The sequence below is a fragment of the Siphateles boraxobius genome, unplaced genomic scaffold (assembly GCF_051911475.1).
Source record: "Siphateles boraxobius isolate OS27281-9 unplaced genomic scaffold, OSU_SipBor_1 68, whole genome shotgun sequence".
NCBI classification, from domain to species: Eukaryota; Metazoa; Chordata; class Actinopteri; order Cypriniformes; family Leuciscidae; genus Siphateles; species Siphateles boraxobius.
The window spans coordinates 4,845,031-4,917,119 of record NW_027509195.1 but is presented as its reverse complement, the minus strand read 5'-3'; the positions used below and the strand labels follow the sequence as shown (position 1 = coordinate 4,917,119).

At 38.7% G+C, this 72,089-nt stretch overlaps 1 protein-coding gene across 1 annotated transcript; it reads right to left on the bottom strand.

Moving 5' to 3' along the window:
• Positions 1-17,267: 17,267 nt before the first annotated feature.
• oprl1 (opiate receptor-like 1) lies at positions 17,268-67,259 on the bottom strand. Its single transcript, XM_077214289.1, has 4 exons — positions 66,990-67,259; positions 65,626-65,842; positions 25,217-25,569; positions 17,268-19,354 (listed from the first exon to the last, which is right to left on the bottom strand). The coding sequence occupies exons 2-4, from the start codon at positions 65,832-65,834 to the stop codon at positions 18,831-18,833; spliced, it is 1,086 nt and encodes a 361-aa protein (XP_077070404.1). The 5' UTR covers positions 65,835-65,842; positions 66,990-67,259; the 3' UTR covers positions 17,268-18,830.
• Positions 67,260-72,089: the final 4,830 nt, after the last annotated feature.

The window sequence follows — 72,089 nt, the reverse complement described above, 5'->3', positions numbered from 1 at the left end:
TAATTAATTTCTTTGGAAATCAATAATTCAGTTTGACTGGACGTACAGCTTTTAATTTCAACTACCAAATATATTGGATGACCCTATCAGAACAGACCTCGGACCTATTTTTGTGGTCATGACACACCAGTTGAGAATCATTGCCATATACTGATAGTCAGGATTGTGAGAGGTGAGAGAAAGTTGAGAGACATGCAATGTCCACAGTTCATCTTTACCTCTGGAGGAAGAGAGATATCGTGAAAGGCAGGAGAGCGATTCTGAACATCTCTAGGGGCCTAATGACTGATTAAAGCTAAAATGCCACTCAGAAAAACAAGCTCCTGCCTCACATGACCCTAATACACCACTGTTAGTCAACAAACTGCTTGTTTTATTTACAACTTCTGCAAATTATTCACGTATCTCTTTAATGTGTTTCAAATTTGTTTAATTTATCATTTATGTAGATATCCGTTGCATTAAAAGTAAATTAATTTATTTTCTTATAAGTTTTGTCCCTAAACAAATTCATATTTTTTCTGAAGAAAAAAAAAACAGGTTTAATTAAATTAAATTAAATTAAATTACATACTGCACAGTTATACATGTAAAATAGCATTGGTATCTAAAAACTAATTCTATCAGAATCAGTTTTATAGCCAATAACAACCTGGACATAATCCCCTCTTTTGTATAGCATGTAAAAAAAGTTGAACAGTCACGACTACCTGAATTACACTGTGGCATTAAAGCAAATGTAATTAAACAAAATTAAGGCGTTAAGGCAGATCATGCAGGTATTTGAACTTCATTCATCATAATAACAGGTACTATGAGGGCAAATGTCCAACCAGAGACACTAATTCAGAGTTCCTGCAAGGAGCAAAAATACATTAATAGAACATATGCCTACTTAGCCTTCATTACATATATAGTACACACACATAACAGGAATCCACAAACATTAGACTTGTAATATATGGTGAAGTCATTAAATCATGTTCAGTTTTAGCCATAAATGCAATATTATATGAGAAAAAAAGAAAATAAAGCTTTCTGTTAAGGATCATTAAGCACATGCAGTATGTGTTGCCTTGGTGCAGTGATACTGTAACGGAAGCTCTTACACTAACTGATGTGTGACTGATATATCTGCAAATAAACATGATGCAGACCATGGGGAACACTAAGCTGCTTTAGAGAGGAGATAAAAGGCATAGGCCTATAGAATAAAGGTCTGGCTTGCTTGGCATATTTGATTGCATTTTAATGGCCTCATTATGGATTGATCTTTATTCAAACTATATTTGAATTAAGATTTGAGATCAAAGATTTTAAAAAAGATTACACTCTGTGCTCTGCGCATACACAAGGAGTTAAAATGCCCTGCTGTTTTATTAACTGTTATTTATGGAATATTAAACTGACAGTAGAACTAGAAAAAGTGGAGACCCAAGTCAAACAACCCTGCAGCAATGCATACAGGACTTACATCATAATTTTCAATCAATCCTAAATTCACACCACACCGACAGATGGCAACAGACAGTGTGTTACCTCTCTCATTGTCTTGGCGTCTTTCAGAACTTGTTTTCACAGATTGAACATGCTGAATTGTCAGGCCGACGTACCTGCGACGAAGTGACGTACTGTAATCTGGTAATTGTCTTCGTGTTGGCTTCTGCCAGTGTGGTGTGAATTGGCCTTAAAGAATCAAATCAGAAACTTCTAAGAATCAAGAGAAAAATGTCACTTCCAGGAAAAAATGGCGCAACATGGAAATGGTTCAGTAAAATAATGGCAGGCAATCATTTAGCTGGCTTTGGCATTTCTTCTCTGACTGAATTATTGAGCTATACATGTATGGTTTGAATGAAGAAAAAAAAAATAACATATGACTAAGATCTACATTTTTATCTTTTTTTGTGGATTGTGCATGCTGGAATCCTATAAAAAAATCTCTATTAGGATTGTTTCAAAATTATGATAAACATTTCGACAGGGATCCATTAGGATTTTTGGGCTTTAGGAGAAAGTTCCTTCACACTCAAAAGTGTATTTCACATATTGAAAAGTTCTGAATGCCATGTCAATGCATAGAAGAGGAAATTCAGACGTGAGCTAGAGAACTCTGAAACGACGGGAAGTTCAACTCAAAACCACATCTGTGACCAAAGGCATTAGCCTTTAGAGTCCCATCACTTACATTTTACCACAAGCCATCCCTGTTATTCCTCTCTCCCAGAGGTCGTTAAAGCTTGTCATAATTCAAGAAGAAAGGCTCTGTGACCTTCTGCTTTGACATTTCTGTCACTTGGCAAATGTATAGCAAGAACACCTGTGGAGGGGGTTTCTTGAGAAGAACTCGAAAAACAGATCGTTCCAGCACAGCCTTGATTGCAGGAGGAAGTGATGTTTTTATGTCTCTACGTGATTAGCTTCCCAAGTGGTCACTTAAAGGTCTGAGTTAAATGCATCAGATATTTATCCTGGCAAACTAGAAGAAGAATCTGGTCAAGTTTGGAAAACTCGTTTAGATCTCAGGGAGAGGAATATAAAATATTCATCAATTAATGTGTTAGTTCAATGTTCCTATCAGCATGTTTCTTAAAAGCTCTTCCTGGCTTTCCACATGATAATAAGTATATAACATGGTGAAGCATTTGAGTGCTTTTGCAATCACAAGTGGTTGGTCAATCATTGGTCACACTTTATATTAGTTGTCTTTAAATACAGTAGTGGCCAAAAGTAATGTCTGGAGGGGATATTTGTTTTTCAAAATATGAAGAAAATCTTTATATATATATATATATATATATATATATATATATATATATAAACAACCAACCAAACAAACCAAAACACTAAACTTGGTTAAGGTATAATCTGACAAAATTACAGCTAGCTACAGATTTTATTTTGCCTTGCAAAAAATTGCATACAAAAACAACCCGACTGAACATGTTAAATCAGCGTTTGATGGTGTCCGTTGGGGCAGTGTTATTTTTCATAAAATTATAAATCCAAAGGCCAACTTGTCTGTTGGTGTTTGTTGGTATTTGTCTGTGTGGTGTAAATTTGCTTATAGATGTATATTTACAGAGATTACTGTGGGGTCAGGACCCATCTGAGCGTTGCCAAACCCAACCCCCCCCCCCCCCTCCTTCACAGTACTTTAGTCCACTGCCTGCTCCAAGTCGGCGGTCAAGGCTATCTTCTTCACTTTAATCATCGGATGACGCGATTATTTTCTCTTTAATACAGATGATGCCGTGTCATTAATAAATTAAGTCATCCATGACAATGAAAAAACATGTATTTACACAACCAGTACATCATATCAAATCATTAGTCTATATATTGCAAGTGTGAATTACCTGATGTTTTGACTGAACTTAACTTCAGCCAGTCAGATTCCCTGCAAAAAGTACTAACACTTGTTAATGAAAAAATTATGAAAACGCTGACAGGCACATTGTGCGATTTAACTGAACATATTGGACATGAATGTATAACAATACCATCCATTGAAGAGCCTTTGGATGAATCTCCCTATAGGCATTTCCTTTTAAAGGAAGTTTGAAAGAGAAAATTTTGGAATTTTGGAACCTGTATGACCTTCTTTTATGGACTACCAATGGAGATATTATTTCCCATGTAATGACAGTGTATGGTCACCATGGCTCTGAAGATAGATTTTTAAAGCAAGATTGTAAGTGAATAAAACCTTAACTTTAGAGGGATAGTTCTATGCTGACTTGATGGGTTTTTAATAAAACTTGTCTGTCAATGAAGTAGAAAGACAAATTTTGCTTTAAGTTGCAGAAGTACGATCTTTAGTTTTCACAAAAGCCCTGGGGCTGTCAAGATTTCCATTACACGAGAATAGATGTTAAAACTTCATGCTGATTTGTACTCGACTTTCACCAAGATAAGCACCAACTAAGACGTAGCTTTACAGTAACCTATGCTTCTCCATCCATTTACGCCTCTTTCCATCTGGTGATGTGAATCTCCTTCTCTCTGAGGATTCTCAGTCCATACATACCTTTTTAAATACCATGATGTTTCATAGAATTCCAAAACGCTGACCTGATGAATCAATGGCTACTTGCTCTGGATATCGATCCAAACACACCTAAAGAGATCATCAAGGACCATCATATTTGGTCGTCCTTGATGATCTTAACCACTGCCGTCGTCAAAGCAGGTCAGTGGCAACGGTTCCGTATGGCATACTACCGCAAAACACAATATCTGTCCAAACACCAATCCTCATTCACGCAAAATACACAGGACGTAATAACTGTAACTACTATGCAAACTTTACAACTAAACCAACAGACTCTTTGAGTTTTTCAAGAATTCTTAGCGTTGTCCTTCTCTCTGGAGTTAAAGGAACACGCCGACTTTTTTGGACTTTAGCTTATGTTGGTCTTATGTTGGACTTTAGCTTATTCAACAAATGTATGTTGAATAAGCTAAAGTCCAAAAAAGTCGGCGTGTTCCTTTAATGGCTACAGTGTATTTGGCGCGTCAGCACACACAACGGCTGCAACCACAGTGCGGTCTCCCCAGTGGATCAGCATGACAACCGTCTGGATTGAGCAGAGTATGGGACATCTCTAGGGTCTTCAATTGGGCACCTTCCGTCCTCAGTGTTTGGTCGACTACCCACGACACCTCAAGAGGGCTCGACAGTGACTCTGCCGTCCAAGAGTCACCCCCCTCCGTCCCCCACTCAACTCAGCCCAGTTTACTGACCTTTACATCCCTCCTGCTGCTGAGGTTGCTCCTTCCTCGTAGTTCACATGTGACCTACCCACAATCTCTCACAATCTCTCCGTAACCCGACCATACGCGCCAACCCGTTTGACTAAGGCTGTCGAGCCCCACTGCCGTCGTTAAAGCAGGTCAGTGGCAACGGTTCCGTATGGCATACTACCACAAAACACAATATCTGTCCAAACACCAATCCTCATTCACGCAAATTACACAGGACCAAATAACTGTAACTACTATGCAAACTTTACAACTAAACCAACAGACTCTTTGAGTTTTTCAAGAATTCTTCGAAACCGTAGCGTTGCGGCCTGTATACTGCCAGCCAGAATCTTTCCGTCAAAACCACAGCCAGTTGCTGCTCCTCTCTGCTGCTTCAGCTGTGCGACGCAACTCTTGGCCACTGAATCCGACGTCTCAAAGGAACCGGGTTGTAGAGTGTGCCACAAATCCTCAACAACCCACTTCCACTGGATAAACCCGGACTCTCCATCCTCGCTGTTCTGCTTCAGTGGCCAGCTGAGCATATAGCAGCTTCTTCCGATCATTTGCCTCATCTACAGCATCCTCCCATGGCACTGATAACTCTATCAGTTGAACAATGCGTGCTGATCCAGACCACAAAACAATATCTAGTCGGAAGTTAGTGGTGGCAATCTCAGGTGGAAAAATAAGCCGCTGATCAAGATCAGCCAGCATTTTCCAGTCCCTAGCAGCTTCCAGTTGTCCTGGGCCTTTAATGCCTTTTCTTGGTGGTTGCTCGCCTGGGCGGAGGAATATTGTCTTCTGTGTGTAATGTTTTGCTAGAAAAGGTGGCAGCTTATAGGTCATGTTACGCTTGTCTTCCAATGTTAAAGCCAAACATCGCAGTACTTGGTCATGGCGCCAAGTAAACCGACCTTGGCTAAGAGCCACCTTACATCCTGTCAAAATGTGCCTTAATGTGGCAGGTGATCAACACCAAGGACAAAAGGGATCCTCTCCTACCCAGAGGTTTAGGTTCTGTGGTGATGGGAGAACATCATATGTTGACCTGATAAGGAAACTGATCCTACTCTCTTCCATTGACCAAAGGTCTTGCCAGCGCATCTTGCGTTGTTCCACACTCTCCCATCTCATCCACTCTCCCTGCTTGGCTTGGGAAATGGCCTTTATACACCTCATCCTCTCCTCCTGCTTTCGCACCTCGTTGACTACCAGCTTCCTCCTTTGAGCTGGGGCTGTCTTGTGCCATTTAGGAGGAGCTAAACTGAGCCCAAAACCCCATCTTCCATGCTGTACCTGTTTCACGATTTCATCAATTTGAAGGGCAGCCTTTGCCTCTTCCAAAGATTTCTTTGCAGACCACTTTCTACCAGTTTTAACACAGGTACTGCCTCCCTTACACATTTGTCGCGTGACTCTACTAAGGTCATTTCCAGTCTGACCTTGGCGCACTTAAACTCCTCGGTTAAAGCAGAGACTGGCAGCTGCAATAATCCTTTACTGTAAAGTCCCATTCTGCTGAAGCAGCGTGGAACTCCCAACCATTTCCTGATGTATGCACTTATTAACGCTTCCAGCTTATCCACTGTTGTCAAAGAAACCTCGTACACAGTCAGTGGCCACAACACCCTCGGCAGTAGAGCAAACTGAAAGCACCAGAGTTTTAGTTTGCCTGGTAGAGCGCAGCTGTTTAGGCTCTTCAACCCTTCCACTTCTTGTCGTCTAACTTCTCCAACTCGAACTGTGTCCTTTAGATCCCCATCGTACCATCTCCCAAGACTCTTCACTGGCTTCTCAGAAACTGTTGGTATTACCTCACCATAGTAGTGTAGTAGTATGTAGTAATGTAGTAGTAAAACATATCACCTGGTGGATTTCGCTGATAATAAATAAATGGGGATATCTCGGTGCAGGTAACATGAAGAACATGATTGTGAGTGAATTGTATTAGAATGTTAATTTTTTGGTGAAATATCTCTGTAACTTTATAGTTGAACATAATCTACTGGTAATGTTGGCAAGAGAGACTGATAGATGGCTGCATGCAGCACATTGCACATGATATTACTGGGTAATGAGCAACAGGGGAAATACGACTTCAGACATGACATTTTGTGTTTGTGTGTGTGGCATGCATATTTAATATTATAATCTAAAGGACTCCTCATTAGGACTCTATATTCAGACAAAACAGGTAAAGAAAAGACCAAAACAAGGAAATTGTGTGGAGTCAGTGCATGGAAATATCTCTCATTGCTCACTAACACACTGCAGCCTGAGGTGAAAGTGGACATGTCATATCTAATAGCATAGCCCAACAAGATATGCAAGGAAGTGTATTATCATCCTCTAATTCATATAGCATGTATTTGTGTGTGCAAATGTCACATGTGCATAAAACTGTGCACTGCGGCAAGGGTTTGATGTCTGTGTGGGCGTTAGAAATGTAACCCTAGGGGAACTATCTACACATGATAAAAAAGGCTACATCAGAGAGATAAAGTGATAGCAGGAGATAGTGTATAATAATAGCCGTGAATAGATTTTAAGAGCCTTACATAAAATAAAATGTGTTCTAACCTAACCATCTATACACACAAACACACATTCGAACGAACTTGATGTAATTACTCACTAAATTGAGGCAGGTGGCCAGATCCAAGCTCCTAATTGGAGCATTAGTGAAGGTTGCTTGTTACCGGCATAATGATTCTGTGAGATCAAGAGTGCGTGAACAGGTCATAAAAAGGGTTTATAAATAAACTTGTCAGTAATTGAGTCCCACAGACCACGTTTGAAAGCTAATGATTTCCATCCATCCATTCATCCATCTGATGGTGGTTGGTCACATGACATTGGCTGCATCTAAAAGCTTATAGGCAGCTGCCCTATCAGGCTCAATCAATCAATCTATCTATCTATCTATCTATCTATCTATCTATCTATCTATCTATCTATCTATCTATCTATCTATCTATCTATCTATCTATCTATCTATCTATCTATCTAGCTATCTATCTATCTATCTATCTGATGCTGGTAGGTCACATGACATTGGCTGCATCTAAAAGCTTATAGGCAGCTGCCCAGGCGTTAGGTGCGTTTGACTTCACGCAGCACTGTGCAGACAGATTGGCGTCTGACTCGAAGCAGTGCATGCCGGTTATAAACTTTGGTCAATGCTACGGCACTGTGAAATATTGCATCAAATTACCGCAAGAGCAATTTGAGAGCAGTCGACTGATAGTTAATATTCTAGCTGCAGAATTTTGGACATACTGTAACTTATTCAAAGTATCCTTAGAAACCCCAATAAGAAGTGAATTGCAATAATCGATACGAGAGAAAACTAATATGGTAATTAACTTTTCTGCAGCTAAAAAGGATAGCATGGGGCACAGTTTTTTGGAACCTCCGTCTTATCGCCGTTTAAACACAGAAAATTATTAGCCATCCATGATTTTATCTAATTAAGTGAGCAATGAGACAGCCTCACTCTGACCATGCTCACAGTGAATATAAATTTGTTTGTCATCGGCATAACAGTGATACCCGATACCTACAATTTGTAAGAGTTGACCAAGCGGGAATAAATAAAGACTAAAAAGTAAGGGTCCAAAAACTGAGTCCTGAGGGATGCCAGTAGAGACTCCCCTAAAGCAACAATTTGTCTGTATCTGGTCAAATAGGATCTAAACAAGTTTAAGACGGTGCCGGAAATACCAAAAGGCGATTCATTAAAAGAGTATGATCTACGGAGTTGAAAGCGGCACTAATGTCTAAGAGAATAAGAATAGTGGGAGATCCAGCATCAGAGGCCAAAATTAAGTCTTTAGTCACTTTAACGAGGGCCGTTTCAGTGCTATGAAATTTTCGAAAACCAGATTGAAGTTGCTCAAACAGTTTGCAAACAAACTTTTGTTGACAGATGAAGCAGTCAGCTTTATTGGATCTGACAGCATCTATATCACAGACTGTGAAAAAGATTTCATAATGCTTTGTCTGTAAATTATAGTTTCATATGGATAATGTTTTCAAAACACTTACTCATGTCCATTAGTGGATGGGGGTTGATAATGTTTCCTATCCAATGATGTAAGTTGACATGATATATACGTATAATGAAAAAAAAAAACTTTATATATAGTGAAAAAAACTTAAGTAACATTATAATGAACTTCAAGGAACAAAGGAACATTTAAAAATAATATTAAAAAATAAATCCATGTCATGACTCCTTTGAGACATTTTAGGCTCAAAACAAGAAAAATCCAATATTTCAGTAGAATTGTGTTTTGCATTTGACATAAGTAGATTGAAAAAGTGGCCATGAATGAGGATATACCAATTAGCTACCAATTCAACAAAATGTAAAAATAGTTACGAACTGTCAAGAGATTGTGTTGCCCTGACCCCATCGCTAGGGTGACCAGATTTCTCGGAGTGGAATACGGGACAGATACAGAACGCATGCGTATAGAGGGAATGCACGTGACGTCACCGTTGGCCGGAGTGACTGCAGTTACGCCCACAAGTGGCAAAAAGACTGAGCGGCAGCATTGGTTTTCAGTGTGAATGCTGCGGAAAAACACACAAAACGCGTCTAAAACGGGAAAGAGCTTTGAGACTGACTGTACAACTAGATTTGACAAGAAATATGAGGAATATTTTTACAGACTACCTAAAGCTACAGAACAGAGAAGCAAATAGATCGCTACAATTCATAGAAACAACTGGACTCCAGGCAGCGAAAGGTGGATTTGCAGTTATCCTTTTTGTGTCAATATGCTGAATTTAGTGGTAAAATCATTCTCTATATATTGTATTGTTATATATTGCAGTGACAACTCATCAATCAAATATTTACCACTGTATATTCTGTATAATTTGACATTTTTAAATAAACACTGACAAAAAACTATACAAGTTTTAAGTCTCTAGACGATATGATGATATATATAACATTGATAAGTGATCACCTGGATTTAGACCTGCCTATTTTGTATTTATATAAAGCATTCACAGGCAAATTTGCTGTATGTATTTCCCTGGTGTCGAAATCAGGCACATATAAATGTCAGGAAACACGATTCCTGGCTGCATGTTAATATCCATGGATCACTGGATCTTTAGTAAGTTGTAAGGAACACTATATTGAGTCCAATCTTTAGTTTAAACTGATAATCGTTTGTTTTACTTGCGTTTTCGCAGTTTCCCCTATTAAATCCAGTCACGCAGCTGCTCTTCTGCCACTCAGTCCGGCTGAGGGGGCGTGTTCCGGCGGGAAAGTGACGTTAATGCATTCCCTCTATTAATGCGTCTTACATGCGCTTCATTAGGCACACTAGCACACACACACAAGGTCTCTCCCTCTCTGTCATGCGCGCGCTACACGGTTTGAACGTAACATATATATTCACTTAGCCTTTCGGAAACTAAACCTATTATATATAAAAAAAATATATATATTAACGATGAAATAAGGGACAAAACATGATTTTTTCAGAATAAGTCGGGACACTAAAATTAGAGTGGAAATACGGGGCTGTCCCGGGAAAAACGGGACGTCTGGTCACCCTACCCATCGCGTAACTTCACTAATGCTGTTGTGTCTGAATTTGAACAAACCCCCATGACAACACCTCATGGACAGTCTTCCGAGTAGAGTGGATGCTGTTATGGAGGATCCATGGTTTTAAAATGCATTCACATATTGTATAGGTGTGATATTCAGGTTTCCATATATATTTGGCCATATAGTGTAGCTTCTAAATTGATCAGTCCCACTGTGATTCCTCTGCTGTCAGATCTACATGCGCTTGAGAAAAACAGCGGGGACCTATTTCTAATTTAATCTCTTATATCACAGACTTATATATTTTAAGAACATTTCCCCTAGTCCATATGAAACTGAAATAAGATGGGGCTGAGAAACCATGTTTCCATAGCAACAGAAATGAAAACATCAAATATTGATGAAATGTAACAGGAAACAGAGATTCCTAGAGTTGTGCATATGTCTCATTTTGAGAGTGTGATTGTTTGATTTCGTAGTTAGCACTTGAACAAATGAAGTACATGTGGGCCCCAAGCCACCATGTTATGTTTTAATCTGCAAGTGCCAAAATAAAAGAAAATATTAATGTTGTTTGCTTATTTTTTAATTTTTTAATATACACACATTGTTTGGTGCTGCAGAAAAACAGTTGGTAACAGTTGTGTATAAAGCATCAACCAAACATAAAGGCACAACTGATTTACCACAAAGCAACAGTGTACGGAGGTAAGGAGATCTTATGTAAATAATGTATGAATTGCAGCATACTCATGTCCAGAATAACTGACTACCTGTGTTCATAATGAAACTGCAATCACTGAAAGTGTGAAACAGTGTAAAGTCCACAGATATGTGATGGTTCTGACTATGGTGGTTCTGACTAAGGCGATTACAGTGATACTGACAATCCACTGGCCAAAGATGAATCTCAATAACACTGATCTACAGCCAAAATGCTTCTGAAATATATGTATTCAAAATTTAATAATTCTAGATCACTGAGAATGAAAATGATGCTTAAAATGGTTGATTGGCTCTAATTTTCAAGATATATTGGGTCAGTTTATAGAACCTTGACTTGGGAATGGCGGGGGATAAGTGTGTATTAAAGGAACGGGATCTCAATTTAAACCAGAAATAACTAAAATACATCTTTGCGTGGATCTATGAATGAATCCATGGCTGGGATTGGACAGTTCTTACTTTTTAGTCAAAACAATGAATTAAGCATCTGAAGCTGGTGTTGTGTCATACATGATGTGAATTGTTATTCCTAGAAAGTCATGGATGATGCAATCATAACAAAGCTTATATAACTCTGCTAGAGAAATTGCCCTATATTAGTACTAGAAATCATACAGCAGGGGTGCAAAACTCCTGGAGGGTCACAGCCCAGCAGAGTTTAGTTCCAACCCTGTTTCAAAACACATACCTGTAGTTTTCAAATAAGCCTGAAGGACTTGATGAGTGTCACAGCGGGTTGAAATGACAAGGGAGAAATAATCTAATCAGAGCAGTGATATAGTTTATTTAACAAAAAACTTAGGAATCAAGGCATGAATAGAACAACCACACTAATGACAACATACAAAGAACAAAACAAAACAAAGGGCTTAAATAGACCGAACAAATAAACTAGAACACAGAACTAAAACACATGACAAACCCACACAAAATAGAAACAAACCCAGATGATCCCTGAATCACATTTGGTGGCAGAGGTTGAATGGCTACCCGTAAGAGAGCACCAAAAGGTAAGAGGCCTTTTGTGAGGCCTTAAAGTACACTAAACCTAGGACAGCTTGTCATTTGAGGGAGAGGAGGCCTCATCAGTGGAGCAGTGTCCAGTGTCGAGCAAATCCAGTACATCACAGACCAGCAGGCCTTTCACATGGTCCAACAGGGGGATGGTGAGCCTGATGAGGGACTTCTTTGACACACAGCAAGCGAGGGAGGAGAGATATCTTCGGGAGCTTCGGGAATCTCCCACTGCGGAGTCGAGGGAGGATGGAGCCCTGGTGAAGAATTGATCGGCGGAACCAGGGTGACAACTGACTGAGACAGAGCCGATGGTGGTGGAGACCCAGGCGGAGCTGAAGAGCTGACAGGACCGGGTGACATCGAAGGTCCATCGCAGCGAGCAATCGAGGTGGAGCCAGGATGGTGGAGGACTGAGACGAAGGCGGAGTGACTGAGGACCAAGGTGGAGCTGCAGGGAAGGAGGAGCCCGTTAGAGCTGAAGGAGTTGAGGGACGAATAGTAGCTGAAGGCCTGGACGTCCGTTGGGCAGGCAGAGCGACAACTGTCCAAGACGGAGCTAGCGGGATGCTAACTGAGTTCCGGCACCTCAGATAAATTAATAAATAAATAGATTCATTAATCTCAACGAATCTCGTTGGTGCCGAGATCAACCTCCCTTCCTCCCCACTGAACGCGAGTGAATATAAATGGGTGAAATGTACTCACGGTGGTTGAGCGAGGTAAAGTTAGTTTTAGATTCGATATTTACCCGGACATTAATTTTCCCTTGCCACTGTTCTATAGGGTCGGCAGTCTTACACAGATATCAATAGCAGGATTAGTTTGAACGTAACCATTATCGACATTAAATATTCGTTCAAAATCACCTACATGCATTAAAGCAACACTATGTCGTTTTTGAGGTTTTTGCTCTCGTGGTCCCCCTACAGTTGGGAAACAGTATTGTCTTCTACTACTGTCGTAAAATCTGTCATGGTTACACCAGGGGATACTCGCGGGCAGACTACGCGTTGCTTGTGAAATGTCTTCATCCCAGGTACATTGGCATATATTTCAGCATGTCATATGAATATAATTTCATGGGTTTTATTTTTTTCAAACGTCAAAAGATCATGTAGCTCACGTTTACAAGCCAGCGTCATTATAGTAGCCTATTGTCTACTGTTTTACATAATGGATATGCTAATTCAATTCAATTTGTGTGGTAGGTAATTGCCATATATCGTCAGTATTATAATATCAAGCTACCAAAGATAAATCGGCAAATTTGAAAATCGATTTGCATTATAGCCTGAGGCAAGACACTTTCACCTGAAAAATAAATAAATAAACATGATTATCAGCCTGCAGACATTAGGATAGTTATCCTGAAAGATTATTTATTATAACCATTGTAAACTAGCATGTTATTGTAGCTACCAGATTGATAATTCGCTACTCTACTAGCATCAGTGCTGCCAACTCTCACGCATTGAGCGTGAGACTTACGCAGTTGACCCTATTCTCACGCTCTCACGCCACACCCCGATTTCTCACGCTGAAGTGTCAACCCGGTCGGTCAAATGCCTGAAAGATGAGTTTATCTATATATCTATGCGTGCATGCGAGACAGATATTGTGCTTCAAACCGCGCACGTGCACGGCAGAGACGTAAGCGAGTGAGAGACCTTGCTGCGTGTGCAGACAGTACACCCGAAGTTGGCAGCTCTGTAGCATTACTTGATTCATGAAGATAAATGGAGGACCAGATAGATTCCGTAACATGGCCAGGCCATGTTATTCAGTCTTTTACATTTCGCGCGGTAGTCAGCTCCCTGACTCCCTGATTTATTTATAAATTTATAAACACTTTATAGATGACTGACTGCTGCGCTTGTCACAGCGTACATATTACTGAAAGAACGCGAGAGAGAGAGAGCCGGTCGTGCGCGCGCACACTCTCACCGTCTACAAACTGTCTTGCTCTCCCTCCAATATTGATCCTCGTCAGGTCTTTTAATTTTTCACTCTTCCTTTTTCTTCTTTTAGTCTCCTCTGACAAAACCTTTGCCTTCTTCCTTTTAGTTGTTGCTTTGGTCATGACAATGACATACATACGGGTATCAAACGCTAGATGGGCTCTCACGTCAGAATTTGAGGAAGTTGGGGTGGTGGGGGAAGTGACGTATGCCTTAAAGCAGTCAAATTTTGTAGGTTTTTTTTTTTGTGCTCGGGTTACTACCCGAAACCCGAAGTTACATAGTGCCAGTAAAAGTGATACAGACACTGTCAGGCTATGGCAGATGTGTCATTCAACCTATTGTAAGGCGATGTACCATCTCAAGGGTCTTGGAAATATATAATGAAGGTTGAAAAACGACATAGTGTTGCTTTAAAGCTGCATATTTATACCTGAATGCTTTGACGTGTTTCCACAACGCATGCCTAAGGGAACGTCTGCCAATTCCACTAACTGCGTTAAACGTAGCCTATATTGTGTCCAAAGCTTGTAGTAGGTTCCTATTGGCAATGCTGATCTGGTAGCCTTGAGTAAATTAATTTATATAAGAAAATGATTCATAAAACTCATCAGTTGAGCCTATGTTTAATTTCTTCACTGACACAGAAGAAAATGAAAAGACTAGCAGTCAAAGTTTAGCTTTAGGAGGGGAAGAAATACGGCAGGATAAGGAGACTGAGAGAAAAAGAAAGATTAAGATAAGAGAGCAGGTGTTGACAAATAATCTAATGCCCACTGTCATGTTTTTAAAGCTATTTATTATCAATTTTTTTGGCCTTCAAAAGTCTTAAATTGTACATATGTAGGTCAGAGAAATCCAAATTTTCTCGGGGGAGCATGCCCCCGAACCCCCGTAACTACCTCACATTTAAATGCACATGGCTGTGGGGGTTAGGGGGTAATGTGGGCTGATGTGGCTACAGTGCCAGGGCTCAATTTTTGTCCCAGTGTTCAGCGATTTTAACATAGTATCGTCATCATATCAGTGTTGATGGACCAAAATAAAAACCATTAAAATATCAAATAAATAAGTATTGTGATGGTGCCACAGTGACACTCTTGTCCCAAAAAAGTATTGCTATACCACGATACTCAATATGTTGTCCCACGGTGAGTCATTTTTTCCCTGTTGCACCTACACAAAATTTGACGGTTCCCCCACCTACCAAATCCCACTTTAACCACTGCATATAATGAATACAAGAAACAAGCCAAGAAGCGCATAGTAGACTCTGAACAGGACTAAACTATGTAGACAATATTTTTTTTATTTATATTACCCTTTTGCTGCTTTTTAAAGTATTACATAAACAGGACAGGTGACAGGTACTATCTACACAATACCTAAATTATCTTGGACACAGTAGCCAGTCGGTTGTTTTAATTGTCATATTTGAATTTATCACATCAATATACATAATAAATAGCACATTTTATCTCTGAAGCAGATGACTAATAAAAAAGTTTTAGACCAGTGTAATTCCTGTGAATTTCAAGACATGTTCACATCTGAGGTTTTGTTTTCTTTAACACGCACAAAGTGATCTGTGAAATGAAGCATGATGGCAGATACACATGCTGTGCAATTGAGGTGCCACTCAATATGAATGCATCTCATCTACAGTTGCAAGAAAAGTATGTGAATCCTTTGTCAAAGTAATTTTCACAGCAATGGATTAACACAGTCTGCTCAAACCAATAACACACAAACAATTATACATTTTCATATAATTATTGAACCCACTGTTTAAACATTCACAGTGCATGGTGGAAAAAGAATGTGAATCACTAAGTTTGGGGCTGCTTTGTTGCCTGAGGGCCTGGACAGCTTGTTTTCATTGACAAAATTAATTTATTCTCAGCTTATCAGGACATAGCTGGCGAATACAAGGCCATTTCTCCACTATTTAAAACTCATGTGAACTTGGGTGATCCAGCAGGACAATGACCCGAAGCTTAGGAGCAAATCAATAGCAGAATGGCTTCAACAGAAGAAAATATACCTTCTGATGTGGCTCAGTCAGAGTTCTGACCTTAAACCTGATTACACCTTGTCTACACCAGATGCGAGCAGCACAAACAAAAGCAAATGGAACCCATCAGTGATGCTGTCTACACTGTATGCAGCACGGCGTGATCCGACACGACACACTTCTGGCAGTAAACTGATGTCCCGTTCCATTTCTGATGTAATTCAAGTGCTCATACAACTTCTGATATGAACAACAAATGGATTTGCAATGGTCATGTGTCACATCCAGTGTAGACAGCCTTAAGCTATTTCAGTGCAACAACTGTCGCATTCACAGTGTGAGATGGTTTGGCATGAACTCAAGAGAGCCACCAGACATCCCAATAATATTGTTATGACCCAGATCAGACTAAATTTATGAAGAAACCCAAGGGTTCAAATAATTTTTCCTGCACCTTAAATCAATATTACCACAGCATGTTATTTTGAGATAGTCTGAAACTATATATATATATATGTATATATAAAGAAAAAGAAATATATATATATATATATATATATATATATATATATATAATCAAAATTCAAAATATATCAAAATATCATCCAGTGAGAATTTTAATCATAAACACAGTGCATTACACCCATAGCAAGCCATAGAAGTGCCTTTTGATAACTGCTCTTTAATAAGTATACAGAAGAGAAAAAGATTTCAAAGATTTTCCATATAGGCTGTGTAAACGTCCATAGAACTAGCTGGCATTTGATTTAAGTCCATCTGAAAATGGTCCCACCAGTCAATAAATATGCAAGTAGATAATCAGCCATTCAATGCAGCAAGTAAACAAACAATCACAATAACAAGTAAAAATTTACAGGAATAAGCATTAAGTGTACAGTTTCTCTATATTTCACTGACAGTTTCAATATATATATATATATATATATATATATATATATATATATATATATATATATATATATATATAATTTGGCTTTTTTTACAGTCTTTTTTCACATTCAGTGGTCTGTGATGTAAACCCATGACAATGCTGGCTCTTTGTTGTCTGTCTCATCGAGAAGAATACGTATGTATTAACAAAGCAAGATAGCAGCGCAGAAAACATAAAAAAATAAACAAGGTAATGCTGATGGACGTCTTCAACAATGCACAGCCTCGAACGTGATTAACTTCATTTGATGCACATAATAGAACACTACAGCAACTGTTTTGCAATAAGTTTTCTTTCTTTACAAGTATTTTTTTTTTAAAGGGGACCTATTATGCCCCTTTTCACAAGATGTAATATAAGTCTCTGGTGTCCCCAGAATGTACACAAATTCCAGTCGGAGGTGAGCATTCCTATGCCCTACTCACTCCGAAGGGCTAAACATGACCATAAACGATTAAGTTACTTCCTTGAAATGACCATTGCATGTTCCCTTCACTAATGGAACTGTGGAAGGGCCCTTTGTGAAGGGATTCAGTTTTTCACTTTCATTTTGAATGCTCCAACAAATGGCTCCCCCTTGTCGAAGTAAAAACGCTGTTTGGAATTTGCTAGTGGTTAGTGGATAAATGTAAGTAGTTGTTGTAGAGTTAAGTTGATTCAACTCATCGACTAGCACGTACCATCATGTTAATCTAAAAATCTTTCAGAAACAACTTTTGTGCAAATCCAGCGTTGAACTGACCCTTGTTTGTGAAGCAGTCCAGCGTAAAATGATTTACGGAAATATATAATACTTTAACGATTTTCTTCGGCACATATCCTTCATAAATGAAATTCAACCAGTGTCATCAGTAGCTCAGATGTCGGAAGTCTATGGAGACTCTTATAATCGTCGGTACATCAAATAACGGAACATTTGTAATGTTTTTAGGCACAGACATTGTATATCTCCAGCTACTACTCAGGGCAGGATCTATGCTAATAGGACAGATCATCTCCAGTCATGGGGGGGCTTCTGGAACCGCTCGTTTGGAGAGACTATTTATAGTTTATTGGTATTTTAAAAAAGGAGTGGGTGGATTTTACCATTATATGCTGGTTGTTTACATACACTGTGGACACATCTGTGTTCAAACACCTTATAAAAGTACATTTTGCATAACAGGTCCCCTTTAAGCTTGAATCTGTGCTATCAAACGTACATGAATATAAAATATGTTTGCTGATTGTACAGTCAAACCAAGAAAAATATCAACTTAAAAAAAAAATAACAATCAGGCTTAACGAGTCTCTGTTGTTTCAGATTCGTGACATAACTGTATATAGTTATATAATATATAGTACTGTCCATTTACTATATACTGTTTATACACTATATATACTCTATAGTGTATATAGTACAGTCCAACATTTGACAATACCACAAAAAGGACTGAAACACTTAATCCATAGGTTCAGAAGTATGTTTAAGGCGATGAAATCCTACAGTCTTAAATTTCAAGAGAAACATTGATTGTTGTAAAGAGAGACATAAAAAGCATCTGTACAAGGCTGCAACACTGACTGACAAAGTGTAATAATTATTGAAAAAGAACAGAATTGTAGACAATAACATCCAAATCCAATTAAGACACTGTAAAGTGAGCCCCTTTGTCCCTAAAAGGGCGTGTCGTTTAACATGACTCCGCCCTCACTCTTAGCCCAACCCTTTCCCCCGCCCACCTGGCGGAGGTGACTAGGGTGCTAGAGTGTTGTTATCTGAGTCAGCTCAGAGTTTGAGTTTCCTTTCCCTGGATTGGGTTGCGGCTCAGGGCTGACCAGGGGCAGCTCCACGCCTAGTCATGCGGGGTTACTGTTCCCATCCGCAGTCTTGCAGTTGTAGGCCACCTCACGCGCAATGTTGCGCATACGGCTCGACTGCTGCGCATCAAGGCCAAATGGTGAGGGGTGGCAGAACTCGCGGAAGCAGCGCTTGAAGTTTTCGTCAAGGAACGCATAGAGGACGGGGTTAAGGCTGCTGTTGACGTAGCCCAGGGCGATGCAGAAGTGCATGAACACCACCGTCTGGACGCTGGCTAAGTTGAAGCCCAGTGACTGCGCCAGGGCCATGATCTGGATGGGTGTCCAACACACAACGAAAGACGCAACTACCACCAGCACCATGCGTGTGATGCGCCGAAGGTTTCGATCTTTCTCCTTGGATCCCGATAGGATGCGCACGCTGCGCAGGCGCTTCACCATGAGGCTGTAGCACACGCTGATGATCGCCACAGGAATCAGGAATGAGAGAAGGAAAACACACGTCCCGAACACTGGGTCCCAGTAACTGCGAGGATCTGGGAGAACTAAGATGCACTCGATGCCTGAGAGGAAAAAAAAATATTAGTCACATTTAAGCCATGAAACTTGGAGGTTTTAGACAGATGCAAGCTGATGCATTCAAGTTAAAGAATCCATGAAGATATTTTCCTGAAATATCCAGTGCTATTCACCGTTCAGATGGCCATTGACAAAAACAAACAAAAAACCTTTAGAAAACTAAAAGGTCGAAAACTAATAAGTAAATATCTTGAGTGCCACTCAATAATATAGAGATTTTTACAGATTCCGAATTCTCTTTTCTGAAAATGTTTTTCACAGTAAATCATTTTCTCCCTGCCACTCCTCTTGACATTTTTGACAGCCTACATCTGAGAGCATTAAAAGCCTCTCCATTTCTTATATGTGTGAATTCAGACTTTCTGCCTGCTACATCAACACTCCCATTAAACATTTGTCACAAGTGACAAGAGATGGTCTTTCATTCATTCATCCATCCATCCATCCTAAAGCTGCACCCTGACTAGCACATCTGCAGATAAGAGGGCAAACTGCAATTCCGTCCAGAGAACAGTGTCTTTCATACTTAACCTATTTTTCTCCATTAAAATCAACCATTCTGCAGGATTATTTCTAAGGCATTTCAAAATTGCTTTGTATTCGTATCATCCAAAATCAGTCACTCAAATCACATCCGTAAAACAGCAGGATTTTGACAAGCACAGATCTCCTTGCATCTTCAAATAGTTGTGGAAACAGACTGGGAAAAATATGCAGTGTATCTGAATTTCTAACCTCCCACGATCCACCAATAGGAAATGGAATCATAATGAATCATATGCCATGCTGACCAAGCAACCCGTTGTTCCAAGTCCGCTTGTTTGTCTGAAGACTATTTTGAGACGGACAGCTTTGCTAAAAAGTTAAACAAATATTTAACAGCTACACTGCTGGACATTTGTTTACAGACATTCGTCCACATCCGTCCAATTCTGAATCTCCAAATCCCCCCCCCCCCCCCTCCCCTCTGCTTCTGTCTGTATTTCCCTGCAGTGTCAACGGCAGCAGAACGCAACTCACATGAAGTGATGAATAAATAAATATGTTGCAGCCTGGCAGTAATGGAGAGGAGAAAGAGTGTTACGAAAGAAATCTGTCTGAACATTCTGCTCAGAGAAACACTGATCATTTGAACTGTACTGCGTGTCCAAAGAGTTTGAGCTATTTTCATCAAACTCTATATACAGTAAAGCACACTGGCATTGTTAGAACCTCTTAAAGAGTGCTTCTGTCTTTTATCTCAGACCCCAAGGATCTGCGATTAATTCAGCTGTCAGCACATTAAAAAGGCGGTGATTATGTTTCGTGAACAAAGATGCTGTGAGCTAAGAGGTGACACAAGATATTTACTCTTTTTCTCACTCTTCCACGACTGGTCTCTTCCATTCAAACTGGATGTTTCCACGGAAAAGATGATACTAATTAACTTTAATGCTTATAGTGACACTGCCAAAAAAAAACAAAGAAAAAAAAATGCCAAGCAATATTACAGTAATAAGTTAATTATATATGTATATATACTATATATATTTCATATTATTTATACTAAAATTCAAAAGTTTCGGGTCAGTACAATTTTTGAATGAAATTAGGCTAACATTTTTATTCAGTAAGTGTTTCTGTTTCAAATAAATGCTATTCTTATGAACTTTCTATTCATCAAAGAATCTTGGGGGGAAAACCACGTTTTCCACAAAAATACTAAGCAGTGTTAAGCAACTGTTTTCAACATTGATAATAATTATACGGAATGTTTCTTGAGCACCAAATTAGCATATTAGAATGATTTCTGAAGCATCGTGTGACACAGAAGACTGGAGTAATGGCTTGAGAGTTACAATTTTAAATTGTAATAATATCACTGTTTTTGTTGCATTGATAAAATAAAAGCTTGGTAAACATAAGATATGTAAATATAAGAGAGTCTAGGGTCAGTCATTTAAAAAAAAAAATGTTATACTGATATAAAGTCTTTAACCTCTAATAAAATTAACCTCTAACAGGCACAAATGCATGCATAGGTCCATGTACAGGATCAGGTTTACACTTAATCTGTAATGTAAATGCTTTGTCCTTTAATGTGTTAGTTTAGTGTTAATCACTTCCCTGAGAGGGAACTAAAGATCAGCAAAGGTTTTTTTTTTTACACAACACAATACATCTAAATGGGCTTATCCATTATTTATTTTTTTAGATCTATTAGGTTCTTGAATAATGGATGAGAAGAGGGTGTTGAGGAGATATCGAACAGACCCAGGACCTAGCCTAGGTGTCACACATACACACAAATACAAATGAGTGGTCACGCACACACCTTAACTGATGGACACATAGTTAACAGGTCACAAATCAAAATGTAATTTATTTTATTTTATATCCAACCTGGATTTTTTTCCATATGAGATTCACTCTTACAAACTCAAAGTGTATTTCAAACTGACAAGAATGCACACTCACATTTAAGAAGAAAGGCAAGCTCAGCATGGTATTAAACCTGTTTCCCGCTAATACAATTAACCTAGCAAGGTACTTTCATGTTTGTTTTTTCTTACTAAAAAGAAACTTCATTCAATTAGTAAATGCTATGATTATCAAGAGCTCAAAAACCACAGGAAAGAAAGGCTCTTTTGGGTCACCTGTGGTTCTGCTTTCTGAACAGTGTGCAGAGCAATTACTGCAACTTCAATGGAACCCTTAACAGCAAAATGATTAACACTGAAATGCTCTGATGTGCTTTTTAAAGCCCATTAATAGTGCATGTATTGTTGACAAACAATCCCCCCCCTCCCCCTCACTTATGAATGAAGGCCAATGTCATTGATACTAATCAGGGTTCGAATTATGATTTCATCTTTGTGGGGGTCTCTTTAAAAAAAGAAAGAAAAGTACCCCACGAGCAGGCGTGGTGTATGTGATAAATAAATAGCTAAATACTGCACTTCATTATTTTGAGTTCAACGTACGTTTATTAATACAGGAGTAGAGAATATTTGGGTCTAGTTCGTTACCTCTAGGGGGGTCTGGGGGCATGCCCCCCCAGGAAGAAAATTTTGTACATTTTAAAGATAAATTGATTAATCTGGTGCACTTTGAGTCACCCGAATCCGCTGTTAAAAATAATCCAACCGCCCACACATATGATATTCTTTGATTTAGATCTGCATCTGATCATCATTACAATTTTTCAAATTCTCAATGTTAAGCATGATAATATGGTAAAATATCACACTGAAGTAGGCTGATTTAAAATTAACATTTATTTAAATTAAAAGTTATTCTTTGGCCAAAATTACATTTCCTTAATATCCTAAACAGAGGCTTTTTACTCCCTTCAAAGTTAAATTGTCAATGTTTCATTACATCCCTGTTGCCAAACACTCTATCAGAATACATTTTTTACCTTTACGATTGGGCATTTTTCCCTCTAATTTTATGTATCCTATGCTCCATCTTTCTTTTAAAATATTCCTTAATTTGATCAATACATTAAATCAGAATAATAAGACAGTAGGCTGTTACCAATCAAATTAAATAATTTACATTGAAAAATTACAACTGTAGTAAATGCCCTGATATGTTTTCCTTGATTGATTTTCTCTAAAGAGAAAACAATTACGTTGTTGAAAACGAAAGTAAAAGAGTGACGCTCATTTCGTTTTACCATGATAAGAGTTCCGTGTCTTTATTAAAATCAACACATTATAATGATTTATCTGTCATCCATCCTCGATTAATTTGAATGTAGGCTAATTTTTTTTATTATTTGTCTCGCCCAACCCGCGCAGCACTATCGGCAAACTTAATGGCCACAGGCCGAGTTTTGTTGAGAGCCGGAGGCGGCTGCCTCGTAATTCCATGCAGGAAAACCCTGAAAGGAGTTCGCTAAAATATTGCTGGGGCCCTACCTAGCGTCCCCCCAAATAATTTTTTTGCTAGTAGCTACTTTTGTGTATTTAAATGTCTGAAAGCTAAAATAAACATTATGTGGTTAAAAAAACTGAATAGTTGTGATATATTGAGCGCATCTGTCTCTGGCTCAGCGCCAGCCAACGCGCAAAAGCACTTTTGAATTTAGCAGTTGATCATGTGATGCACTGACTGTTCTAATCACACCGCTATGAACGTACGTGCGAAAGGGTTAACAAATATGCCTCGATTATTGAAGGAAAAAGTGCTTTATTTGTAATTTAAAATGATGGTGCTGATGATTTTTAGAGCCCCCACAGGTGTAGGATTTTACTGCTTTCATGGGAGCTCATACTCTCTCTATGGGAGCTCAGCTCCCACTGGCTCCCACGTAATTCGAACCATGATACTAATACAGCTACAGATATCTTAATGACATTTCTTAATTATAGCCATTCAACATTACAGTTTAATTGAAAGCTATACATTTTTTTAACATTAGGCTTCAAAAAAATAACAACTTTTAAGTGAACTTAAAACAATCCTCCCATAAACCCATAATAAACGTAATATTTACCTGTGCCCTTCCTACCAATCTAATAGATATGACAAATTTAATAAAAATATCAAACAGTTTGCACTGCATAAACTATAAATTAAATCTAGATTAATCCTTATTAAAGCTACAGAAGTTATTTAGTCAAGAGCAGAGACTAATTTCCTCAGTTTCCTTTGTTCTTTGATTAACATTAATGACAGACAGTATTAGTGACTGCTGTTACTCTAAGGCCCCGTTCACACTGCAGGCAAAAGTGGCCCAAATCTGATTTTTTTGGGGTCAAGTGACCAGGTCAGACTTCTTCAGAGGTAGTGTGAACACTCAAATCTAGCCCAGATCTGATTTTTTCAAATCAGATTTAGACCACATACATATGTGGTCCTGAATCAGACCCAGATCTGATTTTTTTCAATGCAGCCGTAGTGTGAACAATCAAGGCGGATTTGATGCGACTTTTACGTCAATCTACGTCGACATTTGTCACAATTATGCGCCGGCAAAGCCCTAGACACAACAAACACAGACAGTAGCCTAACATTAAAAACTTGACTAGATATGGAGAACAGCGATGAAGCGATTCAATGAGAGTGAGGTGTTAGATCTAAGTAGTATATGGGGAGATACTTCAATTCAAGCTAGAAGGACCTACCGTAACCGCTCCGTTTTTGAAAAAATTGCACACGAAATGGAAGAACGGGGACACAGGAGAACAGCGTCTCAGTGAAACTATTCACCTCATATTCCCACCACTCCTGGCTTCGTCTATGCATCCACACAAATCTCTGTAGTGAATTTGCAACCATAAACCCGCAAAAGTTTCCATTACACAAACATTATGAAATGAATGCGAATATGTTTACTTCCTCCATAACCTCCCGAACTTTAGTGCAACCGCGTGCTGCGTCTGATGTCATTGTTATTGTTCTTTTGCGCATGCCGGTTAGTTTGAAACCTCAAACAGTTCACACTGCAATCAGATATAGGTCACATTTTAAAAGGTAATGTGAACAGCCAATCAAAATATTCGGATCGGAGCAAAAAATCAGAATTGAGCATTAGGACTTGCGGTGTGAACTAAAGTCCAAACTAAGATCTGACGCTGCTGCACATGGCACGGTTCTCACATGCGTCTCATTCTCACAACTCTTTACATTCATTTAAGACTTTGTTTAACTTATTTAAGACTGCTCTTATGAGGACACTCGACAAAACATGTGTTGTTTGTTCAAATGCGAAAAAGAGAACTCAATTTTTTCCGCTGTCTATGCACACAATACTGATGCGCGTCTTAATAAATCATAAATTAATTTTAGTAGTAAATAGGTAATAAAAGTAAACAAAAAAAGTAAATAGTGTCATAACGGTACACACACACACTCACCATTGTCATCTTCCACGTCTCCAAGTACCATAGCCGGGACCCCTATGGCTGAAGCCAAGACCCACACACAAATATTGACCACTTTGGCCTTGTGGGGCGTCCGCATGTCCAGGGCTTTCACCGGGTGGCACACGGCCACGTATCGATCCATGCTCATCACGGTCAAGGTGAACACACTAGTGAACATGTTATAGTAGTCGATGGAGACGACTGCCTTGCACAGGGCATTGCCAAAGGGCCAGAAACCAAGGAACACATCCGTGCCCTGGAAGGGAAGCGTAGCCAGAACCAACGCATCGGCCAGTGCCAGGTTGAAGATATAGATGTTGGTAGCTGTCTTCATCTTGGTATATCTGGGAAAGTGACAGAGAAAGAGACAATACAAATAAAAAGAGAATGAAAATATAAATCAGGATGAACAGCTAAACACAATTATCTTGACAAAAAGCAGTCTGTGTTTGCAAGGAAACAGATCAGTTGTCGCTCCCCTGGGCACTCCGCAACAATGGCATTAAAATGACATTTCACATCAAATCCGCTTTGCTTTTTAATGTGTTGTCGGCAATGTCTTGTTTTATTTGATAGCTTCAACCTGTGATCCCCACTGTGAAAATGCTCCAAGATTCACAAACAATTACAAATATTGGAATCAGAATCAGAAAGAGCTTTATTGCCAAGTCTGCTTGCACACACAAGGAATTTTCTTGGTAAATATGAGCAAAGCACTGCCATGACAATGCATTAAAAGCATGAATTATTAGGTTGCCAGCTGTTTTATGATGTTTGAGAAAGGTAGATAACAGTTGCTGTGCTGTACCAATAATCACATCATTCACAACACCTCTTCATTCACTCAGGATCTAACAAATGTTTTGACATTGTTGAAATTAAAATTAAAAGCATATGATGTAGTAGAAAAATGTATAATAAACAAATAAACAAATCATTATTTAATGAATACAATGTTGTAGGGTATGGACCAATCAGACACAAACTAATTATTCATTATATACAAAGGTTTATGAAACTCCAAAACTAACAGCCCAAATGAACGAACACAAGGGCAGAAACAGTGTCATGTTACAGGGCATGATAAGGAGATGTTACGACCTCCGAGGAATGTGGCCACATGCACAAGAGAGAGATACAATGGGAACACAGAAACCCTCTTTAAAACAGATTTTGCTGCATTAATCATAGACTAACTGATCTATAAATGAACATGCATAAAACTGTGATGACTATTGTGACTATTATGTGACTGTGTGAGTATTATGTATGGTATGTACCCTGGTATACCACCAACTAACGATCAATGTAACCTAACCTGTATCATGCCTCCTACCTAATTAATCCTCATTTAATGACTCACACTTTGATCTACATCACCTTCTTCTAGAATGCAGTGTGGATGTGTTATAGCTATCTGAGCATTAATGAAGGTATAACCATGCATGAGACAAAGACTCGTGCATCAACTAAGAGCCACTTTTCCCTCTCAGACATGTCACCGATCTTATTGGTCGAGTTCAACCCTTGGGGGTGGATCCTTTCCAGCCTTTATTAGAGACATGTGACCTCCCTCTCTTAGTTCTTTCAGTCAGCCGCAACACTGTTCTGGTGATACTGGGGAACCCCCTCCCCCTCCACGGGGGCCCCAGGGCCCAGCAGGCCTCGATCCAACCAGATATGGGCTTAGGCCGGAGAAAGAAGACTCTCTCACAAAGAACCAAGGACAATCTCAGGAGTTTTGGAACAAAGATTCCAACCAACAACGACTCCAATCACCCACTCTTCCGACTTCCTCACTTCTCCTGGGTGCTCGGCGTGGCCTCAACAGGGCCTCAGGCCTTGAACAAACCAGCCATTCGTTCCTGGAGAAAGATAAGTCTCAACCAACTTCCACTTGTCACTGCCGGAACCATCAACGACTTAAATTTCCAACAACTTCAAGAATTGTTCCCATTACAAATGCAAGTATTCAATTCAATGAAATGTGAAAATGAAATTCTGATGGTTCTTCTCATAATCCCTTTTTCCGGTTTCCAATTTAATCCCATCACTAACCTATTTGTGTATGTATGTGTGTTTAGTTTATTTATGTTTATGATTTAGTTAATAAAACGTATGCACTTTATGTATTTGGTTCTGATTTGCTTGCAATATGAAGTCCCTTTACTGTTTTTGTTCTTGCTACAGGCTCAAAACGCTGTACATACTAAGAAATAATTATTCTTCTGTGGCCAGGGAAGATACCCTTTTCTTAGAATAAATTAATAATCAAAAGAGTTTGTTGGACGAACTGATTACTTGATTGTAATATTAATTTAGCCATGTCAAGTTAATCCAATTAACTGACCCAAATATTCATAATTAATCATAACAAGTTATTATTGATTATTAATATTTCCTATAGCTAGGTTCCTTACAATGTAACCAAAATATTTGTATATAAATATGCACATTTATTTTAATGTGTGCCTTGTATTGTGAAAAGAGCTACATGCAAATCAAATTGGCTTGACATTTATTATTGCAATTATAATAATTAAAAAATACTTTTTCTAAAAAATTAATTAAGTCAATTATTTTAAGACAAAATTGCAGCACCAATTTTTTGCAATATGAAATGATCCTCAAAATCTCTGCCTGGTGGTTTTGTTCATCTTTAATCAAATTGAAATTTAACAATAATGACAGGTAAAATCTTTTTCAGGCTGGTTCAGCAGGTTAGAAATTATGCCTGATGCCTCTGCTATCTCTCTGTCTGGATTTGTGTTTATTTGTTTATTTAGAGTTCTCTTTCATATCATTTTAAAGAGTGTGAATATATTTGACAATGAGATCTCACATCTGACTTTGAAATGCTCCATCAATTCAAGTAATTTCTAGTAGTTATGTTGCCATTACACTTCCAAAAACTTCCTCTTTTTGACCAATACCACAAAACCTTGTTCTCACTCAATTACTTGTAAATTTACTTTAAAGTGCCCCTATGCTATTTTAAAGGTTCCCAATTTTGTTTTGGAGGTCTCCTACAACAGATTTAAATGCATCAAAAATGTTCTCATAATTTTCATTTTCTCATAATATACATTGCAGAATCACCATATTTTGCAATGCTTCTCAAACAACTCATCTGCAGATTCAGTCTCCTTTAATCCCTCCTTTCTGTGAGCCTGCTCTGCTCTGATTGGCCAGATGGCCCAGTCTGTTGTGACTGGTCAACGGCTTAAAAAGCATACCAGAAATGAAATGCCAATTACTATAACTGAATTTCATCTCCAGAGGCTTCCTAAAGCTCAACGATTGTACGCCGAAGCCTTCCTAGCCTGAATGACAGTCCTCAGATCTGCCTTTGGTTTAGAGGACTTCGGCTGAGAGTGCTGTCTCAGACCCCAGGCTTTTTGCGGGGGGGCTCGAGAGGCAACACACTCCTTCTGCTGCTGCAGGTGTGAGGAGCTGGGGGCTGACTGGTGGGGCTACTCCGTGACAGCAGACCCACGAGATCTGGAACGACGTCGGGGGATTAGTTACTTAAATGTGGTTGACTGTCACTTTGCTTCCTGAAACCTCTCGACGACAGTATTGACTGCGTCGCCGAAAAGGCCAGAAGGCGAAAGCGGGGCATCGATTGGAAGGCCCTGGCTTTCTCCCCAATGCCCGACAGGTTAAGCCATAGGTGTCTCTCGGTGGCTACCAGTGCTACCATGGAGCGGCCGATGGCACGGGCCGTCTCCTTGGTAGTACGGGAAGACAAGTCTGCTGTTTGGCTGAGCTCTTTAACATCGCTGAGGGCGACCTTCCTTGCTTTCGTCCATTTCTTTTATGAGGTCGGCCTGGTATCCCTGCATGATCCCCATCATGTGCAGGCATGCACCAGCCCGACCGGCCACCATATATGCCCTTCCCACCAATGCTGATGTTGTACGGCAGGGTTTGGGGGGCAGCGCCGGAGCCTTTAGGGATGATGCAGCATCAGGTGAAAGATACGTCATTCCATAATGTATACGGTATACGTTACGAAGGCTGTGACCGAGCCTGCAGGAAACGTTCATCTAATTTACTTTTCTTAAACGTTTCCTGCTTTTCTGATGGCCATTCGATATTTAATTTGGCCACTGCTCTGGTCACAACCTCCAGCGAGTTTATAATTTTGTTCAGTGGACGTGTATATATATATATATATATACACAGTGCCTTGCGAAAGTATTCGGCCCCCTTGAACTTTTCGACCTTTTGCCACATTTCAGGCTTCTAACATAAAGATATAAAACTGTAATTTTTGTGAAGAATCAACAACAGGTGGGACACAATCATGGAGTGGAACGAAATTTATTGGATATTTTAAACTTTTTTAACAAATAAAAAACTGAAAAATTGGGCGAGCAAAATTATTCAGCCCCCTTAAGTTAATGCTTTGTAGCGACACCTTTTGCTGCGATTACAGCTGTAAGTCGCTAGGGGTATGTCTCTATCAGTTTTGCACATCGAGAGACTGAAATTTTTGCCCATTCCTCCTTGCAAAACAGCTCGAGCTCAGTGAGGTTGGATGGAGAGCGTTTGTGAACAGCAGTTTTCAGTTCTTTCCACAGATTCTCAATTGGATTCAGGTCTGGACTTTGACTTGGCCATTCTAAAACCTGGATATGTTAATTTGTGAACCATTCCATTGTAGATTTTGCTTTATGTTTTGAGTCATTGTCTTGTTGGAAGACAAATCTCCGTCCCAGTCTCAGGTCTTTTGCAGACTCCATCAGGTTTTCTTCCAGAATGGTCCTGTATTTGGCTCCATCCATCTTCCCATCAATTTTAACCATCTTCCCTGTCCCTGCTGAAGAAAAGCAGGCCCAAACCATGATGCTGCCACCACCATGTTTGACAGTGGGGATGGTGTGTTCAGGGTGATGAGCTGTGTTGCTTTTACGCCAAACATAACGTTTTGCATTGTTGCCAAAAAGTTCGATTTTGGTTTCATCTGACCAGAGCACCTTCTTCCACATGTTTGGTGTGTCTCCCAGGTGGCTTGTGGCAAACTTTAAACGACACTTTTTATGGATATCTTTAAGAAATGGCTTTCTTCTTGCCACTCTTCCATAAAGGCCAGATTTGTGCAGTATACGACTGATTGTTGTCCTATGGACAGAGTCTCCCACCTCAGCTGTAGATCTCTGCAGTTCATCCAGAGTGATCATGGGCCTCTTGGCTAGATCTCTGATCAGTCTTCTCCTTGTATGAGCTGAAAGTTTAGAGGGACGGCCGGGTCTTGGTAGATTTGCAGTGGTCTGATACTCCTTCCATTTCAATATTATCGCTTGCACAGTGCCAGTGTTAATTTCGTTGACGAAAATAACGACGAAAATTATTCGGCAACGACATTTTTTCACAGACGAAAACGAGACGATAACTAAATAAAACCTAGTTTTGAATGACAAAGACTATGACGAAAATCTATTGACATTTTCGTCAACGAATAAAAACTAGACGAAAATGTTAGACAGTGACGATTTGGGAAGCGATCCGTCAGAACTGATGTCCTGCGTGTGTGGTAGATGCGCACATTTGTAGGCTACTGTAACGTGATCTACCCCGCGGTCATAAAACGTTAAAAAATGTGAACGTCTGGGAGAATGAGTAGAGCAGACATATAGATCTCAGAATAAGAGTGACGATGCAAAAAAGAGCTCTATTCGGTGCGGTTTTCTTTGCGCACACACCTAACCCGAAGCATGCAGTCATGCACAATACACCTACAGCGCGCGAGTAGGCTACTGAATTGAGCTCTCTTTCGTGTCTGAATGGAGAAATACACAACAGTATGTCTAAATGTCCTTTTTGGAGAGTATTCATGTAAACTATGCTGGTTATGTCTTAAACTGTGAGTGTGTCGGATGTGCATCAGTGCAATTGTATCCGCATGTCATTGGACATGATCCGACGTCTTAAAGTGACAGTGGCAATAAACCTAATGCGGTCCGTGTCCTTAATTTTGATCAAGCAACAAAAGAAAAAGAGAAAAGCATTCACTGTTTGTTAATAGCTTTAATAAGGATTAATTATATTTAATTCATACAAATAAATATGTCTGCTTGAAAGAATAAAGAATGATGTGTAAGTAGTTATAAGGAATGAATATATCATTCATTGTAAAGAAGACTGTGTTGTACTTTAGGAAAAGTGGTTTTATTTCATTTTAAGATATTTTTTAAGTAACAGCAGTTAAATCTGTATCTGTATTGCATGTTCAAACTTAAAAATCATTCATATTAATAGGTTAATAGATGTTTTCTCCGGGAGAATATGGGTTTGGAAATTTTAGAGAAATTCTAAATTAATGCATTACAATTGAACTAAACCCATTATATTTTAGTCGACTAAATCTACTGTAGATTTAGTCGACTAAAATGTTATTGTATTTCGTCGACTAAAACTAGACTAAAACTAAAACAATTCAGATGACTAAAATATGACTAAAACTAAATGGCATTTTAGTCAAAAGACTAAGACTAAAACTAAATCAAAATTTGCTGACAAAATTAACACTGCACAGTGCTCCTTGGGATGTTTAAAGCTTGGGAAATCTTTCTGTATCCAAATCCGGCTTTAAACTTCTCCACAACAGTATCTCGGACCTGCCTGGTGTGTTCCTTGTTCTTCATGATGCTCTCTGTGCTTTAAACGGACCTCTGAGACTATCACAGAGCAGGTGCATTTATACGGAGACTTGATTACACACTGGTGGATTGTATTTATCATCATTCGTCATTTACGTCAACATTGGATCATTCATAGATCCTCACTGAACTTCTGGAGAGAGTTTGCTGCAAGTAAAGGGGCTGAATAATTTTGCTCGCCCACTTTTTCAGTTGTTTATTTGTTAAAAAAGTTTGAAATATCCAATACATTTCGTTTCACTTCATGATTGTGTCCCACTTGTTGTTGATTCTTCACAAAAAATTACAGTTTTATATCTTTATGTTTGAAGCCTGAAATGTGGCAAAAGGTCAAAAAGTTCAAGGGGGCCGAATACTTTCGCCAGGCACTGTATATATATATATATATATATATATATATATATATATATATATAGGATGGCTGCCCTCTGCTGGGTGTGTGTTCACTACTCACTACTCGTAATGTCTGTACACTTACTTGGATAGGTTAAATAAAGAGGACATGGGGGAATGGGTTACCATAGTTGGCCTTCACATGTCATTTTAAAAAAAATAATGTTTATTATTATTACTTTCACTATACTTTATTTACATTATAAGTCAACCTTGGAATTGATCAAATATACATTTTTACCAGATTTTTGCTGATTAGGTTTTGGTCAGAGGTCTAGACAGAGGAAACTGGGCACTCTTAAATTTAACTTTCAGTGCACTTTATTAGCTTGACAAAAATAGTATTTAAATAATTACAGCCTGTTTTTAAAACTAAAATCATTTGTGCAAATAAATAAAATAAAATAAAGTATAATAATATTAAAAAAGAAAATCTATCTTCTCTAATACAGCATCATTATGAGATGACATGGTGCCTTTTGACTCCTCTGCTGTACTTTCTTGGGTCGTTATGCAACAGCGTGAGCCAGACTGAGTAAGTGTGGTGAAGAAGAGAGGAAGACAGACAGCACATCCTCCTCCAGTCCTTAGTCACGCAGGTATAGAACAATTCGAATCATACAGCACCACAAACATCACCATGGAGAATAATCAGTGTAAGTAAGGCCTATGGATCCAAAAGTAAGCACTATCAAAGCGTACTATCAAATATGTTATTATACAGTATATGTATGGTACTAATATGGTACTTTTAGATTATTTGTTGAACTTCCCAGGAAGTGGAACAAAAGATTTGAGTTGCATGAATTGCAAAAGAGTTTTCATATTTCCAGCTGTATGGTAGCACAATACAAACACTGACAGGCACTGCTGTAAAATGACTCTAGTGATAATAATTTCACTGAACTTCATAAACCTAATTATGAAACTGTATGTGTGAGTCAGTGTGAGTTAGAGCTTCACCAGCGTTATTAGAATGCCACTTATAAGTCCCTGTGGGTTTATGGTGACAAGCTGAACCAACAAATGAAAACAACACCCTGTTTTCAATGATATATTGTATTTAATAAACAGTGAACAGACTTCATTAGAAGTTAACAGTAATTATCTTATAACTGCCTCAAAATTACAAAGTAACATTGCACTGATCAAATTATAATCTCAATATACAGTTTCAATATTTCACTGTAAAAGCATGATCATATAAAGACTGGGCATTTTAAGAAGTTTTCAAATATGATTTCGAACACTGAGATCGTTTTCACAAAACAATCATACAGTATATCATACTATGGCAAGCAGTAGAGGAGCTCCTTAACACTCATTAACACTCACTCCATTCCCATGGGTCTCAGCCCCGCTCTGCTTCCCACACATACCTTTTCCTATCACAAAAAATATAACCCCGTATTTTGCCGGTTTTAGTTTTATAAATGGTTACAATGTTTTTCAGCGGGCATAATACAAGTCAATAATTTATTAAATCAAGGCGGCAGGTTGCTCACCTATTCTGAGTTTCTAGATGTCCATAAAATTCCACTGAGAGTTGTCATGGATGTGATTCCCACAGGGTCTTGACATTATTCAGTGCTCATACCCAAAACAGTATTGCACCCCCTTTTGCTTTTCATTTATTTGATACTGCAATTTGCAATCTTTGATTTTCCCCTGGAGTTCACCGTAATGAATTGCTGTAAAAATTACAGCATTATTTTACAGCAGCTGGCTGTTTTCTAATGATACAGCATATTGCTGTAAACTGCAATGCATTCTGGGGTTGCGCGTCGGTTTGATTCAAAATACAGAATATTGCTGTAAATTTCAAATCTTCAGAGGTATTGTGATCTTCAACGGTCGTGTCGGCGGCGGCAAGAGGAGAGATTCTCAACTCTGTGGTAAGTGACTGATTATTTCAGTTTCTTATTTTTCATGTTGGGTTACTCGTAGACTATGAAGGTAACGTTATATTCGCGGTTCATATTGGTAACTTAACCCCGGATCACACATCCTCCGACCGCGGGGCGCGAGGGAGACTTGCGCGGGGCTTCAGCAGCACGGACGCGGTAGTATTTCACACATTCCTCGGGATCTATGGGCTCCTATGTTAAGAATTACATGCTTTAATGACAAAAGTCGGTATTCACACGAGCTTCGTGTTGATCAGCACACTTTGTCGTGATTATTGTATGGTGTAAATCAAATCAAAATCAAGTCATCTGTTAAAATGGGCGCCGAAATTAAAACGGCGTTGCTAAAACCTTGCGTCAGACTCACAGAGGATGTGTGTCATATAACGTTAGCCTACATTTTGAATGGTGCTGTAATACCAGTTTTGTCGCATGTTTAATATGCCGGTGTAAAAATCCCTTACATTTCAGTACATATATTTTAGCTATAGCCTACTCTGTGTGTGTAATTAGCTTATTGTTTGTATTATGCCTTTGTTCATTTTATTTAAAAGAAAGAGTTCCTGCACTCTGAATACTAAAATATAGTTTAAATGTAAAAAGCTGAAAAATAAAAATGGTATAGTAAAAAATAACTTTTGCCACATGTGCTATTGTTTTAGGAGACAATTTGACAAGTGGACACTGGAAGGCCAAGTTTTGTGTAAGGAGAGCATTCAGCCCAGCTTCCTGTCTGGCCTTGCCATACTGTTCACTGCATATTACATATGCAATCAGGAGGAGGCACCTTGGAGTTCATTTAAAGGTAATGATTGAATTCTTAACTACTTCAGTACCTGCATTTTACACATGTATTCAATATCAGAACTTGCCTTTAGATATATTATCTGTTGAGTTAATTAGTCTTAATTACATATTGTCTGTTTCCTGGCCCTTTAGGTGCTTTGCATGTATCAATCCGGAGAGAGGAACAAAGAAGTCGAGAGGAAAATTGCCATCTAAAACGACAGGGCAAATGGTACAGAAGAAACAGGTTGCAGTGAACCCACATGTTGCCACTCTCCCCAGCAAAGTGATGGGTTATCAGTGGAATTTCTGAAATGTAAGTAACACACACACACACACACACACACACACACACACACACACACACACACACACACACACACACACACACACACACATATACAAAGATCTATTTTTTCTTTAATTGTAACCTTTTAATATTCTCTACCTGTCTCGAACTGTATCTGTCATCCCTCTATCTGTCTCTGACTATATCATTATGTTTTGTAATATATCTAATATATTGTCCTTTTCAATATTTCTAGCCACTCTTTGCATCCTGTGATGGAACAGCATCTGGAGCTGAATTATTCTCCATTTTTGATCAGAAGTTTGTTGGACTCACTTGGGGCCTTGTTGTTTGGATATGTTTGTCTGGTAATGAAGTGGTGAAAATTCATCCGTGTCCATGTTTTTCAGAACCATTTTATTATGATCATGTTGGTCAACTTGTTTTAAATGTATGTCGTTTGCGTATTTCTTCTTTGTGTGAAGGGCCATGACGGCTAATTTGTTTCAAGCAATTAAAAAATATTTAATTTCATGTCCATTTAAAAAAAAATACAAGTTTGTAAATAAAAATTAAATCAAAATATACAAAATACACTGTTTTATTACTTTTTTTCATGCATATTTTAAAGTTATAAATTAAACAAATGTTGACCTGTTTTTCAAGATTAGGATTGTTGAATGATTTATTTGTTTGTGAAGTAATAGGGGAATTAAGTTGTGCATTATACAACACTTAATGTATTTAAAAACAATTTGCATTTGATGAATAATTAACATTTCAAATTCAGCTGCCAGTCATTAATATTCAGACATCAGGAAAATATATTGTATATACTGCATTTTACATATTTCCTCTAGATATAGCAAATACAGAGAATCATGTAACTTACTGTAAGAAATACAACATTTTAAAAAATACTGTAATCAGAGAATACAGTAAAATTCTGTAAATTAAATTACAGACGCTACTGTAAAAAATACAGTAACTGGCTGGCAACCCTGCTGCCAGTATTTTACTGTAAAATTTACAGGTAATTTTTAACAGTGTTGTTAAAACTATTCATTTTTTTTTATTATTATTCAACCAGATCAAATGAATGGCAAATAAAGTTGTGCTCAAGTTGAGTCTCGTGTGTTTGTCAATTGTCACTACCAGAGCTGATCTGGGTTGTTTTTTTTCCACAGGGTTACCACATCAAACTAAAACTAGAGAGATTAAACATTTCACAGCAGGCGTGGTTCTAGCTAGAAAATCTAAAGTTGGATGAGTAAAAGAAAATCTCACTGGACAGAGAGAGGTGCTTTGAAAAGTTAAAACTGAAGGCTGAGAGATTCAGTCTCTGTTAGTCTGGGATGGAAAAAAGAAGGGACTCGTGAGAATTGTGGTTGATCTTGCACTGACAGCATTTCAACTCCTTGAAAACCAGACTGGGATTAGACAGCACTGAAACTAGACCCTGGGCCTGAGAGCAGCAGAAGGAAGAGATCAATGAAGTGGAGGGATGGAGAGAGAGTAATCAAGGTTGAGACATCGGAGAGGGAAAAGAGCGTTCAGATCTACAGATATGATGAGGCTGCAGTGAGCTATTGGGGAAACCTTTGGGAATACATTCATGCACATCAGCTTCTCTCTCTCCCCCTATAATCATGTCTCATTTACACAATCTTGGCCTGAATGTCTACAGACAGTTTTGGGCTTGGGCCAGTCTCAGTCCATTAACTGATGCTAAAACAGGAAGGATATGGGAAGCACAAGACACAACAAAGAAATCTCTGGAATGCGTTTCCAATCTAATTTAGTACTGAAGTTTTAGATTTTAGGGGAGTATTTTTTTTTTAGTGTACTTAAAAACAAAATCTTTAGACAGCTTCATAATGCATTCTTGAATTGCAAATGCTGTTCCAAATGATAGGCAGCAGGATTAAACTTCTGTGATACCTTCTTGTGGACAAACAGTTAAAGAGATTAAAAAGTAAACTATATTTTATTTTATTCAATATTAAGGTATTAATATTATAAAGAATATATATGTTTGAAAGAAATTAAATTTATGACCTTTATACAGATATACAAAATTGACAGTGAAGACATTTACAGTCTTACAAAAGACTTCAGTTTCAGTTATTTATATATATATATATATATATATATATATATATATATATATATATATATATATATATATATATATATATACTGTATATAGCTCTTCTTCACCATTTGATCATCATCAAACTAAGATTCCTCACTATAACTATTATTTATCTGACTGTGAGAGATAGAAGTGTCAATGCTGATATTTGTTTCTGTACTGTGAGTTCAATTCTAATTTTGGTTCATGAAACTGTCTCCATAGATTATGTATCCATGCAGGAAAAAGGAATGAGTAATCACTTGATCTCTGGTATAAATATTAAATGACCTGCCATGTTAGATGATATATTTATGTTAATTGCAGCCACTGACTGAAGTCACAGGGAGAAGAGTTGAGGTTGCTGGAATTTAATTTAATTTTCTGCAGAGTAATATCTCAAATCTTAATAAAGCAGCAGAGTGAGTGTTGGTGAGAGTATGTGAGCGTCATTCGTGAGGCAGAAGAGTGTTTCTGTAGAGACTCTCACTCTGACACCTGATCTGCCAAAGACATTCACCAGCTTTAGTGAAGACCTCCTGAGCTACAAGTGTTAAATGTGAGGAGATGAAATAATGTTTTAGAAACTAAGCATCTCTGTGTAATTGAGTGTAAGAATAATGAAATTTAGTTTCACTTATTAGTAAATTTTAGTAAATTTAGTAAATCTAGTCATTTTCGGTAGTTATTACAAGCTGATGCATGTTTTTCCAATAAGTTTGGTTTTAGTTAGGTATTTGGTGGTGTTAAAACAGGGTGTAACATTGTGATTGACAGCTGTACTTGCGATTGAGTCTTCAGGAGTGGGAGTGAGATACTGCTGCACCACCTCGGGCTCCAAATTACATGATGCAAGAAGTCAATAGTTATTTTTGGGATATTTTTGCTTCATTTGTCTATAGTGGAAGGAAGTGGAGACAGGACATCCATCTTTTCTTTATTTTTCAGTCTATGTGCAGACTAGTAATAAGAAGCAGAAATGGTTGTGCTATACAATAAACAAAAGTCTACTGGAGTTTAAAGACCCAATATGTATGTTTAAATTTGCTTACAAAGTGCCTTTTGTGTATGTACACTACAGTAGCATGGTCATGCAGTAGATATCTCAAAACAAACACACACGGACTAAAAGCTCCAAAACGTATGTGTTTTTCTTGCTTAAACCTCAACAAATATTTTCTCTAATAAATCTGAGCAAACTGCTCTTTCTGAACACTAAACAACTGTAATTCTGTCATAAAAGTAAGTAAAGTCCATGAGCCATATGGTGACTGCATTGTATGTCATTAATCATAGTTATGGCCGTCAATGTGTCTGTGATGTGTAAACATGACATAAATGTCACGGTGTGATCTGAATGATGAAGTTACTGGTGTGTAACCTAGCATTTGGGAGTGATAACAAATTTTACTGTTGTTCTTTCTCAGAGCCAAAAGACAGCTGGTTTCATGAATGACGAATGACTTGTTTGAATGGTCAATATCCAAGACAATATATGTATAATAAAAAAAAAAAATAAAAAAAAAAATAAATATATATATATATATATATATACAGGTACAGATAGGCAGGAAGGCGGGCAGGAATACTCACAAAAACACCAAAACATTTACAAGAACCGAAAAAGACGGACTGAACACAAGCAAACTAAATACAAGTACAAATCAAGCATAACAAGGTGAAGACAGGTGACACGGATGATGATAACGATGTACGGGCTGATAAGTGAGGGAGTGAGTTCAGGTGTGGAGACAAGGAGGATTCTGGGGAGTGTAGGGCAGACTAAGACAGACAGGTGCAGACGAAGACTGTGATAGAACGCCCCCCTTCAAAAAGGCGCGACCTCGCGCCATAGAACATCAATGGGGTGGGGGGGTGGGTGCCATGGAGGCTGACGAGGGCGTGACTGATCTGGAGCAGGAAGCCTCCAGGAGAGGCAGGACGTGCAGGCAGCCAGGGCGGAGCAGGCTCTTCGGGTGGCCGTGAAGACCCTTCGGGTGGCCGTGGCGGTGATGATTTTTTTGATGCCTGCGGGCCTTTGAGCGGCCACGGCGAGGACCTATGGCTCTGGGACTGGCTCTGGAACGGTCTCTGGCTGGGCAGACGGGACTTGAAGCGATGAAGTCTCTGGGCTGGACGGCGCCAGCGGTGAAGAAGTCTCTGGGCTGGACGGCGCCAGCGGTGGCGAGTGCTCTGGGCTGGACGGCTCCAGCGGTGGCCAGGGCTCTGGGCTGGACGGCGCCAGCGAGTGCTCTGGGCTGGACGGCGCCAGCGGTGGCGAGGGCTCTGGGCCGGACGGCGCCAGCCGTGGCTAGGGCTCTGGGCAGGACGGCGCCAGCGGTGGCGAGGGCTCTGGGCTGGACGGCGCCAGCGGTGGCGAGGGCTCTGGGCTGGACGGCGCCAGCGGTGGCGAGGGCTCTGGGCTGGACGGCGCCAGCGGTGGCGAGGGCTCTGGGCTGGACTGCGCAAGCGGTGGCGAGGGCTCTGGGCTGGACGGCGCCAGCGGTGGCGAGGGCTCTGGGCTGGACGGCGCCAGCGGTGGCGAGGGCTCTGGGCTGGACGGCGCCAGCGATGGTGAGGGCTCTGGGCTGAACGGCGCCAGCGGTGGCGAGGGCTCTGGGCTGGACGGCGTCAGCGGCTCTGGGCTCCGTCTGCCCATCCGAGAGCTCCAGGAACTCAGTGACATATTCCTCTATGCGACGGCCGTCCTGGAAACAGGTCAGAAGACCGCTGGTGGAAATGGCAGAGGTAATGAATATGCCCATCTTGTCCCATTGTTTGGTCGGTTCTTCTGTCAGGGTGTGTGCGGGTTGAAGAAGGACTCAAAAGTTATAAGCTCCAATTCAAACAGTTTACTCCAATAACTCACACAGGTACAGATAGGCAGGAAGACGGGCAGGAATACTCACAAAAACACCAAAACATTTACAAGAACCGACAAAGACAGACTGAACACAAGTAAACTAAATACAAGTACAAATCAAGCATAACAAGGTGAAGACAGGACACGGATGATGATAACGATGAGCGGGCTGATAAGTGAGGGAGGGAGTTCAGGTGTGGAGACAAGCAGGATTCTGGGGAGTGTAGTTCAGACTAAGACAGACAGGTGCAGACGAAGACTGTGACAATTTCTAGATACATCTATTTTACACAGTATCTGTAATATCAAATATTGTGTAAAAGAGAAAATATATTTTTATTTAGTGTTGCATTGCATCAAATGCTACTCTTTCCACATGAACTCCAGAAATGACAGAAACAAATCTCTTGTTGAAGTAGTGATAATGTCGATGTACTTCAGTATTAGTATATTTGTTCACCCTATAGAATGATAACTGTCCTATTCACAACCAAAAGTTAGCAACCGATCAAGTAATCCTTTCAGAAGCTGTACGGATAGTTTTATGAGGAAAATTTACAAGGGCAGCTTTAGAAAATGATTGAATGTGCCTTTGCCAATTTGTATTACTAAACTTGCACAGAAATATAGCGGCTAAGCATTGTGAGTCGAACATTGAAAGATATGCTTCAGAGGATGACGAATTGATAAAGAACAGACTATACACACATACAAATCAATGGGTACACAGAGTTTTGTGAGGTCATGTTTTGAGGGAAAGAAAGAAACGATTGTTTAACATTATCCTTGGCATTTAAAAAAAGACAGCCTGATTGACCAAAGTTAAGTATACACTGAGTAACAAATACATGTTTGAGTGTTTTTTTACTGTATTTTTAAATTAATGCAGCCATGGTGAGCATACTGTTCTTTCAAAAACAGGAACATTGGTGGTAACACTTTATATTACGACCCGCAAACAACTGCGTAAGTAAACCGAAATTATGGTGTACGTTTCTGTAATTATAGTGTACTTCCGTGTAGGTATAAGGGAACAATATGTTACGTTTTGGGTAATAAAGGGGTAACAAGCAGATATACAACCTGAAAAGAACTTCGTAAGTAAACCGAAATTACGGTGTACGTTTCTGTAATTATAGTGTACTTCCGTGTAGGTATAAGGGAACAATATGTTAAGTTTTGGGGAATAAAGGGGTACAACCAGATGTACACGCAAATTATTTATAATGTGATTATTTTAAAACTAACAGCTACCTATTCTGTTAATATATTCCAGGCAAAAATTCCTAAAAGAAGAGCAAGAAAAGAAAGAAGAAGAAAAGCAAGGGAAGCAAATAAAAAGGGGGGGGGGGGGGGGGGTATAATGTGTTACTTTGTTGTTTGAGTATACTGTAGAAAAGACAATGTTTTATTAAGATGAAAAAGTGTTTTTAATTTTTTTTGTAATATAAAAGTTAGAAATTAAATGGGATCCTTTATTGTATATTTACTGCACTTACCCAGTAACTACACAGAACAAAGGGGTAACAAGTGCCACTTTAATTTACAGCCCGCAGGAGTTGCACTTACCCTGTAAATACACAGTTGAAACGGGTAACAAAGTCAAGTCAAGTCAAGTCACCGTTATTTATATAGCGCTTTTTACAATACAGATTGTATCAAAGCAGCTTCACAGTGATAACATGAAAATAATATAACAGAGTTTGTTTCTAAAAGAAAATTGAGTCAACGTCCACCTTAAGTAAGGCAGATCAATAATATTATTGCAAACAAACAAACACTACTTACTATGTAACAATACGAAACAACACTATTTGCACAGTGATTGCAGGAAAGGTATTCTTATTAAGAAAAAATCAAAATATTGCTGAAGTGGCTAATAGAGATGCGCGGTTGGCGGTTATAGCCGCGGACTCCGCGGATAAACCGCGGATCGGGCAGATGACGTGACGAAAAAAAGTATTTTAATTAAAATCGGCCGGGTGGCGGGCGGTTTCTAGTCTCGCGGCTGGCATCAGCAGCGCCTTGTGTCAGCGGATTGGGGGGGGGAAATTGGTCAAAAACGTAGGTGCGGATGGATGGCGGACGGATGATGAGTTTTGTGATGCGGATGAAATAATAGCCAGTCCGCGCAACTCTAGTGGTTAAATCTGGTCAATTGGTTTTAGATATTGCTCATAGGCTGGATGTGAATGGTCACAATATCTACAGAATTATTTAAAATAATCCTGAGACCACTACCATGTGAATGTAAAGCACTGTGGGTGGTCAAGAAAGACTAGTGATTATTTTGACAAAAGGATGAAAATCATCTGAATGTGGGGCCACTTCAAAACAGCTTCTAAAGACTGGATGAGACAATTTCATCTTAAACTTTCATCTTAAGCCAACGGCTACAACAGACTGGACTGAGAGGTTGTGTACAAGTAAAGAAACCATTTATTAGTTTTATCTTCTGCAAAAAAAACACCTTGCATTTACCAAAGAACATAAGGACAGGAGTGTTGAAGATTGGAGCCGTGTTCTACAGTCAGACAAGTCAAAATATAACAACCTAGGATTGGATGGTTACGGTATGTGGAGTGTTTTACCAATACCAATACCAAATGCATGTGTGGCGCCATTAAGCATGGCAGGGGAAACATAATGGCATTGGGAACCCAATAGGAAGGATCTACAAAGTTGGTGGCACTTTGAAAAGGGACCAACACCTGTGATTCCTGCAGAACACAATGTAGCCAAGTATGTCGGACCTGCTTGGAGATCAAAAGTGTATTTTTCAACATGATAATGATCCCAAACACACAGAGCATGCAACAAAGTCACACACACGCACGCACGCACGCACGCACGCACGCACGCACGCACGCACGCACGCACACACACACACACACACACACACACACACACACACACACACACACACACAGAGAGAGAAATCCTGATCCTTAATCAATCAAGGTGAGGGACAGTCCTCAAAGACCACATGAATCATCTTAATACAGACTAAATGAACCGGAGAGAGAGAGAGTTATAATTTACAAAATGACTGGCAGCTCAGATAATGTTTCGCCAAAACTAAGCAAAACAAATTGCTTGACTGACACCATTAGAGTACTGACAATCATTATGGATGACAAAAATACGCAGTGTGAAGAAAAAACAAACATATTGTGACAAAAAACATGCCTCAGCCAAGTGGATGCACTGGCACTGGGCTGGATAAATGTGCAAGCAGTAAACATCTGAGCGCTCACTTCTATGGAAGTAAAATAATGGCAAATGTTTTTGAAACAAAAAGCCTGTTGAATTGTACTACTTGAAAAAAATATGCATTGCATTAACCCTGCTTGTATTTCAATGCATTGTATTTTTAGGGTTTGCTTTTTTATGGGCTGAAATATAGCATGGTTGAAAATTTAAGCTGTGAATATTTAAATTCAAAACATTTCAAAAACATTTTAATTAGTAAAATTTCAATAATCCATATTCACCTTTCATATTTCACTTCCAAAATATTCAAACTGATTAAAAATACAACCTATAACATTCAACTGGCGGTTTTCGGTGCATTTTATTTCGCTTTGCAAATTCACTTCCACAAATTCAGGCGTGTGTTGTTGACGAAGACCAGAGCAACAGTTAGAGCAAGCCATTCATACATAAAAACTCATTTACAACAACTGAGCATGCATTAAGTTTTTTGTGATGATTATCTGGATCAATAGACTATATATGCGGAAAAGATGATAAAGGCACAAAAGCTGTTTTTATGTTTCATTCATTAACTTCATTGTTACTTTCCCTGTGTAGCCTTACATGTTATCAACTTTTTCTACCATGAACGGGTTTATAATCGGTTTCCCTCAATACCTCATCATTCTCAAGGATTCCCCTTCCATCAGGACAAAACGCTTAACGTAGCTTAATGGACTAATACAGTGATATAAAAGACCAAACTCGCACTTTATTGGGTAAGTATGCCTACATACATGTTAATATTCCTACATGATTAATCTGGGAAGAGTCATAGCACTTTCATATTGGTGTCCTATATTGTTAGTTTAACTGTAACTTAAGTCGCTTTGGATAAAAGCGTCTGCTAAATGACTAAATGTAAAATTGGCTTGACATTCGCACATTTAGGGACCGTCTCTAAAGTAACATTGGTAGTCCTATAGGCCTAAACGTTTCTAACTTCAATTTATTTGAATAAATTGCGCATTATGCCTGAAATCACCTACATGAACACTTTACAGTTGGATTTATGACTGCAAGTCGTTCTCTTCAAATGCTATTGAAGTTAGAAACGTGTGCATTAGTGTTGTATGTAACTTTAGAGACGATCCCTAAATGTGCGCATGTCCAATGTCATACCAATTTATGCCAGTATCACTGAGAAACGCTCAGCTTTAAACTTTGCGCGTTGTTCATATTCTGAGTCTTTCCGCTTGCCTGCGAGTTTGGTCTTTTATATCACTGTATTAGTCCATTAAGCTACGTTAAGCGTTTTATATGTCCAGCAGGGGAATCCTGACAGGGAAACCCTAGTAGCCTGCTACTGCATGCAGCACAAAATCGCCGCAATATAAGGTTGAGGCAACTAAACAACCTATAGATATGTCAAACTCAAATGTAACATTGGATCTGTATGCCTATACATCCGCATCGGGGGAATAACATTACAGGGCCGGCGCCACGGGGGGGCGTGAGGGGGCGACGCCCCCTCAACGGGACTCTCCCGCCCCCTCAGATCACCATGAATGTAAACGGGATTTTACTGATAAAATATGCTATTTAAAAATCACATTTTGCCAATTACATTTTCACATTTTCGTGAATATTAACCTAAATTTATATTTTAGTCAGCCCTTTCACTCGTAAGTTTAAAATATTCTAACTGACCACCCAGCGTGAGTTTTTCAAGGCGACCGTTATTTAGAACCTGACGCTTTAATGTTTCCATGGTGACGCGTCATTGCTTGTCACGTGACAGAGCGCAACCGCAACACAGCGCTGAATGAATGATGATCTGCTTTTATGTCATTTTTCCTTTTTTATTCAAAATATTCACAAATGTATTAGCTATAGCATGAAACACTGATATTCCGATTGTCAAATATGTGCAAGTGGATGTGTTTTGTTGTTTGTGCGATGGGCGGCGCCATGTGGTTTGTGCCACTGCCACAGTTCAGAGAATCAGATCTGTTAGATTTACAACACGTAATTTCTCCACTAATCATGAAATACATAAGTGGCCGGTGAACTGAAGAAGAAAAGAGCAAAATGTAAAGCTACTTACAGAGTGTGTATCCAACATGTAAAACGTGTCGTCTTATTGTTATGGAAAGGATTATTATTTATTGCCGCTTCCATAGACCTTAGTGTGTTTTAAAATTTCACTGATCGAAGCGGCAACGAGCACTTTGATCACTTGATTTAAAAAAACTACACATTTCAGCGCTATAATGACTCTAATTTGACAAACGAACAAAATGAATGCTCTGCTAGTTAACTGGAGATGTTTTATTATTTGTATTGGTACAAATTGGTACATGCCGCAAAGATGTTTTAAAAAGTGGTGGGGAGAATATCGACCCTGGCAAAAAAGTGGTGACGTGCGTTAATGTGAACGCCCCCTCTCGGTATTCCAGACGCCCCCTCATCAGTTCTCGGCTGGCGCCGGCTCTGTAACATTATAATCTCGTTCACGGTAGAGATGCATCTAGGCTACACAGGAAAAGTAATCGTGAAGACACTGAATTTCACATAAAACATAATAATCACAGATAGGCTACACTTACATTGTTGTAAATGAGTTTTTATGAATGAATGGCTTGCTCTAACGGTTGCTCTGGTCTTCGTCAACAAGACGCGCTTGCACCCCCTGCTGGTGAGGTCGACTAACAGCAGATGGAGATTATGATCGGTAATCTACTGCTTTTCGTGCAGTTCCTGGATGTCAACGTTGAATTTAATGTCGAATTTGAACCACTGAATTTGTGGCAGTGAATTTGCAAAGCGAAATAAAATGGACTGAAAACCGCCTGTTGAATATTAATGGTTGTATTTTGAATCGGTTTTAATATTTTGGAAGTGAAATATGAAAGGTGAATATGGATTATTGAAATTGTACTAATGCAAATGTGTTTGAAATTAAATATTCACAGCTTAAATGTTCAACCATGCTAAATTTCAGCCAATAAAAATGCAAGTCCTAAAAATGCAATGCATTAAAATACAGCCAGGGTTAATGCAATGCATATTTTTTTCAAGTAGTACAATTCAACAGGCTTTTTGTTTCAAAAACATTTGGCATTATTTTACTTCCATACACTTCACAATGTCCACTTTAAACAAAGCAGTTAGGGCAAATGTTGTCACAAAAAAAAAGGTTTTAGGCCTAATTATTAAACTAAATGACAAAATAGTTAGTGACTGATGTTTCTGTTACTGAGCTGATCCTGTAGCTAAGTCGATGTGTAAATGTCTAATCAAAAGCCTGGTGGCTTCAGACATTTGCTGTGCCATCTAACACATTCCGTGTCATGCTGGTGAAGCCCATCACAGCTTGTGTATAGCTTCTCCTTTGATTGAGTATAATCAAAAACAAAATTTCTTTTGTCCCAGTCTCTGCCAGTGGTCCAGATAATACCCAGCAGGCCCTGAGAGGATTACTATGCATAGAAAAGGACACGAGAATGGAGAGACTACAAACAACTCAATTAAAACTTTGTGAGAAAAAATCAAACAAGCATGAAAAACAAACTCTTCAATCAGTATTGTTGAGAATGCAGCACATTTATTTTGCAGTAAAATGACAACATCTTAAAGCTCAATGAAAAAACACAATCTATAAATTATTCAGATGTTGTTGTTTTTTGCAAGAATGACGCTCTCAATATTCTAGCAAAAGTCTTGTTTTATATTTTAAAATAGTCATCACAAAATACACATCAGCATCAATTTAATTATACAGATGTTAAAGTTCAAAATTATTTCAAATTAATTGCATATGATTATAACTTAAGTAATTAAATCACTCGATAATACATGACAAAGAAAATTAAATAAAAACGAATAAGAGCAAATATCATTCCACTTCAACCAGTCAACCAGTTTATGAGATTATTTACAGCTAGGACATATAAAGGTAAAATGGGGATGATACCAATAGGGAACACTGATTTATATTGATTTATAACTTCATTGATTTATAACAAATCATTAGACACATAAATCCTACTAACTGGATAAACTATTATCTGTTACAAAATGAATCAAGCATAATACACAGGAAGTTTTAAATATAAACTAGCATTCAAAAGTTTAGGGTCTGTAAGGGTTTAAAATGGTATTACATGGTAAAACGGTTATATGTTTTATTAATTAATTAATTAATTAATTAATTAATTAATTAATTAATTAATTAATTATTATTTTGTTTATGTATTTTATTCCTGATACATTTATTCAGGATTATTAGACGAGTAGAACATTCAAAAGAACAGCATTTATTTGACACTAAAATCTTTTGTAACATTATAAATTATCAATTTAATGCATCATTTTGGAATAAAACACTTTATTTCTTTTAAAAGAAAAATTACACTCAAAACAGGGTTTTAAACTGTATTAAGAAATGTTCCAAATTGTTGTTAATGATGTAATAATACATAAATAATGTGAAAACAAACGGTTTATCCAAAATTGTATGTAATTTTGTGAAGGTGTAGCACCTTCCAATTTGCTGGAAAAAACAGCAACAAAAAGACTTTCCCAGTTCATGGAGAGTGAGAGTCACTCCTGTAAATAAATTCATATTAACTGAGATTTCAGAACAATTACCCAGAGACTGTACACAAGCCTTTCAACCTGTGGCATCTTTACTACAGGCACAACACATCCAGTGACTTTAAAAACAAACAGCCTGGAAAGGGAAGTGAATTGAATTAGCCCCTGCCTGTATGTAATTAATGCTTAACACATCTAAACAGAGCAAGAGCATGATTGCACAATTTCTCTCATTTGGCAAGAAGCTGCTGGGAATCACAACTTTGTCTGCCAAGCACATTAAAATGTTTGTGTCTGACTGCTTTTGCATTTTTGCCAAATGCTCTGCATTATCAACTCACACACCTGTATGTGAGTGTTTACGCACTCTAAGTCCTGTCTGTCAGCATGCAGAAGGCTGAAACAAAGTATAGTACAACAGAGTATAAAGGCACTGTTGTTTGCATTCAAAGTGATAACCTCCATTGGAAAAAAATACCAATGGACAAACCAACCTGTAGTCATCTTAAATTTCTATCTAAGGCAGAATAGCTTGAGAGATGCAGTGGATATCATCAGGGCTACTGGACCTTTATCCAAACAATCCAGAATTAGAAACACATGAAGTACTCATTAATACTTGGGGCTCTACATGCTTGTGATACAATGAGGGTCTGCATGCACACTGGATTCAAATATTTCACAGTGTATATTGTTATTGTAATAAAAATATAATTGGTTTTCAAATAGAGCATCAGCTCAGTGCCAGAACCAATTAGGTGCAGATGACAATAAAATAGATGACGGGCTGTAAATTAAAGCACTTGTAACTGCACAGCTATGTTATAAAATATTCCCTCTCATGTTTTTTTTTTTTTTTTTTTTTTTTAACTTTATGAAATTGGAATTTGAATTGGTTGATGCTAGTGGGGTTTGACAGTCCCTCTGCACAACATTTTCACAATATATATATATATATATATATATATATATATATTAGGGCTGGGCAAGTTAATGCGTTATTATCGCGTTAATGCATTAATTAATTAATGCCGACAATTATTTTATCGCACATTAACATTATTATTATTTTTTTTTAAGTCCGTAGCTCACTGCCTCTGCATACACATACAGACAAACCATGGGTCACAGGAGGGGTGGGATGTTGATCATTACTGGCCTGGGATGGGCATCATCACGAGTCTCAACCAATTAGAGCATTTGTCGCTGCAGAAAAGAACAGAAAAGATCTGGTACGGACAGAAAAATGGAAAAAGGTACCGAACTCTTAAATGGACATTTTCATTTTAAATCTCTTACGCACAGTGAAGTTGATAGAACCAAAGTTATTCGTAACCACTGGAAAGCTGAATTTTCTTATCACCGGAGTACTTCGAGTCTGAAGTATCACTTAAATGCAATGCCCACTGTTCATGCCAGCAAATCACCCACCCAAACAAACGGTGGAGGGAGGCTTCGGCAGACTACGTTGGATGTGTGTGGGGGAAATTTTGATAAACAAAAGAAAGACAAGCTAACAAATGCTATAGCGAAGTGGGTAGCTACAAACTGCAGGCCGATTGGAATTGGGGAAGATGTCGGTCTGTAGAACGTTCTTAGGATCGCAACGAATGACTGCCCGTATGAGCCTCCCCCAAGACGCACTATCACAAGAAGAATACTTGAATTGTATGAAAAGGAGAGCACTACAAAGGTGATGACATTACAACGTGCACCAACTGTTGCCCTCACCGGAGACTACTGGACATCGCTGGGCACCCATAATTACCTCGGAGTTACAGTGCATTATATTGATGAACAGTGGGACCTGCATTCACATACTCTGACTGTAATGAAAACACAAGAGAGACATTTTGCTGAAACGTGTGCTGAACATTTTATTCATGTTGCACAGCAGTGGAATGTTTTAAATAAAGTCAGCACACTTACCACAGATAGGGCAAGAAATATGATCGCTGCTGCGAGACATCTACCTTTTGAACACGTCTCCAGCGTTCTGTCATAGTATTTCTGCACAACAGTGCGTTTGACAATGTCCTGGCCAAACGTAGAAAAGTTGGGGGCCATTTTAAACACAGTCTAGCGAGTGCTGCAGAATTAGAACAAAAAGAAATTGAACATGGACAAAAGAACGAGTCACTTATATAAGACATTCCAACCAGGTTGAATTCGACTGTGGACATGATAAAAAGTGTCTGCATAAACGAACAGCCACTGAGGGATGTCCTCACCACACACAAGATCTTAAAGCTCAACACCAAGATCGCCATGCCAACTACAGCTGAAATGGACAAACTGCAGAGGTTGGAAATGCTACTGGAGCCCTGCAGGTATATTTTACGTCATATATATCTCACTGTCCTGTCTGAGTGCATGTGAGAGAGAAATAATGTGTCTGTATGCGTGTGTAAATATAGCATGAATATGTAGGGGATTTTTTTTGTGTGTATAAGTGAAAGCAAAACATTACAGTGAAATGGGTTTAATTTTTTGCAGGTATGTGACTGAACTTCAGGGAGGAGAAAAGTATGTTTCATGCTCTGTGGTTCTGCCTGCTTTATGCCATCTCTCTCGGGTGATGGAGAGCTCATATGATGACCCTGTCTATGTGATCAAATTCAAGTCTACATTCAGAACAGACCTGGAGATATGCAAGGAAAATGCCAACATTGCATATCTGAAGATTGCTACCGCATTGGACCCGAGATTCAAGGACCTCAAGTGTATAACCAGAGCTGAGAGAGGTGAGGTATGGGCCTCAGTCACTAACTTACTCAAGGAACAGAGGGTTGTTGCAGATAAACCTGTGGAAGAAAAACCATGAAAGCCACCAAAGAGAAAGTTTGCCCTATTGGCAGCTTCATCAGAGTCTGATTCTGAACACGGGGAAGACTCAGTTGAGAACAGTGTGCGCTGATACAAAGCAGAGACCACCATCAGTGCAGAGTAGGGATGGGTACCGAAACCCGGTATTAAATGGGCCCCGGGGCTGAATTTTGAAAGACTGCTGCATCGATAAGCTCGGACGTTATCGGTTCTGCTGTTGGTACTGGAGAAATTAAGAAAATACACGTAGGCCCACTATTTATTATTGGTATAAAGACGTAATCTTGAACATGTTTATCTCGCCAGACATTTCTATATATATAATAATATTAAACCATTTGTCTGTGATGCAATTTTGCTTTTTCACAGTCCAGAAGAGAGAGAGAGCCACAGCGCACACAACACGACAGCCCTGCTAATGCTAATGAGTGACAATGAGGACAGAACTAAACATTCAAACGTGGTTACACTTTAGATCTGGGATATTATTCTAATTTTATTTTAGATTTCGGCTTTCAAAGATAATAAAAATAAGACATTTGAGATGAAACCATTACAAACTAGACGCATTTTGTCTAGCGCAACTTCCTTCCCTTCACAGCGATGCGCTTTTATTTCTTCCTAAAACCCAAACGTACCGTCAGAATCAGCACGATCGGTGATTATTTTAAAATGCAGTCTCTACTGTTGCTAAATTGCAGACACGTTTAATCATTAAAAGAGCTATTAAAAGCACAAATATCTGTGCAAGAGCTGTTCACAAGGCGACGCACGCTCCCGAAATGGACTGCAACCAGACAAGTAGGCCTATAGGCTACTTAACTTTGGGCTTCATGTGCACATCTAAACTATCAAATATACATCAAAATATAAAAAAGACCAGCTCTAAGATTCTCTGAAACGCAGTTTATTCACTTAAACAAAGTTTATGTCTTAAATGGACGTAAATAGTTGGGGGAATGGTGCATCATTCACTTATTAGATCTGCACTCGGTCTTAAAGGGGCAGCGTCTAATCGTCTAGGCTAAACCTGCTTACGATTGAGCCATTAATGCGAATCAAACAACAAAGGCAGAGAAAATAACTCACAGCTCTTGAATGAACTTAAACTTTAATAATCATTAATCTATCTATGATAAACTATGCAGTGCTATTTTACATTTGATTACTAAATTAGATTTTTTTTTCAGACAAAAACCCTTACCTGAAAAATAATCTTAGTGGACCTTCCTGAAATTAAAGCACTGTGTATATAATTTGTATCTTTGTTTAATTGTATTCTTTTTCTGACCATGTGTTTGTACTTGTTTATGCTTATCGTATACTATCCCTATGTATTTTATCCGTTTTGTTAAAGCATTGCTTTTTATTTTGCATTTCAAAATATAAAGCAAATTTTAATTATTACCCGAATGTAAAAAAAAAAAAAACACCAAAAAGAACGGATAAGAATACCGTAAAAGTAGCGGATTGATAAGCAGTACCGGTAAGAGAAGTAATAACGTTAAAACCTTATATACGATACCCATCCCTAGTGCAGAGGCCTGTCCGTTACAGTGGTGGTCCAAACATGCAGGCTGACACAGCAGGCTGGCCTCCATTGCACAGAAGTACTTGGCCACACCTGCAACATCCGTACCCTGTGAAAGGTTGTTTTCTCTTGCTGGTCATATTGTACAGAAAAAGAGAGTTTCTTTATCATCTGAAAATGTCAATGACCTTGTGTGTCTTAGCAACTGGCTTGGTGCAGATGAGTAAGTAAATGTAAAGTTGGAGGAATGGATAAATGCAGTTAATTTTGTCCAAAGGAGAATGCTGCTCCCTGATAAAAGAAAAATGTTTCTGCTGGTACTGGTTCAGAAAAAAAAAAACTAAAAACAAATAGATTTATGCTGTTGCTCGGAAGGGGCCTGTTATAATGTTATGATCGAGGCTCTGGACATAACTTTTTTTTTTTTTTTTACAAATTAAACAAAACCTTAATACCCTGACAGTGGCAAATAGTTTTGGCTTGGCACCTTATTTGTTTAAAGTGTTAGCAAACCAAAGGTTATTGCACTTTTGTTCATATAGCAGTACTTTTAAAATAAAAGTACGCAATACACTACTTTTGAATTAATTATTGAATTTAGTGCATACCACGATTAATCACAGAAAATCATGTGATTAATCACGATCAAACATTTTAATCATTGCCCAACACTAATATATATATATATATACATATATGTATATCCTGTGTGGTCCGTGCGGTCTGTGTTTGTGTTTCGAGCTCCGTCGAATTGATTCATTAATCTCGGATTTTCTTCTTTACCACTCATTTATAAACAAGCACTTTCTATTTTTATATCATGTGAACTTATCCTCGACACTATTCCTTATAAAAAACAATCGGATTGCTTTGATATCGCTACTTAGATCCAACTTTCCGAATCTCGGCTACTAGCCTTTAGCCCGCTAGCATTTCACGCGTGGCCTCGCGCCCATCGACCCTCTCATTTTACACCCGTTTCACTGAAAGGATACGGGTTATATCCATCATTTCAGTCCTAAATTAGTAGTGATATTGGTAGTATCACTACTAATTTACTGTTCATCTGTTATAATGGCGAACATATCGGATGTGTGTCTAACGTTACCTCTGAGTGCAGGTGAGGACACATTCGAGCTGTTTTCAGTACGATTGGAGCTGGAGTTGGTGGAGAAGCAGATCCGTGTTCTGCTGGTGAAGCAAGCCGAGCTGCGAGATCGGCGATCAGCGCTTGAAACATCACGCGCCGATGCTCACAAGTCAGTGGTTAGTAACTTTTTGACTCCGACTTCGTCTACTCCTAGCGTTTCTCTGCCCAGGAAGACGCGATCATCTCTGCCTTCACTCACTCCGGCACCGAGGCAACACCATAGACCCTGGGTGATCCCACAGCAGAAAACACGAGCCAGGACCAGACCAAGGACCTCCCCGCCCCTCCCGGTCTTCGAGATCTCCACCCGGAACCGCTTCTCCCCTCTTCGCGAGTCTGAACGTGACGCCGCCATGATCATCGGCACTTCCATGGTCCATCATGTCCGTGCTACCTCAGGTAAGCGTAAGGTGCGCACTCACTGCTTTCCTGGTGCTCGTGTTCTTGATGTCGCTGCACAGATTCCCGAGATCCTGAACGGTGTCGAGCGCGTCGGAGCTGTCGTGCTGCACGCGGGAACGAACGACATCAGGCTGCGGCAGACGGAGGTTCTGAAGAAGGACTACAGAAGCCTGATCGAGATGGTTCGCAGCACATCGCCTGAAGCAACGATCATCGTGTCTGGACCGCTTCCCACGTACCGACTAGGACAAGAAAGGTTCAGTAGATTATTTGCTCTAAATGAATGGTTAATGTCATGGTGTAATGAACAGAAACTGCTCTTTGTAAATAATTGGAATCTGTTCTGGGAGCGACCTAGGCTCTACCGTGCTGATGGCCTGCACCCCAGCAGAATCGGAGCGGCTGTTCTGTCGGACAACATCTCCAAGACGTTACACACCATATGACTAGTAAGTCAAAGTCCAAACCACAGTCTTTGCTGTCCCAACTTAATTGATATAAGTAGTGTAGAACATTATATAGAAACTGTGTTTATTCCTCGCTTAGTGAGGCCAAACAATAAATCTAGTGTAGGATCTAGCAAAAATCTTATTGTAATTAAACCAGAAAATCTAAATATCAGTGAACAAAAACAATTTCTAAAGCTAGGTCTTCTAAACATTAGATCGCTCACACCTAAGGCGGTTATTGTAAATGAAATGGTCACAGATAATAGTTTCGATGTACTTTGCCTTACTGAAACCTGGCTTAAACCAAATGATTATTTCGGTCTAAATGAGTCTACTCCACCAGGATACTGTTATAAGCATGAGCCCCGTCTGATCGGTCGTGGCGGCGGTGTTGCAACAATCTATAGAGATATTCTTAATGTTACTCAGAAAACAGGTCACAGGTTTAATTCGTTTGAAGTACTTGTGCTAAATGTTACGCTCTTAGATGTAAGAAACAAATCCATATTATCTCTAGCCTTGGCTACCCTATATAGACCTCCAGAGCCCTATGCTGACTTCCTAAAAGAGTTTGCATACTTTCTCTCAGATCTATTGGTCAATGTCGATAAAGCAATAATTGTTGGAGACTTTAACATACACGTAGATAATACAAATGATGCGATAGGGGCTGCGTTTACAGATTTATTAAACTCCTTTGGAATCACGCAAAACGTCAGTGGTCCCACTCATCGTCTAAATCATACACTAGATTTAATTATATCATATGGAACCAATCCAACTGATATAAATATTATACCGCAAAGTGACAATCTCACTGATCATTACATGGTATCTTGCGTAATACGTACTGCTGAAATTTGTCATATTGCGCCACGTTATCGACCAGGCAGAACAATCCTTCCAACCACTATAGATAGATTCTCAAATAGCTTACCTGATCTATCTCAGCTGCTCAGTGCACCCAAACAAACAGATGAACTAGAGGAAATGACTAGCAGTTTGAGCACCATGTTCTCTAGTACACTAGATATTGTTGCACCAACTAGATTAAAAAATGTTAGAGAGAAAACTAAAGCACAATGGTACAACAGCGCATGCAATCAAGAGAGAAACTCGTAACTTAGAGCGTAAATGGAAACAAACTAATTTAGAGGTCTTTAGAATCGCGTGGAAAGACAGTATGTCACCTTATAAAAAGGCTCTAAAAGCAGCCAGGGCTGAGCATCTTCGCAAACTAATAGAAAATAACCAAAATAATCCAAGGTTTTTATTCAACACCGTGGCTAGACTAACAAATAAACAAACATCACCAGCGCAAAATATTCCGTTACAACATAGTAGTAATGATTTTATGAATTACTTCGATGAGAAAATAGAAAGCATCCGAAACACAATTGTAAATATACAATCCTCTATGATGTCTTATGATTCAACCTCAATTATGGCCCCTCTAGAACAACTACACCGCTTTACAACTATAGGACAGGAAGAGCTAAATAAACTTATCATTGCATCTAAACCAACAACGTGTTTATTAGATCCAATACCCACTAAACTACTGAAAGAAGTGTTACCTGTAGTGGAAGAGCCTCTTCTTAATATTATTAACTCATCTTTATTTTTAGGTCATGTTCCAAAAATATTCAAGCTGGCAGTAATAAAACCTCTCATTAAGAAACCGAAATTAGATCCAAATAACTTAGCAAATTACAGACCCATCTCAAATCTTCCATTTATGTCTAAAATACTAGAAAAAGTTGTGTCCGCTCAATTGTGCTCTTTCTTGCAAGAAAATGATATGAAAAATTCCAGTCGGGATTCAGACCGCATCATAGCACAGAAACTGCGCTAGTTAAAATTACAAATTATTTACTTTTAGCTTCTGACCAAGGCTGTATCTCAATACTAGTTCTACTCGATCTTAGCGCTGCGTTCAACACTATAGATCATAAAATACTCTTGGATCGACTACAAAACTACACTGGTGTTCAGGGACAGGCATTAAGCTGGTTTAGATCGTACTTATCAGACCGTTACCATTTTGTCTGTTTAAATGGGGAAAAATCAAAGATAACGTCAGTAGACTATGGAGTGCCGCAAGGATCGGTGTTAGGCCCTCTGCTATTCTCAATATACATGCTGCCACTTGGTAATATTATAAGAAAACATGGAATTAATTTACTGTTAAACATAACAATTAATTTATTTAAATTAACTCTGTCAATTTAGATAAGTTAGTGTTTTCATCTGGTCGATTAGTATTATGCTGATGACACTCAATTATATATCTCATCACGACCAGATGAAAACACTAACTTATCTAAATTGACAGAGTGTCTAAATTATATAAAATGCTGGATGACTTGTAATTTCCTGCTATTAAATTCAGATAAAACGGAGGTACTGCTTATTGGTCCAAAAAACTACCCACAAAATCCCTTACAATACAACTTTAATTTAGAAGGATGTCCTGTTACTTTATCCACTACAGTAAAAGACCTGGGTGTTATACTAGACCGCAACTTGACTTTCGAAAATCATATTTCATATATTACAAGAACAGCCTTTTTCCACCTTAGAAACATTCCTAAGCTACGTAACATGCTATCTGTTTCTGATGCAGAAAAGTTAGTTCATGCATTCATGACCTCGAGACTAGATTACTGTAATGCTTTATTAGCTGGTTGTCCTGCATCCTCAATAAACAAGCTACAGTTAGTGCAAAATGCAGCCGCTAGAGTTCTTACTAGATCAAGAAAATATGATCATATAACACCTATTTTATCATCTCTACACTGGTTACCTATTAAGTTACGTATCAATTACAAAGTATTCCTACTGACCTATAAAGCCCTAAATGGTTTAGCTCATGTGTATTTACCAGACCTTCTATCGCCCTACAATCCATCGCGCTCTTTAAGATCACTAAATTTCGAGGCTTCTGGTCATTCCTAGGATATCTAAGTCCACTAAAGGAGGGAGGGCGTTCTCACATTTAGCTCCTAAACTCTGGAATAGCCTTCCTGATATTGGTCGAGACTCAGACTCGCTGTCCCAGTTTAAAACTAGATTAAAGACGCATCTCTTTAATGTAGCATTCACTTAATGCTTAACCTTTAATACTACTGCTGAATCAGTTCGAATGCATTAACATTATGAACATCAGCTATGCTAATTATTTCCCATCTGCCTTTCTGCTGTTATCTCGGGACGCTAGTCCCGAGGTAAATAGCGTTCGTCAGCTCCAGTTTGTATCCAGCCTCTCACGGAAACTTCAGATGCCCCAACGCCTGTGAAGAGACGACTCGACGCCTGTGAAGAGACGACTCAAAGCCGGCGATATGTTATGCCATAAATTAATACATGATTAACTAACTGTATTTTTCTATGTACATTTCCGAAATGCACTTTCTGTAAAGCTGCTTTGAGACAATGTGTATTGTGAAAAGCGCTATACAAATAAATTTGAATTGAATTGAATTTATATATATATATATGTGTGTGTGTGTGTGTGTGTATATATATATATATATATACACACACACACACACACACACACATATATATATGTTGTAATCGAAATTATTAATCTCCCATTGCATATCAGGTATATTGGCTAAATTTGCTGCAAATGAGACGGATAACCAGACACCAGCTTCTGGCAGCATTTCTAAGTGATCTTAGCCCATTCTTCATGAGCAATGGCCTCCAGTTCAGTAATATTATTGGGTCTGTGTGCCACAACCACCTACTTTAAATAACACCAGATATTTTATATGGGGTTAAAGTCAAGTGACTGTGATGCCACTGTAGAATCTTCCAGGAATTCTTCTGCAACCAAGCCTTGGTGGAAATTTGAGGTTTGCTTGGGATCATTGTCATTTTGGAAAGTCCAATGATGTCCAAGCTTCAGCTTCATCACTGACAGCATGCAGTTTTCTCCTAGGATGTCTTAATACTTCAATGAATCCATTTCAGCCCCAGAGCATCACCGAGCCACTTTGCTTAACTATAGGCAGAGTGTTCTTTTCAGGACATGCTTCATTCTTCTTCCACCAGACACACAGCTGATCCATAGGGACGAAAAGTTTCAGTTTTGTTTCATTGCTCCACAGAACAGAATCCTAAAACTTCTGTGGCTTATTTATATGATTTTGAGCACTTTTCTTGTGCTTTTGGGTAAGTAATGGTTTACGTCTTGAAGTTCTGGCAATGGAAACCGTGTGCATTTAATACTTGCCTTACTGGGCAAGCTGAAACCTCAGTGCCTGTTGCCACCAAGTCTTGCTGCAGGTCTTTTGCAGTGACTCAAGGGTTTATCTGAACCTGCCTTGTCAGAAATCTGGTTGCAGCCGTTGATATCTTCCTTTTTCTGCCCCCTCCAGGTGTGACCACTGTTCTTTTAACCCTGAACTAGCAAACTATTCTTCCAACGGTGTCGAATAATTTTTGCCTTCGCTACTTTTTTGTATCCTGTTTCTTGTTTTTGAAGGGCGATAGTATCTTCTCTTAACTTTTTGGACCATTTTTTTTTTTTTACATTTTGACAGTCAAACGTGACAATCAACAAATTTAGCCAGTTTAGGTGTTCTCGCTCAAGCACTCCTGGTGCAACTAATGAAGCCCTTGATTAGTTGCATCAGGTATGCTTACGAAAACACCTGTTTTTGCAGATTTGTGCAGTTGTGAGGGATTCTATTTAGGGTTTTGAATAATTTTGAGACTTCAGAAGTAATTAAAAGTTGCATTTCCAGTTGGATTTGGGGAAACCACTTGAACTATTTTGTTGTTGAACAGCTGAAAGTCTTTACATTTTGCCAACAAACTTGATTTGCAATGGGGGTTGAATAATTTAAATTACAACTGTACACACACACACACACATACACACACACTTTAACAGGTTTAGCAGTGGCGGTCGGACCCTTAAGGGGGCCTCATCCAGTAAATCAAAAACAACTGGAAAGCCTTTGGATATCGTTGTGCAAAAAAAGGTTTAAGTCAAACAGTATTTTTTTTTAATGAAATGATTAATTAATTAATTCAAGGCCAAAAGCATCACACTATTAGTCACGCAAATAGCCCTTTCAATTCCTTCTGTTAAGAGTCATGGTGCTGTCATCTTCCTTCTTGTGATGTGCCACTTTGCCCACAGTCTGTTCTGTCTGTTCAGTCAAAGGATGATTCAGGGACAGAGCAGATGTTAAGTGACTTGCCTTTTTTTGGCAAAATGACTTTCCAGAGCTTGGTCATTAGGTTAAAGTGTTTTCACTAGGGTGAACATCACCGTTAAAACTTTCAGATTCTTCTAATTGTTCAACATCAAGCAAACGGCTTCATTTCTGATGATCTGGGAAACATGACAAAGCCAAAGACCTAAATAAGTGTGTGCCTTCAAAATCTCAGATTTCAAAGGATATTGTTTTATTCAAGAGACATGATTGAAACATTTAGGCTGAATACTCTGTTTGATCTGAGATAGTATTATGCACCACAAGCAATTCCGACAAGCAATTTTTAGCTTTGATCACAGTTAATGAATTGTTGTGCAGAGGATCTCACGATTCAAATGCAACAATGCACTTGCTCATAGGAGCCTTTTATTTTTTGTAATACACCAAGAAGCAATGAAGTAAAACTAATGACGCCAATTGTAATTCCCATCCACCTTGTAAGGGACGCAGAGAGAGCATTTGCCTGATGATAAAGTGACCACAGATAGAAAAGAAAGGCTCTTTTATATCTTAATTAAGAGGTTGGAAATCTTTGTCAACCTGTGCCTCTGAGACAAAGACAGTGAGGTGATTGTAGACAGAGAAAAGGGGTCAGCCATAAAAGGTTTAACTAAATTAAATATAATTTAAACATCACTTTGTTTGCACAAAGACTATCATAAGGTGCTCTGAAGCATTTTTTTTCTACATAAATTAATTACATCTATACCTTCTGCTGGAGGCTCATGGAAGGGTTTTTCAGGTCTCTAAGTCGAAGGATTTACTATTCAATTGTAATTTCCCAGGTAACCTGTGCATTTGGAGTAAGGTGAGGTTTATAGATCTTCAAGTATAGCATTGTTCTACTTAATACGTGCATAAATGTGCTTTTGAGCCTTTCAAAAACAAAGTGATGACCTCAATGACAGCAAGGTGTTTAGGCTCTATAGCATCACTGGAGCAGTAAAGTCCAGGGCAGAGATCGCAGAAGAAGATGATATCAGCTGCTGTGCGCTCTGCTTGAAAAGCTTACACAGGATTCGAGTGAAAAATAGTTCAACCAAAAATTAGTATCCTTTTGTCATTTACTCACCCTCATGTTCTAAACCTGTTTAAAATGTTAACATTTAGGCTGCATCTACCTCTGAGAAATTATTTAATATTCATCTAATCTGAAAAGCCAGATGATTGTATTAATATCTTGTCTGGCTGGTCTTTGACTGCATTTAGTTCTGAGGAATTAAATGGCAAAATAGCCATCTGGAGATGGACTATGAGAACACCACCTCCGAGCGCTCCTCCCGCTGTGATGAAGCACATGAGGAGTTACTCAAGGTGGTCACTCATGCAGTGGCCAGACTACAGCTAGACTGGCCACAGGAGAAAGAGCAAGTGCTCAAAGTAAGAGCAGATTTATTTCCGGTGGCCTGGGGAGGGGCCTCAGCGACAGTCTCTCGCCTTCAAGTGTGTTTGTGCCCTTGACGTCAACATATTCAACAATCATGGGTGCAAGGGCACGTGGTTATACAATGATGCTCCAGTTAGAAGAGACACTCATCATCACTTAAAAAGTAAGCACTCCCCACCAAGCCTTGCAGAACAACATCCATGCTGGTAGGGAAGGTGTTTCAGTCATCGGTTCCTTCATCATGGTGGTGATGCTCTGCACACTATGGCTGGAGCAACAAGCTGACCTGCTGCGAAAAAAAGAAAGCTCCCTGGGACGGGGCACGTAAAAATATATTAAGTAGCTTGTTCGCGACACCGCTGTTCCATCCCCGTCACCTCCTGTGTTTCGGGGGAAGAGGTTTCCAGAGAAATATTAAATATTCGGTTCCCAGGACACGGAATATTTAACATTCACCAAACAAGACGTTGTGTCACAAGACATTGCGTCACCAGATGTTGCCTCGAAATTGGTGCCCCTTTCGGAGGAGGTGGCAGCTTGGAAACTACTGCCAAACATATCTTCTTGGGTTTTGATAACCGTAGGAAAAGGCTACAGAATACAGTTTGTGCACTGTCCTCCACGTTTCAACACCGTGGTCTCCACTACCGTGAAACCAGAACAGACAAACTTGCTGATACAAGAACTAACTGCAAACTCTGCTGGACAAAGGGGCCATAGAACATGTTCCTCTCCAAGACAGTCAGGTTATTATGGCCACCACAAAGCAAACTGTCGCATTGTGTGAGAGATGCTATAGCCTATGAGGCGCACGGTCAAGTTCAGCGTCCCCTCTAGGCGTTGGGGCTCATTCTACAAGGGGGGCTGCGTTTCTGCAGGGCTTTAGCAAGAGGTGCCCCCTTGCAGCAAGTATGTGATGCAACAGGCTGGTCTGCACACATTTATTAGATTCTATAGTTTGGATGTTCACGTTACTCCAGGCTCACTTGCAACAGCATATATATATATATATATATATATATACTGATATATATACTGATATATAATGAGCCAATAAGGTCAGACAGTCACTGGCATGAGTCACTGAAGAGGCCCTAGCACATTGACCATGCACCAATGAATAAACAAATAAAATCATATATGAGACATACGCCATGTCTGAAACCATCAAAGGACTGTACTTTGCATTCAACCTGAAATCTGCACAAACTAGACAAACAAACAAAAAAACATTGCCATTGGACGTGAGATCAAATTAATCAAGCCTTTGGTGGAGTTGCATCTTATAGTAAATGGAGGCCAGTCATAAAGTGATTTAATTCTATTAAAATAATTTTACACAGGAAAAAAAGGAAAGTAAACCACAAAAGACGCCACATCAAAAACCTCTAATATTCATGATGAATTGACATCAGCTAGTATTACTAAAGCCAAACAACATTTAGAATTTAGGGCATGCCAAGATGGTGCTAAAGCTGTTATGCAGCTTCAAATTCATTCCTCCTTATAATGTACTCTCTTCAGTCCAGTGAGAAAGGATGAATTCATTACAGCCCTGGTATCGATCTGACAGGCCTCAGCTGAGTCAACTGGAAGAGAATTCTCTCCAAATGCCCATAAACACATCTCATCCAGGGAGTTCTTAGAAGATTAATGGATGGACAGACAGATGGACAAGCAGACAGACCGAAGTACAGTATGCAAGGATGTGCATGGATAGACAGACAAACCAATGGATGGATGGATAAACAAACAGATGGATGGATAGACTGATTTATGGAAGGATGGAAGAACGAAGAGAGAGATAGAAATAGAGACAAATTGATGGATTCGCAAGGATAGTCAGGATATATATGGATTCATAGATGGATAGATAGATGGATGGATGGACGGATGGATGGATGCACACAAATAGATCAACCCATGGATGGATGGATGGACAAACAAATGAATATAGCAAAAAATGGATGGATGTAAACGCTCAAATAGACAGACAATGTGGATGGATGGATGGATGGACGGACAGACATACGTACTACTGTACATCCAAAGTGCTTTACAATAATATCAGGGAATCTCTCCTCAACCACCACGGACGGACGGACGGACGGACGGACGGACGGATGGATGGAATTACCAGCCATCAAATAACATCCTCAACAGTCAAAAATGGTCAAACATCTGAGACTTCAATCTGTTTTAACTGTGAAGAGACACTAGTCGATGTCATCACACAACCAAGACATGAACAGAGATGAAACTCATGGAAATCGCTCAACCATTAAAGGCCTTCCAGGAACAACTGCATTTAGAAAGTGGATCCACTCAGCATTTAGACCAGCACAAGACAAAGTGATTAGTTTGATGCATATACAGTTTAATCCTGCCACTGGGTTGATGCTTCTGAATGGGTGAGATTGGTGAAACATTGCACACTTTTCTCTTAAAGAGGGAAAGAACAGCACTGCAGAAGAAAACCGCTTACATCCTCATTCCTACACAAAAACACATGATTATACGATGACACAACAGAACATGCAAGATATAGATAAAACAATACAACAATGTACAGAGAGTGTAAGAGAGTGAACAAAGAGAACATGCCACAACCTTCACAGCTGAAATCATCAACGGCACTCATCCAAGCAAAAGCAATGATACACCAGACTCATAATCATACACTTTCCTTCAGTGAGGGAGGAACAGTAAACACATTTGTGGCCTCCACGCATGCCAGCAGATGGAGAAGGTGGGTGAGCTGGGTCTGAGTGGGTGATGGCCTAAAGATTCAGCACAGAACAGGAAACCGAGGCTGCCTGATGATTAGTCACTGATACATCACTATGCATCATGATAGAACATCATTACAGGATAATCAGAGACAATCAGATGTACAGTTCTGTTCATGGCTGTATCCGAAACCAAAATGATGCTTAAAGGGATAGTTCACCCAAAAATGAAGATTCTGTCATCATTTACTCAGCAAATTCTGTCATCATTTACTCATCATTTCTTTCATATGCGGAACAAACAATAGGATATTTTGAAGAATGTTCGTAACCAAACCATTTTAGTGACTTCCACTGTATGACAAAAAAACAAAAAAAAACATTCAGACATTTCTCAAAATATCTTCTTGTAAGTTCCACAAAAGCAAGAAAGTTATACAGGTTTGGAACGACATGATAGTTATAAATGATGACAGAATTCTAATTTTGGATTTTCTTTTCAGCTTATGATGATCTACTTTTGGAATAATGAGCTCATTTGAATATGTTTTAGATCATTAGACGTGACTGCATGGTACCGTTGAAAGAGTGAAACCAGATTGAAACAGACAAACCAGATTTCTTAAAAGATGTCTTCATACAAGCACCGCCTGTTAATGCACTGACTGTCTGATCATAGAAGCAGCAAGACAGCTGCCTCTGCTTTTGGATGCAACCCAGTTGTCTGAAACCAAATGGAATTAAATTGGCTACATATGTGACCTTGCTATGAAATCCAAAGGATTGTGGGTAGATATGTCCGTATTCTGTCTATTTAGCTTACTTTATGTTGGTTCCCATTATAATTATTGGATTCTCATTCTGAAATTATATTGGCGTACAACTAGATGATGAAACAGTCAATAACAATTGCTAAGAGACTAGTTTATGGCATCTACGGTATAAAAAAGGAAGTGAGATAAATTGTGAAGGATTGATGCAACACTTGGCACTTCCAGATGGTCCATGAAATGAGAAAATAGGGTAAACAAGAAAACACTGATTTGGGGAAAAAGAGAGGAAAAAATGCAATGGTTAGTAAGATATAGATTTGGGACCAACCATTGTAGCTACACTCATAAAACTCCAGAACCAAGCACTTGCATTTTGTAATACAACACAGGATGAAAATCTCTAGGTTCAAAGAGCTGTCGATAGTGATCAAAGCCTGCTGGGTGGAATGATTGTGCATTGGGGGTCTCAGCTGTATACAGTAGATGTTAAATTTGGTTTGCCTTCTCTCAATTCCTTTAAAGGATAGTTCGCCCAAAAATGTATTCACCCTAATGCCAAAAGAAGATTTTTTAAAGAATGTTTCAACAGTTTTTATTCTGTACAATGAAAGTCAATGGGGTCCAAAACAACATTGGAAACCACTGATTTTATAATATGGACCAACATAAATATACTGAGACATTCTTCTTCTTTTGTGTTCAGCAGAATAAACAAAGACATACAGGTTTGGACAGAATTTTCCTTTTTCTGTTTCAAATGATGACTGTTTCCAATCAAACAGAAAGTTCTGCTATAAAACCATGCCACTGGGTGGGCCAGTGTAAGAAAAGAAAAGATCACTTTCAATGGCTACTTTGGATACTGAATTGTCCACTCCTGTAAATAAACGCTTCAGTTACTGTGCTGAAGGTCATGACCCAGTGATCTGCTGTCAGGATGCAGAGTTTTTTCCTTATGAGTCTCAAATAAATATCCATGACAGTGTGGTGTACTATTGGTGCACTGCAGTGCCAAAACCACAGATTACAATTCCTCATTTATTATAAAATAATATAGTTCGATCCTGTTTGACCTGTCAGCTTACCTGATAATGACGTACATGACCAGGCAGTTTCCAACCAGCCCCACCACACAGACGAACATGTAGACCACTGCTATAGTGATCTTGACGCCCCTTGGGAAGAAGCTGTCAGTCCCGTTGAAGGAGCTGAAGTTGTTCTGGAACAGGGATTCGTTGTACAGATGGAAGTGTCTGGGGTCAGCAAAGCCGGTGGAATCATTTGAGTACTCCATGAGTGCAGCTATCACACACACACACACACACACACACACACACAATAAAAAAATAAAATAAAAAAACAACAACACAAAAATGCTGAGTCAATGTCTCCATACTGTCTATCTCACATGAAAACAGGCATAGAAAGAGATTGTTATTCTACTGGTTTTAGCTTGGTTAATCTTACATAAACAGGTTAAGAATGTGATGCTTATTTTTTGTCCGGATCTACTAAGTTGTTAAGAAAATCTAATTCACCCAGACTTGAAGTGTCTAGTAACGTGAATACAAATGATGAACATGTTTTCAGTTTATGAATTCAAATTCATTTTCATATTTTTGTGGTAAAAAAAAAAAAAAATCAATATTTAATTATTTATTCAACAAAAAAACGTGCTTCCTAATCTAGCTGTGTAAAAGCCTAACATTGTACGAATTGTTGGCTCTTTGAAGAATTGGCTTTTGCTCCTCTTTAGTAACTCGCCTTTTGATTAAAAGTATGTGTCTCTTAAATGCACATAAATATAAACAAAAATATGCAGTTAAGTAATATAGTTTTAAAATATTATTATTTGAAAAACTTTGTCCGCCAAATCAGTCAGTCTGGTGTAACCAATATGCAGGCAGCCATTTTGTTGTCATGTGACATGACAACAAACCACTAGCCTCTTAAGTTTTATGAAAATATAGATTTTAACCATATTAAAAATGCGTTGTTCGTTCAAATTGAGTATCCCTGAGTAAAACATATTGATATTTATGGCTCAGAAATATACTAGTAAAATATTTATTTTACCTTGTAAACATGTTTGGAAAAATGTGTTTACTTGAAAAAAACGGAGCACAAATATAACATTTAGAATTTGAAACGTGTTTTACATTTTTTTTTTTTACGCTTTCCCTTTTAGATCTCAGACAGCATTATTCGTCATTGACCTGAATGAATTTAGCTACAGTTGATGAGGTAGGGGTGATATGCGAGGAAGCGCATAGTGAACATTCTACTGCACTGTCAACAGTTTGCGCATGAAATACATTACACAGTTTGGCTACACAGAAATCAACCCATCCATGCGAAATTCCTGATAACATCCACACCGGAGCAGACAAAGTATAGCCTACAATAATTTCTATCACATCGTTTCAGGAAGATTCAAATAAGCACATACCGCTGTTTGGAGAAATCCCGTGCGATCGCTTATGCGTCCGACTCCAGTAAGCAAGCGACGAATGCTTGTTTCTGCTATTCTTTGTTTTAAGCAGTCTCAGAGCTCTGTTTCCAACAGCTAAAGATATTCACATCCCTGTGCATCTCAAGAAAAAGAGAAACAATTTTTTTTTTGAACAAGCGCAGTGGGAGGGGGAGGTGCTCTAAAGCACTTGCTTGTTGTTGCGAATCTTCAGCAGCGACTTACATCTCCACTAGGTATCTCTCTCTCTCTCTCTCTCTCTCTCTCTCTCTCTCTCTCTCTCTCTCTCTCTCTCTCTCTCTCTCTCTCCTGACACGCACTAACCAAAACGCTGATTACGCAGGGGTGGCGCGCGCATGCAGGTGTCAGTGGCACGCGCGCGCGCGTCTGAACAGGTGTCTTTGGTGGAGAGTCAGTCTGTATGAACTATGTTTTTAGAAAAGTATCATTTACTTTACATATTACTAAAATGTATTATGTTTAACGAGGCAAAATACATATTGTTTAAATTATTATTATGTCTGTGTATAAATAAAACTAAAAACATAATATACAGCTGTTCCAAGTAGGCCTACTAAAACTAAAATCGAAAACTTAATAAAACTATAAAAATAAAATTACTAAACATTGAATTAAAATTTAAATGGAAACAGATAATGTAAAATTAAAATCTAATTCAAAATACAACATATAAACAACTATAATAGTATATCAATGATACTAAAAAAAATGTGTTTTTACAGCCCTGATTTTGTGCACTGTGCTTTAAGGCAAAAAGATAAATAAAATGATGAAAAGCTAATAAGATAAAAGGTGATCAGTTGCAGCATATATACACTTTCGCTTCAATGTGTATTTAAATACATTTTACCTAAAATCTTGTTGACAAATAACATCAATGTATATGTTATAATCAACCACCCATGTTTCACTTCTCATGACACTTCATGTGCCTCTCTGGCCTCAAATTCTTATATTCAAGCATCATTTGTGATAATTGCAGCAGATTGCAAAAGTGCAACAGTTTTAATGGGTACGTCATTTATTTTGCAGGATGCAGCTGATTTTGCATGCACATTTCTTTCCTCAGCCATGTGACAGAGAACTGAGAAGGGCACAAATGCTTTCTCAGCTAAACATCAGTGATACATGTTGTATGTTCTGCCCTTAAATGTTTCAGCTCTGAGAACTTTAATGAGAGTTTGAAGGGGAGTGTTGGCTACAGGGGGAGCTCATGCTCAGCTCAGGTATCAACGCACCGTAAATCACAGCATTGTTACTTTGACAACATCTGACACTCATCAGTCACAAGCTTTGGTTGATTCTTTTTTTTTTTTTTTTTTTATGCCTAAAGGAAACTTGCATTGGAGGATCACAGTACTTTGTGCATTAATGTGGACTCATTAACATTTTGCTCCATGAATTTTTAGCTCTCCTAAGCAGTTTCTCGCACTGTGAACCTAGTTCAGTTAACGGAATATGCAAAGCGTTATATATTAATAGAAAGTAATGTCTGAGAGAGCAACCTGCTCAATGAAATGTTACAATTTGACATGCTTTATTTCTGCACTGCTGGTGGAAACTTAGGTTTACATAGGCGTCAGACGGATCGCTGTCCATGGTGCTGAAACATACAAAAGTAAAACAGACAAACTCTCAGCTTTTAGCAGAAAACATGGAGTATAAAGTCACAATATACGGCAGACCAGGGCAAGTTGTCACATAGAGCTCAGTAAGTTTTGAGACAAACGATTAATACCAGTGGATTTGTATGTTGGTTTCACACATTCAGCTCGTAAAGTGTCTTATATTATAATATTTTTGTTAATTCAGTCCTTTAACTTCCAATATGATCACATTTCCTTTTGCTGCATCCAGTGGCGTCATGCCCATTCAAAGTGAGGGGGCACGTGCCCCCTCAGATTTTTCCTCCCTGATAATTTTTTTGTCACAACTTTATTCCTATTATGCTCCATAATTACCAGAGCCTAACGACTCAAATGTATTCCTCTGGATGTGTAATAAATCCGCCCCTTTTTCCTAATATGGTGTGTCTGTGTGTATCAAATTTATAGCGCTACGAGCTAGCGCTCTAGAATCTTTGCTGTGTATGTTCAAACAACTCACTCGTCTCGCACGTTGAGCTGGCAATGTTTTACAGATGGTCTTGAAGTGGTAAGTGGGCAAAGCAACAAATCGGCATTGAATTAGTTATCGGATGATATTAAAAGGTAGTGGGATGTGGTTGACCTGGAAATTTGAACTTAATCAAAAAGTTATGGATTTGATATTAGCTGCGTTTTCAGAGCATTAACAAGTTGTGTCAGTGTAACGTTATCGATAGCTAGCCTAGTCTAACTGTAAACTAGTTGTCAAACTTCTTTCAAAGTCCTTCATCACATATTAATATTAAAATAACTTAATTTCAGAGCACCACAAAGTCAGACCTCAGCACCTTTATGTACCTTTAATGTAAGATCGTTCTTAGGTCACATACCAATTTAAAATCATAACATAAAAACTGCAATGGTACTGTTTTTAAAATCATGTGTAGTAAGTGTACAGTAAGTGTGTGTGTAAACATGCTTTAATGAAGTAGACTTCAAAAGGTTTTGAATTTGAGCTTACAGTTCTTTCATCAACCTGTCTTTTACATAAACTTACAAAATAGATACTTTAACTTAGTCCTCAGATAGAGTAGGGTTGCTGCTAGCTCCGTAAAGGTATTTCTGTCCCTCCCAAACTGCATTGAAATTGTTATGTTTAGCAGCCAGAATTTAAAATTTTTCAGGGGGAGAAACCCCCTGACCCCTCCTAACATAATCCATATCACCCGTCAGAAAACAATTGCAACGTCTCAGATTGTGCCCCCCCCCCCCCCCCCCCCCCCCCCCCAGAATTTTGGCTTGCATGACGCCCCTGGCTGCATCTGTTGTGTAAACAAGTGAAAAACACAAGTAAAACCACCCTATCATAGAATCAGATAAGAATCAGATTTTGGAAGTAGATTTTTAGTGTTCACTAGCTTTTTGTCACCAAGACTTTAAGTTCTTACTTTCAAAAATAAAATAAACTAAAGTAAAGGTGTGACCACTAGCCCCGGCCTACTATTTTAGCTTGTAGAAACAATTTAAACTGCATTCTTATTGCAATCCTACACACATTATTTGAATCTCAGCTGATTAAACCTGTTAGATGTGAAATATCCTGCTGTGTTTAAATAAGCCAGGAAATTAGCAGCATGTTCTGCTTGGATTCATTTGATCACCCGTATCATCTTATATGTAGCAAATCTGTTTGCATTATAAATGTCAGTCTGTGAATAATGATGTAAAAATGGTGCACCATACAAATGCTAATGAAAACCTTCCTTCATGGTGTTGTAAAACCTGCCAGGATTAGAATGCTGATGTCATTTCTGATGTCATGTATTATTATATATCTATTTTCCCCTCTCTTGTGTACACAAGATTAGAATGTTGTCCACTAAATGTGATAAGGGTTCACATAATAGGTTTTAGATAAGGTATGTGTACTTTTATGTACAACATCCCAATCAATAAATTAATTTATCCACCCTTTAGCACAAGGCCATTATTGTAAAGTAATATTGTAGGCTGTAGAAAACGCACAACGAATAATATAAAGACATACAAAGTCTTTAATAGTAAACTCGGGAGTAACATAGCGCTACACATTAACACAAACAATTACCGATAAGGGACTGAACAGAACAGGAAGTATAAATAAACAAGCAGACTAAACAGGAACAGCTGACAAGACTTAACTAATTGGAAACCATAGAGACTAACGAGAACAGGTGCAGACAAGACAGAACATAATTGTGATAATTATACAGCAGCCATACAGCCTCTATTTTTTACTTTATTTTTTCAGATGTATACTGCTGTTCAAAAGCTTGTCTTTGTACTGCTGTTTAAAATAGGTATCTTATTCTCCCCAAGGCTGCATTTATTTGTTACAAAGTACAGTAAAAAAGTAACATTGTGAAATACTGTATTAACTATTTTCTATTTTCTGTATTGTCTATTAACTATTTTCTATTTTGCCTTAAAATGTAATTTATTCCGGTGATGGCAAAGTTGAATTTTCAGCAGTCATTACTCCAGCCTTCAGGGTTATTCATTTGAAATAGATATATTTAGTAACATTACTGTCTTTACTGTCACTTTTCATCAATTAAATGTATCCTTGCTGAATATTTTCCGACCACTTCAACTAAAAACGTGATGGTTGTTACATTTAAATTTTTCAATTGGCCAAATTGAATTTTCTGTGAATTGAATTTTACTTATATTAGAATATCTATAAATTGGATGATTGAAATAAAGTGTTACCTATAGGAAAATAAAGTCATAAAAAGGTAAAACAATCTTGTCAATTTGACAAGTTTCTTGTAATTGTAAATTTCACTGTATAAAGACTTTTGTAAACTTTTAGACAGGTTCACCCCATGAATTGGACAACTTTTGCCATTGGGTTTTGGGAGGAACCTGAAATCTCAGATAGAGAAGAACGGGGTAAAGAGAAGGTGATGGAGCATTGAGGAGGTGAAATGAGAGGTAAAGAGAGGAAACCTATGGGGGGAGGGTGACTGATAGCAATAATGGCTGCAAGTGACATGGTGAGAAAAGAAAACGACCAATAATGGATGAGAAGAAACAGGGTAGGTTAAGTGCAATAAAATAGTGCTAAAACAAGGCGCAAAGACATTGCAAGATGGAAGGAAAACAATGAGGGACTGAGAGATTGATGGTGCATGGGTGTGATGCCTCATTCAAACGACTCAAAGCTTTTGAAATTGTGGAAGAGCGTTTCTCAGAGATGTGTCAAAGCATTCTCGGTTTTATAAAAATATGAGTGTGCAATGGACAAATATTAGGAAGTTAAAAACACTCATATTTAGGACAGATATTATACGGAAGTGAGACGTGAATGTAGGAGGACTTCCATCGGGAATTGTCTGGATTGTCTGGGAAACGTGGTTTCTACACCACAGGTACTTGGAGGTTAGGATGTGAAAACTAATATTAAGGGAGTGTGGTGACGTCAAATGAA

Bases quoted from the DNA above. Each gene is read 5' to 3' on its own strand.
- oprl1 (XM_077214289.1), bottom strand. From the start codon at position 65,834: ATGGAGTACTCAAATGATTCCACCGGCTTTGCTGACCCCAGACACTTC. The intron at 25,570-65,625 runs GTAAGCTGACAG...TCACTTTCCCAG, and splicing joins GTCATGTACGTCATTATCAG to ATATACCAAGATGAAGACAG. The intron at 19,355-25,216 runs GTGAGTGTGTGT...TTTTCCTCTCAG, and splicing joins AGACGTGGAAGATGACAATG to GCATCGAGTGCATCTTAGTT.